Genomic DNA, 58,350 nt, shown 5'->3' with positions numbered 1-58,350 from the left:
AAGGGTTGTGTGTCCAACCAGGTAGTCAGCGGCACAGGAGCACCACAGGGGACTGTACTTTCAACATTCCTCTTCACTCTGTACATCTCAGACTTCCAGTACAAGACAGACTCTTGTCATCTGCAGAAAAACGCGGATGATTCTGCAGTCGTGGGGGGGATCAGAGATGGACAAGAAGCTGAGTACAGAGAGGTGATGGACCACTTTGTGGCATGGTGTGGAAACAATCATCTCATTTTGAACGTGAATAAAACAAAGGAGACGATTGTAGATTTTTAGAGAAACAGGAATAGGTCAGGCACTATTTCCATCATGGGAGAAGAGGTGGAGGTGGTGGAGGAGTATAAATACCTCGGTGTTCACCTGGACAACAGACTAGAGTGGAGATGCAACTGTGAAGCCATCTATAAGAAGGGACAGAGCAGACTGTACTTCTTGAGGAAGCTTAGGACCTTCTGTGTTAGCAGCAAGATGCTGGAGATCTTCTATAAGTCTGTTGTGGAGAGTGTGATCTCATCTGCCGTCAAAAAGCTAATAAAGAAGACTGGCTCTGTTCTGGGGACTCCTCTAGAACCTCTGGAGATCATTGTGCAGCGAAGGATTCTTCATAAAATCAAGAACATTATGGAGAACCCTGAGCATCCACTTCATGAGACTGTTGTACAACAACAGAGTGTCAGTCAGAGGCTTCTTCAGATCTGCTGTAAGAGAGACCGCTACAGGAGAACTTCCTGCCCACAGCCATCAGCATCTACAACCTCTCTTTAAAGAAACCTGAATAGTATTAGCTACAACAACATTTAATTTCCCTTTGGGATAAATAATGTATTTTTGAATTTGAATTGAATTGAATTATGCTTTATAAAGAAATATCTAAAAAAAAGATGAAAATAAATTTGTCTAAACAAGCCTGTCCAATTTGTAAAACATGCTGTTGAATAGAAATAGTTTTTGTTTAATTTTTTTTTTAAAGTTGCTGACTATAATATTCAGACCTTGAGCTGAGACAACCAAGCACCCATATTTGGATTGTTTTGAAACTTGCTGTCTTTTTCTATTTTCTTTTTCACAAATTTAGTGTGGGCAAAAATGCCGGTGAGCGATGCTAATAGGTAAAACTAAGTAAAAGCATCCTGACATCCTGTGGTTGTTTCCCAGTGCTCACGGGCAAAAACCATCTGGTGAAATCACACAAATTTACTGTACTGCTGATGCAATGTTTGAATGTGTGAGATTTGTAATGCAACATTATAACAGTAAACGTCTCTATACTCTCTGGAGTGTTCCCTACAGCTCTTAAATAAGTGAATTAATTATCTTAAAATTATCTTAAAATTGCCCTCAAAATAGGTATTCATACAGCTTCACATTCTCCTTTAGTATATTGATTAATGTTTAGCATTACAACCCTTGGGTCCCAGTTGAGTTTGATGATGAAACTGTTTCAGTTTCTGTCGGCACTTTTGTACGAGTTCTGGTCAGCATTAAATATGGAGTTCCACAAGGGTCCATCCTAAATTCTCTCCTGCTTTTTGAGTTTGAATTGGGTTGCACATTTTGTGTATCCTTCTACAAGCTTCTGACAACAGCTTGCTGGAAATGTGGCCCATTCCTCCTAACAGACCTGGTGGAAATGAGTCATTTTCAAGTGTTTCTTTTCACACATCTTTTCAGCTCTGCCCTAAACCTTTTATTGAGATTGAAATCAGGGCTTTGTTATGGCCACGTCAAAACACTGACTTTGTATCTTTTAAGAATACCCATTTGCACCTGAGCATTAATTTTCTGGTTGAAGTCTTGAGATGTTGCCTCAAAATTCTAAAGGTCTTTTGCTTTTGTTTTGGGGTTGATACCCACATATTGCACCAAAAAACATTCTTCTCTGGGCCATAGAATCTTATTTCTGAATGGTATGATTGCTATACATTCCCAAGGTGCTTGTAATTCCATATGAACAGATTAAAATTGCGCCTCCAGGCATCTGGAAAGTCCAAGGATGAACCAGATTGGTGGAGGTCCACAGTTCTCTTCATGATTTCTTGGCTGATCTCTGTTGATTTTCCTATGAAAAACACACAAGGAAACAGTATGTTTGTGGTGTGCCTTAAAATTCATGCACAGGTGTGCCATTGTTTAACTCAAATGTTGCGATTTAACCTATCAGAAGCTCACAAGCCCTTGACATCAGCATCATCTCGGCTTTCAATTGTTGTTTAAAGATATTATCCTTGTGTATGTAAACTTCTAGCTTCAAAAATAAGGTATAAAAAATCTCATTACAAATTGCCTCAAATTATTCTGTCATCCGTTGTTTAATGCTAACTGACCTAAATCACATAAAAGTGTGTATATAATGTTTTGTGTGAGTATATGATCTCAGTGAACATTGTCTTCATGTTGTGTATGAAACATATTATACAAAACTGTCATACTTTGTGTGTAACCTCAATAACAAAAACTGTTAAATTTTCCCCAACAAAGTGCCCCACATGGTTACAAAAGAGGTCAGGTATGTATTTAAACCTTATGTTTTTAGCATATTTCCAAAGCAACTTAGAAAATGAGGATTTAACAATGCAATAAATAATTTAATAAGTTTTATCATAAACCATGGCATTATAGGGACAAAAACCCTGTTTGGTGAGTGAGTAGGAGACAGGTGACCAACAGGTGTAGAGGCAGTTGGGTGAATTTTAACATGTCGCCCCTTTGTGCAAAATGAGCTGTGACAACTGTGGTATTGAGGGTTAACTAAGTGACTGTGACAGCTGCTGTCAGGCTCTGACCCTTCTGCTCAATAAACTAAGGCAGGCCTCCCGCCACTCTAAGTTTGGGGGATTTGGGGTGGCTGGTGCAACGGAGGGTTAAAATGAGAAAGATAGCTTTGTTCTGGGTGGGGGTCAACATTTTAAATGACAATTAAAAAGATGTCAAACAAGATTTCAAAGGTGTTAAGTGTTAGTACTTAACCCCTTGGGCTATTTCACATTTCTTCATGTTACAAACACAAATGTTAATGTATTTTATTGGGATTTTATGTGATCATCTGATCCGCTCACAATTCTGTATAATTGTGGAGAGAATGACAAGGAAACAAGGTTTAACCATTTTTACAAATAAAAACATATTGGCCTGTGTATTACTCCAGCCATCTTTCAGTCAACACTGACCAGTTTCTCCTTCCCCGCCGAAGAAAAGCATTCCAACAGCATGATACTGCCACCACCACGCTGCACTGTGGGGATGGTGTGTTTGAGGAAATGCGTAGTGTTAGTTTTCCACAGCACATATAACAGATTCCAGGTAAGTCAAAAAGGTTACTTTTGGTCTAATCTAACCAGAGAACCTTCTCACCCAATTTTGCTGTCTGTCCTACATGGCTTGTGGCAAGCTGCAAAATGGACTTCAGTGGCTTTGCTCTTGCCACTCTACCATTTAGAACATACAGCGCCTTGTAAACATATTCACTGACATGGCATTTTTCATGTTTTGTTGCCTCAACCTGGAATTGTAATTGATTGTCTGAAAGTTTACATCATTTAATTTACAAAATATGCCTACAACTTTTAAGATGTATTATTTTTTATTGTGAAGTAACAATGGGACAAAATAACAGAAGAATTCAGCATGCATAACTGTTCAACCCCCCCTAAAGTCAGTACTTTGTAGAGCCACATTTTCCTGCCATTACAGATGTTAGTCACTTCAGATAAGTCTCTATGAGCTAGCCACATCTTGCCACTGGGATTGTTAATCATTTCTTGAGGCAAAACTTCTCCAGCTCCTTCAAGTTGGATGGTTTTCACTTGTGAACAAAGATCCTCAAGTCTAACCACAAATTGTAAATTGGATTGAAGTCTTGACTTTGACTAGGCTATTTCAACACAATTAACTGTTTACCCTTAAACCACTCGAGTGTTGCTTTAGCAGTATGCTTCGGGTCATTGTCGTGGAAGGTGAACCTTTGTGCTAGCCTCAAATCACAGGAAGACAGTGGTTTTACACAAGTATATCCCTGTATTTAGCTGCATCCATCTTTCCCTTGACTTAGACCAGTTTCCCAGTCCCTGCTGCTTAAAAACATTCCCGCAGCATGATGCTGCCACCACTACGTTTCACTGTGAGGATGGTGCTCTCAGGGTGATGGGATCTGTTGGGTTTGCAGCAGACAAAGCATTTTCTTTAGTGGCCGAAAAGGTCAATTTTAATCTGACCAGAGCACCGTCCTCCATACATTTGGGGAATCTGTCATGTGCCTTTTGGCAAACTAAAAACATATCTTCTTATTTTACCGCTAAGTAATGACTTCTTTTCAGGCCACTTTTCAATAAAGCCCAGCTCAGTGGAGTGTACAGCTGATGGTCCCATGGATATGTACTCCAGTCTCTGCTGTGGAACTCTGCAACTCCTTCAGGGTTACCTTTGGTCTCTGCGCTGCCTCTCTGATTTATGCTCTCCTTGCCCTAATCTGTGAGATTTGGTGGGCAGCCCTCTCTTGGCAGGTTTGTTGTGGTACCATGTGCTTTCCATTTGAAGATGATGGAGCTCTGGAGGAGCATCAAAGATTTTGATATTTATAACCCCACCATGACTTGTACTTCTCAACACTTTAGTCCCTGATATGTTCAGAGAGTTCATTGGTCTTCATGGTGTAATGCTTCTTGGTTAGTGGTGTTGCAGCCTCTGGGCCCTTTCAGAAAAGGTGTGTTTGTACTGACAGATCATGTGACACTTAGACTGCATAGAGGTGGACAAAAGTTCTGTTTGGTCACTGGACTCTTCTGGCTGTGTGCCTGTCAGGAATCTTGGGGTGATCTTTGATTCGGATTTTAAATTCAATAAATACTTCAGTGCAGTGTTCACTCTAGCTTTTAACATATGGGGCTTATTAGTGAAGTCAAGGATTATCTTCCCCATAATGTCTAGGCTGGACTACTGCAACTCCCTGTTTTTAAGTCTCTCCATTGTCGTCTTCAGCTGGTTCAGAATCCAGCTACCTGTCTGCTATCGGGGACAAGATATCATGAAAACATCACCCCGATTTTATATCCTGTCCACTGACGGCTTGTTTCTTTTAGAATTGTTTTTAACATTTCATATTTAGGTTTTAAATGTCTAAATGTTCTGGCACCTCTTTATCTTAACAAGGTTTTACATCTACATATCCCCTAAGATCTCTAGACCAAAAGCTCTTAGTTGTCTCCAGGACTCGGCTCATGACCATGGGTTGACTGAGCTGTTTCAACTGCAGGTCCTAGGATCTGGAACAGTCTCCCACTTTCTGTGGAACGTTAGATGATTGCAAATCTCTTTTAAAAGATCATCTTTTGAAATTAGCTTTTAATTCCACAGAGCATAACCATTGAGGCAGTCCTTGTTTCTTCTTTGCCTGTTATTGCTCATTTATTGCTTTTTTTTATCCTCCTTTTAGTTTTAATTTACCTGTACATCCCTTTGGTTGCCTTTTGATTTGTAACGCGCCTTAAAAATAAACCAATAATGTTGATGATTTCACTAATTATGGAACTTTTTACTGGAGTTCTGGGAGTTTTCTTTCTGTTCACCTGTTTTACCTGCTACTAACCCCATCCAACCTCTAGATGGCACGAGACGCACGGTCGGACCTGAGTCCACAGGTGTTCTCCATCAGCCTCATCAGGAGAGGAGCTTAAGTACGCAACGTTGCCTGAATATTAACCTGCAGTGGTAACTCTGGCTGCCCAAGACAAGTCTCCTTGTGAATATTTTCTGAGTGCTTACCTTCTCGTGTCCTCCTTCCCAGGTTACCTTCAGTTCCAAGTTTCTTATCCAGTTTGCGTATGCAGAAGATCCAGACTCTCTCTCCGCAAGAGAACTTCACAGATTATCTTCTCAGTTGGCTCCATTCGGGTTTTAAGTCTCCTCAGGCTTCATGTGAACAAAACTGGCTCACCCTCCACCGTGCTCCCCTCCAAGACCATCCACCTGGTGCCACTTCCACTTCAAGTGCGAGTAAAACAGAATTACCTGGACCTTTCACTTACCCGACACACTCCTGGAGTTTTCCATCATCTCATTATTCCATTTACTCCTCCCCCCTGGCGGATCTCCTAATCACCCTCTGTAAGCAAAAATATATCAAGATCAACAACCCAGAGTATTACCTGTCACTTACTATTGATCCCTTCTTCATACAGCGGCGAGTTCCTGTTTCTCCAGCAAACAAAATATTTTTTAATAAACTTGTTAAAACTTTTCCTGTTTTCCTGAATGTATTTCTTCATGTGGGTCAAAGCAGCTAGAAAAATTATGACAGAACACTTTGGCCAATCTGACCCAGCAGATACACTCAGTAGGACTCTTTCAGATCATAGCCTCCAGATCCAGTCCCACGGAAACTCACTTCGATCCCTCCTGGAACAATGCCACACAAACCAAAAGATTGAACAGATGTCCTCTTTACTCCAGCATGCCCTGAACACTCTAAGCCCTGCTGCACCAGGGGGCGCCGCTGAGTCCACCGTCTCACAGCAACTTCCTCATTCCCGTGACGTCATTTCCCCCAATCTGGATAAGTTTTCCAGTGAGGTTGGTAGTTGTGGAGGTTTCCTCCTACAGTGCTCCCTAGTGTTTAATCACTCTCCAAAATATTTTCCCCATGATGACGTTAAAATCTCTTTTATTTTAGGACTCCTTTCTGGAAAGGCATTAAGATGGGCTGAGGCTCGCTTTACCGATCATAATCGCTTCGGCTGCACTTATGATTTGATAAGTGAATTCAAGCAGATTTTTTACATTGAGTTAGACCAGACCAATACAGCCCGTCGCTTTGGGCGTTAAAACAAAGAAATAAACCAGTTTCTGAGTTTTCTATAGAATTTCGTACACTAGCTGCAGCTTCAGGTTTAGATACCTGCGCTCTCAAAGCCGCCTTTTTCTAGTACCTTGACAAATCTTTGAAGGATGAGTTAGTTTTGTTAGATGTACCCAAGACTCTAAATGAACTCGAGCTAACTAGCTACTCGAGTTGATAATAGATTGAGAGACAGAAGAAAGTAATGTTTGGAAAGGTTTGCTGTGAGATCACAGTCACCTCAGAGCTCTGCTGCAGTACCTCGCCCTGAGCCACTTCCACCTTCCCCAGAACCCATGCAAACTGGTCGAACTCGGCTCTCCCCTGAGGAACGTCAACAAAGAATGGAATCCAAACAGTGTTTATACTGTGGCACACACGGACACTTCATCGCCTCTTGTCCAGTGCGACCAAAGGAGAGGGTCCACCAGTTGTAAAGGGGAACCTGACGGACCACCATTTCACCCCTACCAATAACCGATTCACCATACCAGCTACCATCTTGTTCTCCCAAGACTCACTCCATTTATCAGCTCTCACTGACTCAGGAAGCGAGCAGAATTTAATCAACCAACATCTGGTGGAACAGGCTCAAATCGACACTGAACTCCTTCCTATCCATCACTTGGTTTCTGCCATTAACGGTAAGAACCTTCAACACATCACACACAAGACCAAGCCTTTGGAAATAATAATCTCTGGCAATCATCGTGAACAGATATCCTTCTTCGTGTTTCCTGTACTTCAGAACCCCCTAGTATTAGGTTTTCCCTGGCTCCAGAAGCACAATCCACTCCTTAACTGGTCAAACTGTCAAATTAGTTCCTGGTCCACTAACTGTCTCTCCTCCTGTTTACATTCAGCTGTTCTACCCAAACAACCAGAACATGATCCTGGAGCAGCAGAGTATCCTGACTTAACTTCAGTTCCCGAGGAGTATATGGATCTAAAACAGGTCTTCAGTAAGACTAAGGCTCTGTCCTTACCCCCTCACAGGCCATACGACTGCGCCATTGACCTTATCTCTGGGGCACCTCTGCCCTCCAGTCGACTTTATAATGTCTCAAGGCCAGAACGACAGACCCTCAAAAAATATATCACTGAGTCCCTAGCTGCGGGAACCATTCGTTCCTCATTGTCTCCACTAGTGGAGGGATTTTGTGGGGAAAATAGATGGATCCCTTCGTGACTACAGGGGACTCAATCTTATCACAATAAAGAACAAATATCCTCTTCCACTCATCTCCTCCGCATTCGAACCCGTACAAGATGCTACCATATTTTCCCAACTTGACCTCCGTGATGCTTACCATCTCGTCCGAATCCGCCAGGGGGACGAATGGAAGACAGCTTTTAAGACCCCTTTGGACATTTAGAGTATCTGGTTATGCCTTTCGGCCTCTGTAACGTCCCGGCCATGTTTCAGGCCCTAGTGAATGATGTCCTGAGGGACTTCATCAATCGTTTCGTTTTTATGTATTTAGATGACATCCTCATTTACTCAAAAAACCTCTCAGAGCATCAACAACATGTCCGCCTGGTCCTTCAACACCTCCTAGAGAACCGTCTATAAGTAAAAGCTGAAAAGTGTGAATTTCACAAGTCCTCCGTAACCTTCCTCGGATTCATCCTAGAGGGTGGGCAAGTTCGTTCAGACCCAGACAAGATTAAGGCTGTACTCGAATGGCCCACTCCTGACTCACGTAAACAGCTTCAACGGTTTTTGGGCTTTGCCAATTTTTATAGAAGATTCATAAGAAACTACAATAAAACTGCAGCCCCATTAACCGCTCTGAGTTCCACTAAACACCCTTTTGTTGTCCGATGAGCTAACCCCTCCCTTCCTACTTCCCTATGTCTAAAGGGATTGCTCAATCCAGCTCTCCATCCAACAGGTCCGGACTTCCCTAACCCTGAAAGATCTTACTAAGCAGGTTTATTGAAAGTTCTGTTTAAGCTGGTGTCGGGAAATGACTCGCCCAGCCTCTGACAGGTTTTGTTGTTGTAACGTGACAAAAGATGACAATGTTCTAGGGGCATGAATACTTTTGCTATGCAGAGTACAGTATGTACAACAGAGTTACACACCTCCATGCATTTGGCTGCAAAATGTTGACCACAAAATGAAAGAAACTATTAGCCTGACTACTGATAATAACACCCTCTGATTGGTGCATTTGCTGTCTCTGTGCGGCAAACAGTAGAAGAGGTAAACCAAGAGCCCCTGGAGACAGCATTCAAATATCACCACCCTCAATATTATTTCTAGAAGGACTTGCAAAGAGGGAGCCAAATGAGACACCCTTTTGAAATGAGAGCTGGCTTCATGCACTACTGTCATGCTTCGCAGTGCTGCTAAAAATGTTGTGGGACAGCCAAGAGCCCTCGGATGATAAAATGAGTAGCATGCCTGAAGGAGTGGTGGCTCTGCTTGTGTGTCAGTCATCGTGAAGCGTTTCGATCCAGTGCCAGTTTATGGAAGTCTAATGTTGTAATCGGTCCACTCTTCCACCAGCTGGTCAGAGACAGGCAGGTCTCCAAGGTTTCTAAATGGCTCCATCTCTGTGTGAATCCTGACCTAATAGAACCTACTACCAAATGCTGATGTCCTGTCTTCACACTTTGTTGGCAGCATGTTGGTGTTGTAGATTTTTGCCTGTTTTGGGCCACGGTAGCAGAGAAGTAGATTGCTATTTTGAGAGGGACAGCTCTGTTTTTAGATAAGTAAATATGTCTTTTGTGTTCTAATATTTGATTATGATTTCTGTTTTCGACAGTATAGCAGCATTGGACTTAAAGAAATAAAATGTTAGCATTAAAATAACATGTAAAGCTCTTTGCTAAGGTAAACATGGATGGCACCATATAAACACAGTGACAGAAACATTTGAGCGCACCCACTGTACGTAAGCACCAATTTTTGTTACACAGTGCAGTTATGGGTTTGTATTTGATTTGATTTGCAAGACATTTGCAGGTCTAGAACAGTCATCAGAGGGAATGGTGTCCATTACAGTGTCCTATCATATGGGACACCCCAGGGTTTTGGATTGTCCTACCTCTATCTACATCCCATAGCACATATTATCTTTTATATTTGGCATCTTTTGCATTGTTTCATCTAATGAAATTCAACTATTACATAATTCAGTTAAAAATATCATCTAATATATTACATAATTTACACACAGAGTGACTCACATGCCAACTGCTAAAAAAAAAACTAAATTCTGTTTTTTAGTTAGAACAGTCACCAGAGGGCATAATTGGAGGCATCCCCAGTGGATAAAATGCTTACAGTTCCCAAAGCATCCTACAATACATATTATCAGACAGCATTCCTAGCATTTTGACTGAGTTTGATAGCTGTTTCATCAATTAGTTTTTTGCATTATTGTTGACAGTGAAAAATCTTAGATCCAGTCCCATTGGTAGGACCTTTTCCCTAAAGGCCAAGTTGTTTTGTTAGGTTTTTTTTCCCTTAATGAATGAAATCCTCACATGAAAATCTCTCTCTCTCTCTCTCTCTCTCTCTCTCTTTCTATATATATATATATATATATATATATACATATATATATATATATATATATATATATATATATATATGAATGTGTAAATTTCTTTTTTTTAGATTGTATAGAGCACAGAGTGTTCTAACATTTCCTGATAGATGGTTGCACTGATCTTAGACAAAAACACAGTGGACCAACACCAGCAGATGACATGTTGCCCCAAATTATCACTAACTGTGGAATGCAACTTGGATTCTGTGCCTCTTCAATCTTCCTCCAGACTCCAAATGAAATGCAAAATGTATTTTCATCTGAAAAGAGGACTTTGGACCACCGAGCAATAGTCCAGTCTTTTTTTCAGCTTAGTCCAGAAAAACAACAAAAAGGTGGTTAAAAAGTGGCTTTTTGCTGAGGCTGTGCTCATCCATTTTGCTTGTGCACCTTATTCTGCCACAGTTTTTCAGTTTTCCTTCCACTCAACTTTCCATTCATATGCTTGAATACAGCAATTTGTGAACAGTCTCAGAAGAATTGATCATGGTAGCACAGGAGCAGGTATGGCGAACCAGAGCAAAAGAGCCCTAGATCTACCACACCAGGCAAGATCTTAGGTGCAGGCTGTGCAAAGAGGCCCCAGAATCAATCCAGCATATCACAGCAGAGTGTGAGATACTGTCAGGAAGGGAATACATGGAACGCCCCGACCAAGTAGCTAGTACAGTGCACAGAAACATCAATGTGGAATACAAACTAGAGACCCCTAGGTCAAAGTGGGATTCACCTCCCAAAGTGGTAGAAAATAACTGAGTTAAGATCCTGTGGGACTTACAGATACAAACCAACAAAATAGTAATGCCAACCAACCAGACATTGCAGTCATTTATAAGCAGCAGAAGACAGCCGTTGTGATCGATGTGGCCTCCCAAAAAATAGAAACATCAGGAAAAAGGAACATAAGAAAGTGTTAAAACACCAAGTGGTCACTGTAGCGCTTAGGGCAGTGATGCCCACACTGTAGGAGAAGCGCGCAGTCCTAGGAACAGCAAAGATCCTGTAAAGGTCTAAAACCTCCAGGCCTCTCAAAGAGAACCTATGCATGCACAGGGACAGCATGCAAACTTCATGCAGAAAGACCACATGCAGAGATCTGGTACTCAAGCCTTTCTTGCTGCAAGCCAACAGTGCTACCACTGTGCAGCCCCCTGGAATAATTATACATTGTATGATTTCAGTGATTAATAAAAAGAAGAAGTATGTACAAAACGTATCCACTCCACATCAAGGTTATACATGCAGGCTCAAGTACAGACAATAACACCAACCATATTTGGATGAATGTCCGTTAGAAGTCCACCACATGCTTCTGGCATCATTCTGCTTGGATACTGGACCACTCTACTTCTCAGAAATGGTGGAGCTCATTTAAGAACAGTCAATATGTTCCAGAAGCTTCATGCTAGCACCGATATGTGTTTGGGCTCATTGTCATGTTGGAACATTGTGCTGTGTCAATGTTCCAACCATGTAGCTGATGATTCAAAGTGAAGGTGAAGTATTTGCAGGTAATGAAACAGCTCCACATCATGATCCTGCCACCACCATGCCTAACAGTTGGTATGTGTGTGTTTTCTTTTTAACTGTTGCAATATTAGTATATTTACTGTAATGAAAATCCTGTCATTGAAGACCATATCTGTTACAGGTCTTCAAGATTCCTCTTAACTTCACAGAGTACTAATATCTGCAGCTGCAGGCCACTATGGTTAGTCCATAGATTAACATGCACTGAAAGTGAGCTTGACTGACAGCAGAGTAGTTGGGAGAAGCCAACCCCTCTGTCTGTCTTTTTTAGCCCCTGTCAGTGGTTGGTGTCCTGCTGTTTGATGGCTCAACAATGCGGATCATCCTTTAATAGAGTCCACAGTTCGCTGCTGTCTGAGAAGATGATATATCAGCAACATCTATCAGAATATTTATGAGCACCATGTTCTTTATGTAAACAATCGACCTGAAATACATCCATAACATCACTCACTGTCCGTTTAAAGGATTTCCTGAAGCGAGCATTTAGGCTTTTTTCCCTTGACTCTGATACTATAAGTAGATCAGCATAGTAAACAAGCAAAAGTAACATATTTTCATTTTTCCCTTAATCTCAGTCCATGCACAGCATATATTACCTCAAATGTAATTTGTTTCATGTTAGATGCTTTAAAAATGCAAATGTTTACCTTGTGCCAGCATTATGCTGAATAAAAACTTGGATGACACTCTTCAACCACAAAATCAAATTTGCAAGAAATCTTTTAAGCAGCTGCAACATCCTCTTTCTGCCTGTTCTAGCAATTCCATGATAAGATACTGCAGAATGACTGATTGGCTTGTCACTACATTTAAGTTTTGGATGTAACAGCATTTTTAAGAAATATTAATCATTTATCAATATTTCCTGTGATTTCTTTAACAGAAAATGTAGGTATGCAATAAAAATGTACCAACTGAATAAAGTATATTTTTAATTCCTATAGCTTTTTTCTTACAATCATTTAATCATGCATCGTTTTCCTGGGTTTTTCCTGTGTTATGACACTGGGCAGCCTTCTAAATACCAGTCAACCTGAAGGTTAGAAGAACCACCGGACCCAACATCAATCATATGTCTTTTGCAGGCAATTTATTGATTATGATTGATGTCAACAAACATTGATTTAACAACATTATCAGATGATCCACAACTAAATGAATTCCACAAACCTGTTGGCCCAGATGAGTATTAAAAGGACTGTCCTCACTACTTTACTTCATCTTGAAACGTACACCTTTATTTTAGAATCAGAATCAGCGTTATTTGCTAGTTTGTGCACACAAACAAGTAATTTTTTTATCTCAGAAATATAAAGAGAAATAAAAATATTTTGTAAAAATATTTCACAAAAAAGAGCAATGAAAATAAAAGCTTGGTTCCGTTGCATATAATCTGATTGAGCCGAACCATTTGCAGAATATTTTCTAACATGTTGGCTGAGCAATCAAACTGCTTATATTGCTGGATGAATTTTTCAGACAAAGAGGCAGATGTGCAAAATACCAACGACATTTTACTTATATCACAATACTACTAGACCAATTGCATGTTTGAACATATCTTGTCAGTACTGTACATCCACTGGGTTAAGATGTTCAGAAAAAACTCAGAAACAACCAAAGCTCAAGCGTGCCATGAACCCAAAGATGCTTGCGTAAATGTCCAAAGTGGAGCGTGTTTCACACTGGCATGGACTGAGAGGGTTCTGACAAAGAAACAATCGCCTGTTCCAAAGCCGACGCCTTCAAGTTCAACTGAAATTTGCTGATCCCCACGTGAGCAAGCCAAATATGACCCAGAGGATAGGCCAAAATGACAAGATGTTTGACTGGAGGTGTCAAGGGAAAGTTGTACAACCACACTGAACCAACTGTTAAGCATGGTGGTGGTAGCATCATATTGTAGAATTGTTTCACTGCAAAACTGGCATTACAGCCATTGTCTTTAAGTCTTTTAAAACTGCTGTTTGAGGCATTTTGGTAAAATATATAACAGTTTAGTGGTAGTTCCACTATTAATTGATTTTAAATTTATCTCTAGCATAGTTTAATCAGAACAATCAGAACAAGTATAAATTATGAATTGCTAATTTACTAGAGGTTTTCAGGTCATGGTGTAATAGGGAATTGATGCCTGTTAGGTCACGTGATGTGACGAAATTGGTAGGCTTCGTGTCTCATCCATTTATTTTCTTTACTCTAAAATTACATTTTGTCAAAACCACACTGAACCAACTGACAAGCATGGTGGTGGCAGGATCATGCTGTAGAGCTGCTTCATTTCCCATAGTGAAAGGAATAAAAATGAGCCACAACTACCTTTAAATTATTCACCTTCACTTTGAATCATCAGCTACATGGTTGGAACAGGATGATGAGCCCAAACACATATCAGTGCTAGCATAAATCTTCTGGAACTTATGGACTATTCTTAAAAGCGGGGTCCTTGCTAGGACACCAAACAATTTAAATGAGCTCTACCATTTCTAAGAAGTACAGTGGTTCGATATCCAAGCAGAATGATGCCAGAAGCATGTGGTGGAGAGGTAACTTCTTCTAACATTTATCCAAATATGGTTGGTGGTAATGTCTGTACTTGAGCCTGCATGTATAACCTTGATGTGGAGTGGATAAGAGAAAATCCACAATAAATTAAAGCTTTTGCACATAGTTCTTTTTATTAATCACTGAAATTATATGACATATAATTATCCCAGGGGGCTGCACAGTAGTAGCAATGTGGCCTTGCATGAAAGTCCTGGGTTCGAATACCAGCATAGGGTCTTTCTGTGTGGAGTTTGCATGCTCTCTCCTTGCGTTATCTCCAGGAGCTCTGGCTTCCTCCAGCAGTCCAAAAACATGACTGTTGGCCTAATTCTTCTCTCTAAATTGCCATTAGGTCTGACTATGTGTGCATGGTTGTCTGCCCAGTGTGTCTCTTTGTTGACCTTGTGATTGACTGACGACCTGTCCAGGGTGCACCCTTCTTCCCGCCCGGTGACTGCTGGAGATGGGCACCAGCCCCTCTGTGACCCTGAAAGGATAAGTGAGTATAGACAATGGATGAATGGATGGATTACCATCATGACTGCATGTTAGCTTCTGACCAAACAAATAGCAAGTAGGGTTTTAAACTTAAATTATTTTCTCAGTGTTTTCAATGTTCACATTTTATTTCTCATTCTATCCCTTACTTGTTCTGAGAAACAATGCTATAGTGTTGTCAAAAGCAGAAATTAAAATCAATGAAGCATGAAGGGCAGCTTCCTTCACCTACAAAAAAAGAGCTATGACTCTTAATAGTCAGCTACTTCTCTGCTACCTCGGCCAAGAAGAGCCCTACCACTGCAACTACAACATGCTGCCTATAAACATGTGGCAACAGGGGATGTCAGAACCAAACTCTCAGGCTGGGAAAACTGAGGCAGGTTCTCCAACCGGAATCACTGCAGTAAAAGAGCTCGAACTGAGACAGAATGCTACAGTTTTATTACAAAGTTATTGTGAGATAAAACACCACAAAGCCTGATAGCGTCTGTATAAACTCAGTGGGTTCCTCTCTGTAATGGAACTATAAATCTATGTGGTCCAATGAATGAGCAGCAGCATGTGTGTGTATGAGTGTGTGTTAGAGGGAATCCTCCAGATAAATGTTTGCGAAATCTTCCCCCTGCCTCCACTCATCATCATCATCATCAACAACAACATAAAGCCCCCCACCCTGCCACCCCCATCAGCACCACCCGTTTTGTCTTCTATGGTCTTCCACCCTCACTACCTTCACGCGCTGTTTAGCTAGATTTATTCACGTGCAACTCGCGCCCGCCTCACTCAGACATGCTGCCGCCAGCTCTGTGACGTCACGTGCGCCAGCAATCTCCACTGTTTGGAGCGTAACCCTCCGCGAGTCCTCGAGACAGACTAGTCCCTCTCATCGCCGCAGGCCTGAATTTGAGAATTTTATTTACAAAATACAAAACTGCTATTATTGGATTAAAAAGTAGATTTGGATGGTTTTGAAGTGTGTTTATTCTAAAGTTTTGGAATTTCTGCACAAAACATCTTCCTATAATAGGTCATTTTCCCTATTGCAGATATTTATGCTTTAAATAGTTAGTAAATGTACTTTTTATGAACTTTAATATGTCTAACAATAGGCCTAGTAACTATTTTTTAAACGGATTTAGGCAGTTTAAAAATGATTTAGTCAAATATTTCTGCCGAATCTTAAAGTTTAACGTTGCAAAATGTGGAAAAAATGGGCATCAAATTAACTAAAGTTGTCTTCAAATAGGATTGATAATGGTAGGTAAATATGAAATAAATAAATAATTGTCTCACTTGATGTTGAATTAATTATCATGCAGTAAAACCTTGATGGTGACATATGTAAGACATGGTTGTGTTCTTGGACACATCTTTTCTCAGGAGCAGACCACTTCTTATCACTTCACAATCAAGTGAAGTGAGAGGAAGACTAAGGACAAAAGTTCACCTCAAACAAACCATCTATCTGAAATCTAAGATTTCAGAAAAGAGAACTGACCTAATCAAGGGAAGGCATTTTTAAAATTTGTTAGGATTAAATTTACTACAGAATAAACAAAGTGTAAATTAGAGGTTTTGTCCCATTTGACCTTATCAGATTGTAGGGTGTATTTAATTTGATTGGGAGAGAAAGTACCAAATCTTTAATATTCCAAATATAACGGGCAACAAAAGTGATCAACTTTACTTAGATAACACAGGCAGCTTCTTAAAACATCTGAGGAGAAAACATGTTTTCCGCTTCATGAGACAAGGTTAGCAAGAAACCCGCATCGTTTCACAGTTACATAATCCATGATTTCCCTGCTGTGAATGAAGAAGTTAAAAGTGTAAAACAAAAAAAAAACAAAAAAAGTAGGTCCTCTTTTTGTCTGGGGTGCTACCGCATCCCGCGGCGTGATACTGGCGCTGAGCGGAGGGTGAGGAGGCCTGCCGACTCTCTGACGCCAGGTCGAGCTGCAGACTAAACTGAGGCGGTGGGAGCGCTCAGGAGCGGCCTGCATTCAGATCCAGCGCAGGGGCGGCAGGGACAGAAAAGGTAGTTTAAAACTTTTATTCATTTATATTAAACTATAAACGGAACGTTGCTTCATTTATACTTTTTCTCGGTAGGTTCTGCGCGGCTTCGTTTGTAGGGAAGTATATCCCAACGGTCTGCAGCTCTCAGCTGTGTGTCATTTAGAAAGCGTAAAACTTTTCATCTTCCTTTTCACTCACATCGTCACACTACAGCTATTTAGCTATATCTTTTAACCGTCGCATTTAAGTCTTTTAAAACTGACATTTGATATGTTTTGGTCAAATATATTACATTTCAGTGCTCATTTCACTGTTAATTGATTTTGAAAATATCTTTAGCATAGTTTATCAGGATCTATTTCAAGTGGAAATCGGGTGCAAAGCTTTAAAAAGAAAATATAGATGACTTTGGTGATCTATTATGTGTAAAACACACACAATAGGAAATTAATGCATGTTAAGTTGCATCATATGAAGAAGTTGGTAGCCTTCCTGTGTCACACATCTATTTTCTCTACACTAAAATGAGTTGGTCTCAATAACTTGCAAATGTGTAAAAATTGCCTTAAGAAACCAAGTGTATGACTTCAAATTGATTGTCTGAGAAGTGAAAATGTTACATTGATTTTTATTTAAATAATAAAAACACATCGGGGATCTAGAATCAGAACATTGTAAATTTACTAGGATGAATGGCTGAAATAAACCATATATATGTGACAAGGCATGGGATGATGAGATTCTTATGGTATGTTCACCTTGAGTATAAGTATCCCAATTTCAGAGTATCAACATATTTACCAAAAAAGTTAAAACAGAAGTGTATAGCATAATCTAGTTGTTATATTCAAAAATATAAGCAACAATAAAACATAACAGCCTAGAAACAGTCAAACATGTATTAAAATTCAACAAAAACGATTCCCAAAACGGTATTAACATTTTTCCAAGGCCAAACATTCCAAGTGCAAGTTACTAAACTACAATGGCAAAATTTCAGTTCCGGTCAATTAAACAAGTAACTTTGCAATCATCATAACATGGTCATGTATGGTGTTTTTTGAGGGTTAGGTTTCCTCTTCATGCCGCTCTTGTCATTCATGAAATCTTATTCATTCTTCCAAAATATTCTTCCTCTCTTGCTTCCCCTGACTTAAGAAATATGTCATTATTTTGGCATTATTATCACTATTACTTTGTACATTCAGATCTCCTACGACTTTTTCAGGGACTTTTCATCATTGAATATATGTAGTTGTGTTGTTGTATCTATGAATTTGTCTGTGCAAGAGGACGAAGGAAAACAAAGTGAGGGACCTACAGCAGCCAAGCCGAGATCAGCTGACATTATTGAGGATGACATATCAAATTACCCAAAGGACAGGAATTTGTCCTTGTTCATGCTACAGTTCCAGTTGTATTATTGCTTGGCTTTCTCCAGTATGGGAGTGTTTTCAGTGCTTTGAGACTTGTTTCTAGAACTGATTAGACGTGATTGTTGTATTATTTTGCTGGCTTACATTCTTTAATCATCCTTTCAGTTTACTGTGTTATATCTGCCCATGGTAGCTGCCTCCATAAAATCTACAGAGAACCAGGTTGAAACGATGACAGGTTGTAGCCCTTCTTGTATATCTGCATGGTGTGGATATGGTAGCCCTGGTGTCACGGGGTGAGGTGTCCTCTAACATAACACTGAGTGCCAAGCGTGTTTGACATGGCAGCTTGGAAACCCATGTGTTTGTTAGGTATGTCTGCTGTGGTCATCTGTGGACAGCTGTCTGGGATGTAAAGAATCGGATTGCAGTAAAGCAAAAATCAGATTTACTTCTGAACAACGCAGAAAAACTGTTTGGTGGTTTGCTCATGGTCTTTGTTCGAAGTGACATGATAGCTTTGTTTCATCTTTTCTGGCCCCAGAGCTGTGTTTGTATTCATGTCTGTCAGGAAGAGTGACTCGAGTGGCTAAAATGAGCCTCCTGGGTCAATGCCATGGGTCTAGTCAGGGAGGGCAACACCTCCTGTCTGTCTGTGGTTATTTCTAAGCCCTGCTCTTACACTGTTGTATTGACTCGATTGGCTATGGCAAGAATCTGCATCTGCTACTGCATGGATGCCTGGCTGCTAGGGATGGCTTCTTTAGAACCAAATGAAGTATTTATTGTTGAGTCTGCCACCTTTATATGGATTTTATTGCTTTAAATTTGACATTAAGTCAACAATTAAACATCTTTATTTTTAAAGCTAAGCTTACAACTTTTAGTTTTAGTGTCAAGAAATCTGTCTTTACTTTGTAAGGGTGAGTATGCTCAGGGTGAGATCTTCACCTTGACTAAAAATGGCACAGTTTCTCTTTAATATAATATGATCTAATAGCTTTTATTTTAAACAGAAAAGCAACAGTTATCACTAGAGCTTGTTACTGATTTTCACAATAAAAACAGCGTTTTATATTTATTGTTTAGATTTTGATACATTGACTCGAGCAAAAAATTGCATAAACACCTAATAAATTTAGCAGCAGCTTTCAAGTCGCGCAGAATATTATATCTTTTTGCAGTTCTGCAAAAATACAAGCATAATAAGCTAATATTAGGTGGTTTATCAGTCAGGGTATGTGCCAGGTTAGGGAGCCTGCAGTTGGAAATTGTCCAGCCTTCTCTCAACCAGCTGACCAGCAGTGCGCAGCAACAAGTGGAGTAAGGACAGTGTTGAGTTACTTAACACTCCATACAGCTGGAAAAACTCAGATTACCTCAGCCCTTTCTCTGCAGTGTTGCTTAAAGCAATTTAAACCATAGAAATGGTATTATGGACATTTTTTGCGTTTTTCTTTATATTGTAACTTTTTCAAACCTTGGTCATGCCACGAAGACCGTGAAATGGCCTATATCAGCTGATGAGATATTTAGTGTGTAAATCTAGTAAAATCAAAAGACCAAAATTAAAACATGCTCTTTTTGTAAGAATAGAAGCTAAGGCATGCATGGATTCCTCCAGTGCGATGCCTTGAAAGCTAACATCTCCTTTTCCTCCATTTTTTCAAAACTGAATCACAGTTTTGTAGAAGATGATAAACACAGCATCCTCATAGTGTCTGGTTCCTCGGGAATTAGCCCTGATTGCAGTTAATCTTGAAGAGCCCCAATCAGAGACCAAATATATGAGCGCTCTCTGTCTCTCTTCCCTAAGACACTATCATACATCTTTTGCTGCACCACTCTCACTTTTCTGTCTCTGCATCCTTCCCCCTTTCTTCCACCCCCTTTTTCTTTATCTATCACACTCTCTCGCTTCCTGCTTTTCTCTGTTTATAGCCACTGACTCCATTGAGCGGGGGTTAATGGAGGCCCCATCTAGGACCCTGCTGATAAATAATGTAGCTTCTTCATAATGCCCCATCCCTGGGGAGGGTCCAGAGAGCATCATTACTGCCTCCTCATCCTACACAGCGCAGGCTTAAATTGATTAACAGACACTGGAGCGGTGCAAAGTGATCCATGTAGCTAGTGTAGTGGCTAACAGCTCTCACCAGGTGGGTCAAACCCCCCGCCTGCCAGTGTCGCACGATCCCACTCTGTGCTCCCATTATCTTCGGTCTCTGTCCAGTGGGCTAACTGATGACCATAACATGCTACCACTAACCTAATAGGGAAACGCTGGGCTGGAACTCGGCTGTAGGGAATGTCAGAAGGGTTTTTATGGGTCTGTTGCATAAATGACGGCAAGTGTTTCAGGTTTTAAAGGGAAGAGAGCAGCACCAAGGCCACTGCTGGCATTTGTTGACTCTTCATTGCCCAGTATGAAGTTATAAGTTCAAGGGTACAAGTAGGAATCAATTTTTTAAAAACTATTCAGATATTGATCTTAAAATATAAGAAATGAATGCAGTGCAGTTGCAAATGCAAATTAATGTAATAATAAGCTGCAATAAATGTTAATGCATTCACTTTAGAGGTCTAATTATGATATTAACTAGTTTTGTCTGACTGCAAGCTAAAAACAGTTTGTCAGTACATTGCTTGGTTTGTCTGTTATGGAGATGATACAACAGAAGTTATTAAAGTATTAATGCTACAAGCTCTTGCTCCTAAAAACAAAATCTTAAAAATGTATTGGTTGAACATTCACCACCTTTTTATGTGAGGATTTGCTCTTGTTTTGTGGGTCACATTTTTGTAAACCTATTGAAGTCATATTTAATACTATTACCCTGAAACATCTGTGGAAGTGGTTCAGTGACATTTTGTTATCTGAGAAGATTAACAAAAATGATGAACAAATGAAGAACAGTGTCAAAATGTATGTAAGGTATGTTTATCTCCATAATTAATAGCTTCAAAAATAGAATCGTCATTGTAACATAAGCTAGAAGTGCTCTTCGCATCTCAAAGTTTAGGTAAGTTAATGCACTGCGTAGAACTGCACCTACACCTGATATTTTTCCCGCTGATTATATATAAACATTTGTTCCGATTCAGTTCTGCAAGTTATTGTTCATGTAGTTTTAAATCCTGCAGAAAAAGCTGTGTGTAACTCTTGCTTCCAGTGCGGCTGCAACTAGATAACAGCAGGTTGGAAATTCTGAAGCATCCACAAACCCACCGTTTTAAGTCGAGTATAACTTATTAGCTGCCTCAATGTTGGTAGAAGACGTATTTTATTGTTTTACTTACCTGATTCTGACTGCAGTGACGTGCTAGGCTGAGTGTTGGAGGTGGAGGAAGAGGAAGAGGCAGCGGAAAAAGGCCGGTGTGACACCGTCGCAGTAAATCAGATGGGGCACTCTGTTACTTGCACACTACGAATCCTGAGGTGTTTATCCATGTTGGTTGTTTGCCCCACTTTGCATGACATAATCTTATTGCAAGTCATGGTCATTTCTTTTATAAAAGTTAAGCCACACTTTCGATTGCCACCACACACTGTCCATTCCTGTGGATTTTTCATTGGTGTTTGGCGGATTCTTCTTCCGGTTGCCCGATTGGGTATCGAAACTAGAAATGGAAATTAAAAAATGTAAACGATTCCGGGAGAATCGGAATGTTAGTCCCAGTCGGTGCCCATCCTTAAACCTTAGCTACTCTAACTAAAAGCTTTATCAAAAAGGAAAGTTTTAAGCCTAGCCTTAAAAGTAGACAGGGTGTCTGCCTCACGGACTAAAACTGGGAGCTGGTGTCACAGGAGAGGAGCTTGACAACTAAAGGATCTGCCTCCCATTCTACTTCTAGAGACTCTAGGAACCACCAGTAAACCTGCAGTCATTGAACTAAGTGATCTGTTAGGAACATATGGACCAATCAGATCTCTGATGTATGATGGAGCTAGATCATTAAGGGCTTTATATGTGAGGAGGAGAATTTTAAATTCTATTCTGGATTTAACAGGGAGCCAATGAAGGGAAGCTAAAATAGGAGAAATATGATCTCTCTTTTTAATTTTCATCAGAACTCTTGCTGCAGCATTTTGAATCAGCTGAAGGCTTTTAACTGCATTTTGTGGACATCCTGATAGTAAAGAATTACAATAGTCCAGCCTTGAAGTAACAAATGCATGGACTAGTTTTCCAGCGTCACTTCTGGACAGGATATTTCTAATTTTGGCAATGTTCCGGAGATGAAAGAAGGAAATCCTAGAAACCTGTTTAATATGGGATTTAAATTACATGTCCTGGTCAAAAATAACACCACGATTTGTTACAGAGGTCAATTTAATGCCATCCAGAGTAAGTGACTGACTAAGCAATTTTTTCTTAAAGACTCTGGTCCAAAGATGACAACCGCTGTCTCATCTCAATTAGAAGCAGAAAATTAAACATCATCCAGCTTTTTATTTCTTCAGGACATGTCTGTAGTCTATCTAACTGGTTGGGCTCATCAGGATTTGTGGATAAATTTACACTATATTGCTAAAAGTGTTTGTTTACTTCTACATGTACACAAAGTTTTATGACATCCTATTCTTAATGTTTAAGGTTTGATTTGTTGATGGACCCACCATTGCCAGGAACAGCAACTTTAACTATTCTGTAAACATCTTCCACAAGGTTTACAACAGAGCAGACATTACTCTTTAGAAAACATATAAAAGAAAACACAAATTGTGTTTGAACATATCAGCCAGTAGCTCTCTTTTTTTAAGTCTGTTATGTCAAACAAACAGATAAATTTGTTAGAAAACTGCACATTGGCACCTTTATAGTTTGACTATTTCTGACTAAGCAGTGAAGTAGCATTGTCCTAATGTGCAACACAGTGCCATATCGGGCTCTTTGAATATGCTTGTGGTCAGCAGTCAGATTTGATTGACTGTCAGAGATGAAAACATCCAGGAAACATGGCCTCCAGATGCAGCTGAATCATAGCAAAGGATTGTTAGGTCTACTCCACATGTTGCAGTACAAACTTTGTTGGAGTCTTCCATATGAGATGGGTAATTGTTTTCATGCTGCTAGTCTTAAATTCCTCTGAGAGCGCTGGCTGTTACTGAGAACCCTTCAAAGCATGCTGCTAGATGTTGCTTAAAATGACCTCTTATGAGACAGTATAAATGTGACATACTTTGATTTGTTTAGTTTATATTTTAGGCCCAACTGCTACCGCTGAAGTGCATTTTTTCTTTCCTGTAACATCTTCAAAATCAGCTTTTTCATCTAAACCTAGAGAAACACCTGAAAATAGAGATAGTGTCAGATTTCTTAAGAGTTTGTAATCACATTAAAATGAAGTGAACTCATAAATGTGTTGAAGCGAAGCCCCCAGTCGGTAAATGTTCTTGTGGGAAATGTGTCATAGTTTGAATGGTGCTTAACTGTGAAATACCGAAAATGGATTCATCTTGTAATCTTTTTACCTTGTCAGTTTTGCTGATTACACATGTTGTAGACCAATGATACTAAGAAGGTTTTTGGTGAAACTGTTGTAAAATCTTTGCTGCTTTTTTGGGGATTGCCTACATTGTTTTTTGATGGAAACTTGTTTGCCTAATTTCCCAGTTAGTATTGCAGGGAGATCAGGAGTCTGCTTTATTTTTAGTTGATTTTTCATACTGGAAAATATATTTATACCCATTGAACTTTTTCAAAATGTTTCTTATTAAAGCCACAAACATTAATGCATTTTACTGGGATTTTATTTGATAGAACAACGCAAAGTAATGCATAATTGTGAATAGAAAAATTATGCAGTTTTATTTGTATTCATCTAAATAAAATCCAATGAAACTAATTGCCTTAGGTGGTCAACTAGGGACTACTGGTTTGTTAGAGATCTTTTAGAAAAAAGTGTGCATCCTGCAAAACACGGTGTGGAAATGAAAAACACTACATCACCCATATAATGACAGATGGCAGTGGCAGCATCATGCTGTGGGGATGTTTTTCATTAGCACAGATAAAGGAAGCTGGTCAAAGTTAATTAACATTTGTGCCTTAGAGATGCTGCAAATGACGCAAAAATGTCATCAACATGCGACAGTGGCAGAATGTCCTCAAAAAACCATTCAGGCTTGCAACACCACGGTGCTGTACAGAGAAGAGGGAGCAACTTAAACTCACTGTGGTGTTGTTACAAGCCTGAACTTTTTTTTGTGTGTCGCGTCATTAACATTGCCACCGTCGCACGTTGATGACATATTTGCGTCACTTTATCTGATAACTTTTTTCCGGAGACCTTTTAGTTGGAAGTCTGAGGCTGTTTGATCTGATGTCTGAGGGGGTCCTAAAATGTACACTGTACCAGACGAAGAATAGAATGGTTTTGGTCAAAGCATGTTCAAGTGTTAAAAATGGCCTATTCAAAGTCCAAACCTAAATCTGAGAATTTGTGGTAAGGCTCGACATTTGATCTTCACAGATGCTGTCTTTTTACTCAACCTGAGCTTGAGCTTTTTTTCAAAGAAGAATGGGCAAAACGTGTCTTCGCATATACAAAGCTAGACTCAGCTATTGACTCGGGGGGGTTGAAGAGAATCAGATTTTTATTTGTAAAAAGTAGAACCCTATTCCTTTCATTTTTTAGTTACACGCTGCTCTGTGTATAATAAAGCTTGTGGTTACAAGGCAAAATGTGAGAAGGTTCACAGGTCATGAATACTTTTGCAAAGAACTTTGATGTTTTTAGTTCAACTTGCAGGTTATCTAGCATTTGTTCACGTCAGACTTCTCTGCCTGTTCTCCTCTATAATGTGTCTTACACATGCGGCTGATGACAAAGATGGAAATCACTCTTCATCCCATAATTTGCAGGAGCAGAAATATCTGCAGAGCAGTCTTGATGATGTATCTGTTCCAGCACATAAGACATCCAATATACTGTTGGCTTTACTGTCAGACAGTGACGCCTCCTCTTCTACGAGTCATGCTCGGTAAATGCTGGTGAATTTCTGGCATGCTGTTTATTTGATGTAGGAATTACACCTGAACATTTATCCAGAGCCAAACCTCAAATATAACTACATGTTATCTCCCTAATTGCATTCTGACAGAATAAAAAAAAAAGTAAGGTGAAACAGAAAGTGCTCAATGCCCTTTTGTTTTTCCCTTTTAAAGCTAGGTGTGTACCTTCTGGGTACTTAATTGCTCCTGTGGGCCCCCAGTGAATGGGCATTTGTTCAGGGGTCCACATGTCACTTCCCTTTCATTGTCCTGCACAGAGCAACATTCCTGAACAAAAGCAGGGTTTGTTGTTCATTAAAAGAGGTTTAAAGTAGATAAAGCTGCAATCAGGGGTGATATAAATGACTAAATTAATTGAGTAATAAGCCGAAAATTAATTGGACTGACTAACTTGTATTATTATTATTTATGTAATTTATTTATTATTTATTAAATACTTAGTTGTTAACCAGCCTGCTAAATATTGAAGTCCCAACAGATGTAACTGCAATGGGATATCTAGAACAGGTGCTGAGCGTCAATTACCTCAGCCGCCTCATTCGGCAGGTTGTGGAGGTTGCAGCATGCAAAGTTCTTCCTGTAAGTGGCATTAGTAATTGGTGGTAATGTGACAAGTCATACGGACAGGAAGCTATCTGAAGAATGCTAGGTTGATGTTCGCAAAACGGTGCCTGCACTGACTTCTCTGCCACTTTCCCAGAACTCATGACTGACTGGTGTAGCGGCAGCAGTGACTTTCAAGTTTCCTTTCTGCTGTACAAAAGAAACACTACACGATTGATTTATCTTTTGATGATTGTAACTTTACTGTGCAACCTTTTCTTCCTCTTGCAGTGACTGTAAGGATCACAGAGGACCTTGGAGGCTTTGGAAGGACCTGGAATACAAATATTCCAAAATAAATAATCCGTCCCTCTTTTTTTAACTGATTCTGGACAATCTCCTACTGCTGCTCACGCTTCTTTAGGCGAGTGCAGAAGAGCAACTTGCGCACCATGAATGTTACTTCGCTCTTCTCCTTCACCAGCCCAGCTGTCAAACGGCTGCTGGGCTGGAAGCAGGGCGATGAAGAGGAGAAATGGGCGGAAAAAGCTGTGGATGCTCTGGTTAAGAAATTGAAAAAGAAGAAAGGAGCCATGGAGGAGCTGGAAAGGGCTCTCAGCTGCCCGGGTCAGCCCAGTAACTGTGTGACAATCCCTCGATCGCTGGATGGACGGCTGCAGGTGTCCCACAGAAAGGGTCTGCCACATGTCATTTACTGTCGGGTGTGGCGCTGGCCTGACCTGCAGTCCCACCACGAGCTGAAGGCGCTGGAATGTTGCGAGTACCCCTTCGGCTCCAAACAGAAGGATGTGTGCATCAACCCCTACCACTACAAAAGAGTCGACAGTCCAGGTGAGAAATATCAGCCTAAAAGCAACGTTTGAATAAAATTATTTAGGGTTTATTGGATAGAAAGGTTAATTTTTTTACTCTCCCTCAAGTTCTATCATAGATGCACAAAATGTACATAAAGATAAAGTTATTTATTATTTTTATTAGTAAATATGTTTTACAAATGATGCAACAGTTGGTAGAGTACAGTTTGTGCATGTGTGTTTGTCATTAATGTGTTTTTGGAGCAGGGGTAGAACGGGGGCTTTGTTATGGGGATGGTCCGTACCGCAGACCCCTTTTCTGCACACATTGACACAAAGGCGCACGCTCTTTTTTCACTTGCACACTGTAGAGAAAGACTCACCAGATCTCGCTCACACACACACACATACATGCACACACTTCATTGCATGGAGGGTTTTTGTGAGGATGGCTGGAACAGGAAGACTGTCGCTCACACACAATGGGAGGAAAGACTTGCTGCCTGCCTTGCACACGTTTAGTTTTAGCAGCGGCTAGCTCAGGGGATTTAACTCCACACCACCTGTCTGTTCACACTCCCCACCTCACACACAGTCTATTTTTTCTCCCCTAACACCACCCACCTGCAAACACACATCCTGTCAATCTCCTCCCACTGTCCTAACATCAATACTGTCTGCCTGCACCACATTTACCATTAAAAATAACTACTATTGTGATGTATCAGCCTATTGCAGGACCCGCAGACTACCTTCAGGAATATTCACCACACGCAGGAGCCTCATCTCTGGCCGGAGGCCAGGTTTCCGGCTTGAGCGCGAGACAGCGCACCGGTCTGCCTCAACCTAACTTTAGTTAATAGACAGGGATTACTACCAATCAGAAATGAATTACCAATCATAACAGTGCGGCGGGTGAACCACACTCCATACCAGTTGGTGGCAGTAATGCACATCAGTTTTTGTCAACCCCCAATAAAAAACAGAAGAAGTAAGGCGGGCCGCAGAAATTAGAAAGGGTCAGATCGAATGCACAGTGTATAAGATGGAGTTCATTAAACCGCGACAAAATACTATTTTACTGGAGAGAGGAATTAAAAACAAGTGGCGCTGGTTCATGGCTAGAGGAGAGAGGACAAGACGGGAAGCAACTGAGCAGTTGGTGCCAGAAACTGTCGATGCCTGGAGCTTGTTTTTGTGTCATTTGCCACAAAAAGCTACTATATGCTACGAGTGGGAAGAAAGCTCTCGTGCGACATGATTTGGACAAAACCCACAGAGCTGCAGTCAAAGCTGTACAACACACCTGCACGTTACCGGGAGCTACAACGGCAAGCACTCCAGCATCATTCACTGATCGTGTATGTGAACAAAAAATACGTGACTTGTCCTTCACAGTTTCTCAATCGTTAGTTAATCTGTGTAAAACGTTCGCCCAGGACAAAACCTCATTAGCTAAACTGTCTGTCAAATCAACATGTTAGCTATTTCAGCACACATGGGCTGGCCCTTCATTTGAAAAAACTTTTGTCAGAAAAACTCAAAGATACGATGTTTTCTTTGAATGTTGATGAGTCGACCAACTGCAATGTGGACAGAATTCTTAACTATTTTCTAAGCTATTTTGATAAAGACAGTGAAAAGGTTATTACTCAGCATTTAGCCAGCAAAAAAGTTAATATCACAACTACTAATGTTCTTATGGATACACTGAGAGACATTCTGACTTCAAACAATCTTCAGTGGCAAGTCATCAGCACACTTATGGACAATTGTGCTGTTATGCGAGGTAAAAAAGGAGGACTTAAAACACATGTGTGAAAAGAAAACCCCTTCTTGTTGGATATATCTGGAGACACTGTGCACATGATGTCCAATGCTGCAAAAGTGCTTTTAAGTCCATTCGGCACAGAAATACAGGATTTCTGCTCAGACATCTATTATGACGCTGACAAATCTCCAAAACAGAAGGAGATTTTCTCTGAATTTCAGAGTTTGCTGCATCTGCCACCAAAGAGCCTGGTACGACCAATAAGCAGCAGATTCTTGCAGATGCTGGACGTGTGTACCAGGGTGGAAGAGTTGATTGATGTTTTGTATTGTATTTACAGGACCTCTTGTTGAAGGATCTTTCAATCTAATGGATGATATTTTTGAGGCAGATAGATGATCAATGAATATTGAGACATATGAGGACCTTGCAATAATTAAATCCACCTTGAAGGCTAGGCAGTTCACAGCTTCAACCATGACAATAGATCAGCCAATGAGAAGATCATGTCTGTTGGCATATCAGAACTATCAGAAAAAGCTGGAAAAGAAAAAAGAGATGCAGAGATGCATCATGAAAGGAAGCTTCAAACGCTGACTGAAGCAGCTGCTTCAACTAAAGTGTCGCTTGGATCAGACTGTTTGACTCCATCTGCAGCTTCTAAAGCTCCCTCTGCTTCAGCCACAGGTCCAGGCTCAAGGCCAGTCAGATGGGCATCTAAGACACATAGCCACAACAGTTTAGCCCTAGCCTCCACCTCTGCAGCCAAAGCATCCACCTCTGCAGCCAAAGCATCCACCTCTGCAGCCAAAGCATCCACCTCTGCAGCCAAAGCCTTATCCAGGGCATGCAGCCACTATGCTCCTTCAACAAAATCAACCAAAACAACCTATAGACCTGTTAAAGCGGTTTGTTCAGCAAATAGACTCTTGCCCCCCTCCTGTGCTCCAGCCCTATTCCCTGAACAGGTTAAAGCATCATCTGGGGGATATAGCATCTTTCACTCAACCTTACTTGGATAACAGCCACAGATGCTTTCTCTTCTTTAAACTCAGGCACAGTTGTTTCTGGTAAAAGTTTGAAATGAAGTTGTTTGGATCTCTTACAGGATTTTTATAATCCAGAACCTTTTAAAGAGGCACAAAAAACAGTAGGGGTCTTTAAACCAGCTCTGAATAATGTCTCCCTTTAGATTGTGTTATTGACTATTCTAAATTTCTGGCAAATTAGTTGACTGAAATGTGTTCAATGTGGTGTTGAGTGTTGAGTTTTAGCTGCAGGGCTGCACTCTGAGGCGCAGATATTTAAAATGTTTTCTTAAAGTTCAAATACATTTGAATCACAATTAAGTCATTGTTACAAGTTGACTTGTTTGTGTTGTTAAAAGCAGTTATTCACACTTTTGAGAGATAATTTTTAATAAACATTGGCAGGAGCAACGATATGTTATGATTTCATTCCTATCACCACCTCTATAAAAGTTTCAGGCTCAAGATTTGTTTTTACTTTAAGCCCTGAAAATGTAAGCTCCAGCTTTATGTGTCTGCTCAGGTATTTATAGACACAAGTGGAGCATATCGCTGTTGTTCCTGCTGCATCTGAATAGCCATCAGCTGGGATATTTGCCCCAAGTGAACGCCTCGCCTCACACCATCTTTGAGGGCAGAAAACGTAGATTCTGAGACAGATATTATTGGCTAAGGCCGACTGCCTGGAAGCTGACGTTTGAAAAATGCAGCGACATCTGGGCTCAGAATGTTGAATGATGGGGCCTGACAGAAAGACAAGGATTAATCCAGCTTTGCATGCTTGTGATTGAAAGTGTGTGTTGTGCAAAAACTGAGCTTATCATGAAAAGATATTATAGTAGAAAATGCGGTAACTTTGCATCATCCAGAAATGCTTCACTTTTGAAACAGAACACAAGGAACGACATGCAGAAGTCCTGTGCAAACATATTCACAACCCTTACACTTTTTTACATTTTGTCACATCACAAATCAGACTTTTATGGAAGAGTGACAAGAAGACCACTATTGTTTTAATTTTAATATATGGTGAAAAACTTCTACTGCACATCATTCTGAACAAACCTACTTCAAGGTGAAACGCGGTGATGGCTGCATCATGCTGCGGGAATCCCTTTTTGGAGCAGGGACTAGGAATGTTGGTTTGGGGTTGATGTGAAGATGAATTGTGCTGAACACAAAGGAAAGGCGCCAAAAGACTTGAGACTGGAGTGGAGGTTTACCTTCCAGCAGGACTACCTAAAATAAACAATCAGAGCCAACTGGTGTCTGTACCAGGACTTGTTAATAGATGTTTAAAGACACTCTCCTCCCAATCTGACTGAGCTGAGTATGTAGATGTTCAAAGTGGGCAGAGATGTACCCCAAAACACTCACAGCTGTAATAGCAGCGAAAGGTGTTTCTACAAAGCATTGACTTAAATACATGTTATACTTTTCAGATTTTTAATTTCTACATTTCTTTAAAAAATGTGGGATTTTTGTTCCACTTGAAACTTGTGTGCTACTTTGCGTTACTCTATCATGTAAAGCCCCCATAAATTTTATTTAAGCTTGTGGTATAATGTGACAAAATGTGGACAAATTAAAGCATTATGAATACTTTTGCGAGGCTCTGTTGAGATATTCTGTGCCTGATTATAATGATTTACTGGTTTTCTTGTATTTATGAAGTCTTTTCGATTACTTGGTTACCGAATCCCCAGCTTAGCTGCCTCATAACCAGATCACATATTGCTAACTTCTGTACTATACCAACGTTCAACCAACGTTGAAACGCTTGTCACTGTTCATTCATGACATAATAAAAATGATACGCTAAAATGTTTGTCGTTATACCTTGTATACCTATATCTTAGATTTAACAATTTAACAAAATGTATTTCTTAACCAGTAACAGTTTTGAATAGCTGAATATTTGTAGACAGTTAGATTAACTGCTAACATTATCTCATCATATCACTAAATGGAGCAGAGTGCTTGGCAGACTGGTTAAAAAGAAAGAAAAATGTGCACATTTGAGTATTTTTCTGTGTATAACCCTTCTAGATGTTCTCTTCTTTCAGTGTTGCCTCCTGTTTTGGTGCCAAGGAACAGTGAGTTCAACGCCAAGCACACGATGCTGCCTCGCTTCCGTAACCCCCTTCAGCAGAATGAGCCACACATGCCCCAGAACGCCACCTTCCCAGAATCCTTCACTCAGGCAAACACTGTTCCACACTCGCCATCCAGCTCTGACCCAGGCAGTCCGTTCCAGATGCCTGGTAGGAGAAATGAGTTGTGCTTATCTGTTTCCTCCACAATGCACCACAGATATTTGCTTTTTATTTCATTCTGGATCTTTTTTGATGCAGAAACCCCCCCACCTGCTTACATGCCCCCAGAAGAGCAGATGACGCAGGACTGTCCTCAGCCAATGGACATCAACCTCATGGCCCCGCCTCTGCCTACAGAGACGAGCAACAGGGCAGGTAACGGTGGCAGTTTTTTTTATTCTCCTGCTTGTCCAAACATGTCCTTGTGATGTACAGACAGCTCTGCACCTGTTTGCTGTGCCTGCAGGTGCAAAGGAACCCTACAGGATGTTTAGCAAATGAACTTTGGCCTTATAATTTATAGTGGGGCTTTGTCTCCAAGTAAAACCCCATTGGATGTAAAATGCCTGAACAAATCAAACCACTCCTCAGATCAGTTTTATGAGGCCTGTAAAATGGAGCTTATGTCATCTCTCCTGGTGGCAATGATTCAAAACTACTGATAAAATTTACTTTTTACTTCCACTTTTCATATCAGAAACTTGGTTCAATATTTGTTTGTCTTAGCTATGTGATTTTAGTTTTATGTCATATAAGTATTAAAAGGCACCTTATCCAACGTAAACTGTCTCAGCTTGTCTTAGTTTTAAGACATTTCTCAATAACAAAAAAGAAAACTGGGATTAAGAGGCCCCAAAAGATGGCATGATTGCAGAAAGTAGATTTACAAGGCCAGTCAGTCAGTCATTTTCTACCGCTTATTCCATAGTGGGTCCCCGCGAGATTTACAAGGCATAAATAATAATTTAATTACAGTTTACGAATCAACCTAAATGTATTTCTTCTGCTGCCTGACATAAATATGCCTCTAAATTCCCCCTGGTGAAGGGGGACCACCACCTGGTGGTCTGCTGTTCCCCATGTCAGACATGACAGCCTCACAACATCCAGTCACCTGAGGTACTCGGGGCAAATCTCATCCATCCCCCGAAGCCTTGTTACCGTCGAGCTTTTGGACCACCTCGATGACTTCGGCCTGGGTGATAAACAAGTCCAATTCCTCAGTCTATGCTTCCACCAGGGAAAGCGTGACGGCAGGATTGAGAAGATCCTTCCCTTGCCGATAATGTCCTCCATCAATTTAGAATCTCCCTACTTCCATGGTAAACAGTTGGCGAAGAACTGCTTCCCTCTACTAAGGCATCGGAGAAAGTTTGCCAGAATCTCTTCAAGGCTGACCTCATGAGATGGGGGTTGATAAGCAAACCCACCTCAGCCGGCTGCCTCTTCCTGTGGGCCTCTCCAGAAAAGAAGAGAGTCCAACCTCTCTCAAGGAGCTGGGTTCCAGAGCCCACACAGTGGGTGGTGGTGAGCCCGACTATTTCCAGCCGATATCTCTTGACCTCCCGCACAAGCTCGGTCTCCTACCCCCCAGTGAGGTGACATTCCATGTTCCTAGTGCCAGTTGAAGCATCCGGGGAACAGGCCGTCAAGGTCTCTGCATTAGACCCCCATTTGATCCTCTTTTGACGGTCCCTCATGGTTCCCCCTGCAGGTGGTGGGCCCACTGGGGAATAACCTTGCATCTTTCTTTCGGGCTTGGCCCAGCCGGCTCCCGTGAGTAATCCGGCAACTAGGTGCCTGCCAACAAGACCCAACCCCAGGCCTGGCTCCAGGATGGGACCCTAGCTCCGCTGTACCAGGTGTTGTGCTGATCCTCATGAAGGCTTCTGAACCGCTCTTTGTCTGACCCGTCGCCGAGAGCCTGTTTGCCGTGGGAGACCCTACTAGGGACATTTAAGCCCCGGACAACATGGCCGAGCACTCAAACCCCTCCACCATGTTAAGGTTGGGGTTCATGTAAATGGAAAAAAAAAACAAGAAAAATACATACCTAAAAGTTCTTATGCCTAATGTTAATCACCCGAGGTACATGTGTGTGGGAGCTTGTCCTATTTTGGCAAGGATGACTTTGGCAATTATGTTATGAGGCTAACGACATGTAGATTATATCTTAAATATAAAACGATTTGCAAGATAATATAAACGTAAACTGACCATGACATTGTCTATAGGTGACAAAGTATAACTTGAGTCGGGTATCTTGATTTTACAGAAATGTAGAGTTATGTTTAGAGATAGCTTTTAGGGATGGCCAATTATTGCACAGTTTACTGTTGTTGTGAATTGTTTTAAATCTTTTTATTTGTTTTAAGAATTTTAATATAATGTGACAGCAATAAACTTTAAATGATTATTCTTCCTAACCCCAGACACTTAAGATTATTGTTGGCACTCTCACTGTTTTTCCACTCCTGGTTCCATGAGACCTAGAGGTGTTCAAAGTGCAGCCCCTGAACTGATTTTGTGTGGCCCCCAACCGTAATGCAAGAATGGTACATCATTGACGCACCAGCAGGTGGTTGACACAGATGAAGAGTTTTTTAATTAGAGCAAACACAAAGTCATTGTCTTTTAATGATACTTTTTGTTGTCTTTTTAGTTTCATAGTAAACAGCAACTGAAATATCCAGTGACCCGGGTGAAATTCAAAGCAGACCCGAATGCACCCAAATCTGCATTTTAACTTAGCTTAAACACAGCAAACATTTTCACAAAAAGAGTGACAAAAATCCTGTTCTTGTTGCTGAAAATAGACAAGAAAATAATAGTCACCCCCAACCCATAACATTGAGAAACTATATGCCTTTCTTTTTATGTAGCAAACCTACAAAACCCATATAATTGACATCCCAATTTTCCACATAAAATGGCTATTTATTTGTTTGACTAAAATATTTCATATGTAGTATATTGTGGAAAATGTAAAAAACAAATAAAAAAAATTTGGAAGGTTTTAATTTATGAAATAAAAATCTGGGATTCAATGATTCAAGGATTTTTATTGTCATACCAGCTGACATTTACATGTTAATGTACTGTTGGACCATTTGTTGGCTGAATGTTGGACCATTTGTACGCTGCTGGAGCCGCTATGCCTTCCAGCGTCATCGGCCATTTTGTACCCCAGAATAGTCTGCTAGTACAATTCCCAGCAGGCATCGCAGCTGTTAGGAAGGGGGCGTCGCAGCTCTGATGTCACAGTGGACTATATAACAATATGAGGTCTCCCTCATCTTTGCTTTTCACGCTCGAAACCGGACCGGTATCTGGCAACTGAAGCACATCATTCTGGAGAAGAAAATCCCTCGTGGACTTTCATTCATTCTCCGCCGTTGGCCAACGAGAACAAAACTCATAAAAGAGGTTCCTGGGATAAGAAGACCAGGAAACTTTACTTTACCGATCAAAGACGTGGATTTAACACGTGACCAAAAAACCCACGGAGGTTTCAAGGATCTGAAATTTTCATCCTTGTTTTGTACCAGTCGACTGCTGATGGTCCAATTCATATTTTTCTCCTTCGCCAAAGGAGGCCAACGGATGAAGATTGACCGCCTGTTTCTGGGAGTTAATCGCGGACGCGCAACTACGCCCCCTTCTCTCCCCCTTTTCTAAAGAAGACGGCAAGAAGTAATCCCGTTTCATTTCATTTCTATTAGAAATAGCTTGGGCAGGATAGAGTAGGATTTGAGGCGATTTAGAATCGCCACTTAAAGTCCAATGTGTTCTAAGCTGTATGTGCATGCCATGTCTTACTGAAACTTTGATTGCTGTTGAATTTTGAAAGCCGCCACGCTTTGACGCCGGGTGTTTGTCTCACTGTATTCTGACACCTGAGTGCAGACCAGGTAAACTTACAAGCTGGACTGTTAAAATCTCATGGCGGAAACTCACCATTTATTTGCCTTCATCCTTCGTGTTTTCACTGGTTGCCGCCGAAATGTTTATGACCCTTTGTGTGCGCTGAGCTTACAACTTTGGGGGGAGGGACGCTCCCAGAGCTCCGTTCAGCACCATATTTCCTCTTGTTTTGCCATAACTGCTGGTTTGATTTTCATACACACAATGCTGTTTTATCTTGTTTAGTTGGTTATTTTACCCCTTTTTGTGTAGAACGTTTGCACGCTTGATTGGGTGAAGATTATTGAATCAGAACAGCGAGGTGTATCAAGGCTGCTGATTTAATAAATGTTCACGTAGATTAAGAGAAGGCATTTGTGTTTATTTTGAGCAAGAATGATTTGTCTGTCAAAATAAGGTCAAAGTTCCCCACGTTTCAGTGAAACGGTTGATTAAACAGTGACATCTAGTAATAGTTATTAAATTCTCAGTAATAATTGATCATTGTAATTATCAAGGGCTTTGAGCCACAATTACAACACCAGAGGACTGGTAAGTAAAGATTTTTGGTTAAGAAATAAACTTTTCTCAAATTATGATTGTAAATTATAATTCTTGATAAATATTAATTAATAATCTTAATTCTTACAGTACAAAATGTGGACTCAGGTCCCGTTTAAGAAGCCTAATACCTAATAGAGAACTAAATATAACATACAAAGCTACATCTAACAATAAATAGCAATCAGTAAAAATATATGCGGTCAGTCATTTTCTACCGCTTATTCCATAGTGGGTCGCGGGGGAGCTGGTGCCCATCTCCAGCAGTCTATGGGCGAGAGGCGGGGTCACCCTGGACAGGTCGCCTAAAAAATGCACTGAAGAGCAAAAAAAGAAATATACACATCATATTGTCATAAGCTTATTTGGCACCACTGCATTAAAGCATTAATAAATAAATGTATCTTTAAGAATATGATTAAATGAAGTTATCGTGTGCTGATTATTAATAAAATTGCACTGCCTAATATACCTGCTGTCCTGAAATAGTCGACTTTATAATCGGTAAGTTTAGTTTTTTTCGAAGCAGTATTGAAGTGTATTGAAACTTTTTCCTGAACCATTATCTCTATTATGATCCATAAAGTATAGTATTTGTACTTCTGCATCATCATTCAGTCGAGGCTCGCATCGCAGATTGCCCCCTAATCCAGTTGCAGCAGTAGCAGGAAGAGGCACTGAAAGTTTTATTAGCTGGTAACTGGAGGTCAGCGGGTGTTTATGTTTTTTTTCTTTTCCACAAGCTGCATCCTGTATAGGGGATCAGGTTTTTATTGTAGAAGGAAGAAGACAAAACACACCTGCCAGCCAGTGCCACACTACAGAGGGGGGGGGGGGGGCCTAGATAAACATGATTTATTCTTCTCTCCAAATAGGAGAGGTCAGCTCGAAATGACCCCTCACTGTAAAGGATCACACACAAGACACAGACTGCACCTTTTAGAGTGCATCAACATTCATTTTCATCTGCAAAAATCCGAAAATATAATATCTCTGAAACATTATGTTCTAACTGATACAATCTGGAATAATTACATGGATGAGATGGAATTAGGAACAACTTCCTGGAAACTTTTCAGCTCTGAGGAGCCTTTTCCATGTCTGCATGTTAACTGAACTTGGCTCACTCCTCTGACCTCTTAATGTGTTTCCTGTGCAGATGTGCAGCCCGTGGCCTATGAGGAACCAAAGCACTGGTGCTCCATTGTTTACTATGAGCTGAACAATCGTGTTGGTGAGGCCTTCCAGGCTTCTTCCACCAGCGTGCTTGTTGACGGCTTCACAGATCCCTCCAACAACCGCAGCCGCTTCTGCCTCGGTTTGCTCTCCAACGTCAACCGTAACTCTACCATCGAGAACACCCGACGGCACATCGGCAAAGGTAAAGCATCTGAATAAAACAATAACAACAAATTGACCTTACAGTTTAGTTTATAGATTTTAGATCTACCACAGTAATATTCGAACAGCAGTACTGGTATTTTGGAGTTATTACCCCATTATCACTCTTCTATTGCCTCTCAGGTGTCCACCTGTATTACGTTGGAGGAGAGGTGTATGCAGAGTGCCTCAGTGACAGCAGTATCTTCGTACAGAGTCGTAACTGTAACTACCACCACGGCTTCCACCCAACAACTGTGTGCAAGATTCCCAGCAGATGTAGCCTGAAAATCTTCAACAACCAGGAGTTTGCTGAGCTCCTGGCCCAGTCCGTTAACCACGGCTTTGAGGCCGTTTATGAGCTCACCAAAATGTGTACTATCCGGATGAGCTTTGTTAAGGTAATATGCTTTAGAAGTTCATCTGAAAAAGAGAGGAGTTATGTTTTTGGTTAAAAAGATGAAAGGCTGTGGACCGACTGATCAAGAACACTTTAAAAGTTTTAACTTTTTATAATCAAAATAGAGAAAAAATAGGGGTGTCGTGAGATGTTTCCAAGCTTCTTTAAATCATAACCTAGCAGCTATATTAACCACTATTATACTATTTCTCTGTAAAACAGAGCTTCCAGCACATACATTGGGTTGCTACGTATTCATTATCACTAAGACTAGTTATATTTGGGAAGTGGAAGGAAAACAAAACATGGTTTTCACCGAATTAGACAAAAAATATCTGGGAATTGTGGCTTGGATTTCTGTTGAGCCCCCTCTCACTCCAGTACCCTTGAATACTATCTAGTGCAGCCACAGTGAGCACAGCAGAACGGTCAGGGACAAAGATTTAAACTAGAGCTAACTTATGTCCCAATATTTGAAGGTCTCACAGAGCAGTGGTTTGCAGCACGTCTGTCCACCTGACCAGGCAACTCTGGAGGAGCAGTTGAGATCCACAGCTCAGTTGGGAGAAGCTGTTGACAGGACAGCTAATAGTTGGGCACACAATAGTTCTGGACTTTATTAAAGTGGCAAGAAGGAAGCAAATGTTTCAAGAAAACTTTAAAAAGTGTCCTTTGCAGTTTGCCATTGACCACACAGAGGATGTAGCAAACATGTGGAAGAAGGTGGTCAGATGTCATTTTTGGCCTAGATACAAAATGCCATGTCTGGCAGATAACTAACAAACCTCATCACCCTGAAAACACAATCTCCAACAGCTTAAACGTGCAGCCAGAGCTACAATGAAATGGCTTAGATCAAGGTATATTTGTGTCATAGAATGACCTAGTCAAAGTCCAGACTTTGCAAAGCTGGCAGAGACACTCCGAGGGACTTGCAGCTGTCGGGGAACAATGAGCAAAAATAATTTAGTCAGGGGGGTAAATACAAATACAACAAATAAATTGCCTTCCGCTTCACATTTAAGTACTCTTTAGTGTTCATTTATGATTAACTCCCAATACAATACATAGAAAACTTAGTTTGTTATTGGTGACAACAAAATTTGAAAATGTTCAAGAACTATGCATACTTTGGTGAGATGCTGTATAAGCAGTTCTTCAGTTGTCAAACAGAAATCAAATTTTACATAATGTACGTTCCTCCATTTCAGGGTTGGGGAGCAGAGTACCACCGTCAAGATGTGACCAGCACACCCTGCTGGATTGAGATTCACCTGCATGGCCCGCTGCAATGGTTGGATAAAGTCCTGACCCAGATGGGTTCCCCTCACAACCCGATATCCTCTGTCTCGTAGGCGTCAGTAACCCCAGGCCTGTCAGCCATGCGGCTGTCCATACCCCACCATTTTGGTCCAAGTAGTGAGAATAGCAGCTAACTGGTCCCAGATTGTTTTGTAGTTGAGTCAGTTGTCTGTAGCAGATGTGGTTTTGGACTGAAGAACAAACTAATCTAGGGCCTGTAAAGCTGGTTGGGTTACCAGACTGGGAGAGGAGAAAACAAAGTGAGTGTGATGCAACAGGAAGATACTTGATCATTGTGACCAACTGTAATAATTAGACCATCACACTCATGAATCAAACGACCCCTGGTATCTTCCAAGTAATTTTTTCATTGTTCTGTTATTCCGACTCAAATCTAGTTTGGATTGCAATATTCCCTTTAAAAATACAGCTATATCTGTGTTGTTACAACAGTGATGGGACATTCCGGGTCATCAAATTTGCCATTTGCTGATGTTTTCTGTCTGAATAAATTTATTTGGCATCAAATCTAACAAAGTCGGAAAATGACCCATGTAGCAGAATATTCCAGCAATCATCAAGTGCTTAGCTAAGTCTGATGGTTGTTATTTAAGGTAAATCAATTGATGTTATGCCATCAGAATTCATAATTAATCACACAAGAGCAAAATAAGGGGTTTTATGGGCAAAATGTCTGGTTTTGTATGGGGCTAAAAAGGCGTTTCAAACATTAAAGACTGAAACTTTCAATGTCGGTCTTCTTATGTTACACTTTTTGTTTAAAGACAAAAGAAAACGGTAGATATTTTCACCATTAGAATATGTGCTGTCTGGATTTGCAGAGCATATTTTGGTTAGTGTAGTGTTACACATTTAAAGATGGTAGCTGAACATCACATGAAGTGGAAACAAAAGGCAAGAAAGTTTAGTTTTTCTTTTGCCGTTTTACTCTGCAGCAGAATGGGTCTGATGTGGGGCCACAGGGGATAACCACCGTCGTTCAGACGTGTTGGAAATACTACATGATCCATTTTCCTGTGGTGTAGAACCTTATGTCCTTTACATATAAAGTTCTGTCCTGCAGCATTTCATCCTTCTGGTACTGAGAGTAATTACATAAACACTGTTGATGAGTGCTAATGATCTTTCATTTTGCATCCAATGCTTTTATTCTAGTCAATAACGGGTCTTTAAAACTCCGTTGCTGTAATGGATCCGTAGCGTCTGCCTGGCGGTAACAGTTCAAACACAGTGTGAACCGGGTGAGAAGTGTCTTCATGATTTATGAGCTTCTTGGAGAACTGTGAAGCCCTTCCAGTAAAGGGAGAGGGCAGCCTGTGCTGTGTTACTGACCCTCTGTAGCCCTTTCCTCTGAGCAGCTGTACAGCTGGTGTACCACACATAGATGCAGTAGGTCATTATGTTCTCACCAATAAAAGGACACCAGCAGTCTGTGTGATGTTTCTTTTTTATCCTGAGCACCCTCAGGACTTGCTGGACCTTTTTCAGCAGCTCAGAGGTGTTCAGGCTCCAGGTGAAATGTTCATGCTGTTTTTCTTGAGGTCCACTATTAACTCCTTGGTCTTGGAGATGTTGAGCAGCAAGTTGCTCTCTGTGCACCCTGCTGTCAACCCTTCCCCGAGAGTGTAGAGCAGGGGGCTCAACACACAACCCTGTGGAGAGCCGGTACTGAGGTTGAGAATCTGTGGATCCACATGCAGGTTGAGTGTGGCAGTCCCTATGTCCCTCAGTTTGTCCACCATGGAGGATGACGGTGGTGAATGCTGAGCTAGTCCACAAAAAAGGTGCCCCACTGTTCCAGATTGGACAATGCAGCATGAGGGTTGTGGCTACTCCATCAGTGGATCAGTTGGTCCACTATGCAAACTTGTTGGGGTGAAAACTTTAGAGGAGGATTGATGTGAGCCCTTACCAGACGTTCAGAGCATTTCATAACCACTGGTGTCAGCGCAACTGGCTGATAGTCATTAAGGCTGGAGATGTGGGGTTTCTTGGGCAGAGGGACAGTGATGGAGGATTTCAGATAGGGTGGCACAGTGGATTGGAACAGGGAAAGGTTAAAAACCCTGGTGAGGACTTGCCAGCTGGTCAGTGCAGTCCTTCAGCAGCCTTCCTCAGCCTTACAGTCTGCAGCGTGCACCTAACCTGGTGCTCCTCTAAAGTTTTGGAAAATTCCCAGTAAGTACTACGAAAGTAACCCAGAAATCATTGGAAAGTACTTCAGTAATTTCATTGAAAGTACAGGCTTGTGTTATATATTGCTGCTAGGTGTTTTTAATCCAGTGTCTGAAACCTTCCTTGGATGCTTCACAGGCTTATTTTTTGGTTGCTGTAGCCTCGGTTTTTCCCCATTCTTTACATGGTTTACTCATTGCTTCTAGTATGTCAACATTGGATTGATTGTCACAAAGATGTTGGAACTAATACTTTATTTTACCAAAAATACCTACTGGATGTATTAATATGGCAACCCCCCGTATATAACAGCTGTTTATTTAAACTGATGTTTCAAAGCGCTGTTTGTTTCCACCCACCTATCAGCTGGATATACAGGTCCTTCTCAAAATATTAGCATATTGTGATAAAGTTAATTATTTTCCATAATGTCATGATGAAAATTTAACATTCATATATTTTAGATTCATTGCACACTAACTGAAATATTTCAGGTCTTTTATTGTCTTAATACGGATGATTTTGGCATACAGCTCATGAAAACCCAAAATTCCTATCTCACAAAATTAGCATATCATTAAAAGGGTCTCTAAACGAGCTATGAACCTAATCATCTGAATCAACGAGTTAACTCTAAACACCTGCAAAAGATTCCTGAGGCCTTTAAAACTCCCAGCCTGGTTCATCACTCAAAACCCCAATCATGGGTAAGACTGCCGACCTGACTGCTGTCCAGAAGGCCACTATTGACACCCTCAAGCAAGAGGGTAAGACACAGAAAGAAATTTCTGAACGAATAGGCTGTTCCCAGAGTGCTGTATCAAGGCACCTCAGTGGGAAGTCTGTGGGAAGGAAAAAGTGTGGCAGAAAACGCTGCACAACGAGAAGAGGTGACCGGACCCTGAGGAAGATTGTGGAGAAGGGCCGATTCCAGACCTTGGGGGACCTGCGGAAGCAGTGGACTGAGTCTGGAGTAGAAACATCCAGAGCCACCGTGCACAGGCGTGTGCAGGAAATGGGCTACAGGTGCCGCATTCCCCAGGTCAAGCCACTTTTGAACCAGAAACAGCGGCAGAAGCGCCTGACCTGGGCTACAGAGAAGCAGCACTGGACTGTTGCTCAGTGGTCCAAAGTACTTTTTTCGGATGAAAGCAAATTCTGCATGTCATTCGGAAATCAAGGTGCCAGAGTCTGGAGGAAGACTGGGGAGAAGGAAATGCCATAATGCCAGAAGTCCAGTGTCAAGTACCCACAGTCAGTGATGGTCTGGGGTGCCGTGTCAGCTGCTGGTGTTGGTCCACTGTGTTTTATCAAGGGCAGGGTCAATGCAGCTAGCTATCAGGAGATTTTGGAGCACTTCATGCTTCCATCTGCTGAAAAGCTTTATGGAGATGAAGATTTCATTTTTCAGCACGACCTGGCACCTGCTCACAGTGCCAAAACCACTGGTAAATGGTTTACTGACCATGGTATCACTGTGCTCAATTGGCCTGCCAACTCTCCTGACCTGAACCCCATAGAGAATCTGTGGGATATTGTGAAGAGAACGTTGAGAGACTCAAGACCCAACACTCTGGATGAGCTAAAGGCCGCTATCGAAGCATCCTGGGCCTCCATAAGACCTCAGCAGTGCCACAGGCTGATTGCCTCCATGCCACGCCGCATTGAAGCAGTCATTTCTGCAAAAGGATTCCCGACCAAGTATTGAGTGCATAACTGTACATGATTATTTGAATGTTGACGTTTCTTGTATTAAAAACACTTTTCTTTTATTGGTCGGATGAAATATGCTAATTTTGTGAGATAGGAATTTTGGGTTTTCATGAGCTGTATGCCAAAATCATCCGTATTAAGACAATAAAAGACCTGAAATATTTCAGTTAGTGTGCAATGAATCTAAAATATATGAATGTTAAATTTTCATCATTACATTATAGAAAATAATGAACTTTATCACAATATGCTAATTTTTTGAGAAGGACCTGTACTGTTTTATCGTTTTATGCTGTTTGCCCATTTTAATGTTTTGTGTCATTATCTTGATGAATCCTTGTCCAGCGTATCTTTTTGAACTCCCCCTTTAATCCTCCTTCAGTACAGTATGGTCTGAACATTTTCTTTTCTTCTGGATTTGTTCAGAAAGCCAGTTTTAGAGCTGTTTTTACACATGACCCCAGAGGAAGGTTTGAAGTGTTTGCAGAGAATTTTCTGCATCATTTCAGTAAAACCTGTAGAAATTGTTTTTTTTTTTTTTTCAAACACTTTTAAAAGGTAGTGTAAATATTCAGTGACTGCTCATTCTCTTGTTAAGGTGACTGAACAAAGCTTATTAAAAATGTTTAAGGGAAAATGTTGAGCATTCAGATTTTAAGAAATAACTGAGAAGGATGTCAGTTACTGATGTCTTATGTTTTTTATTTTATTAATTGCAAATTTTGCCATTTGTTTCTTTCTTGCTTTTAGCAATCCTCTTTACAACTGAACTCTTTTACTCATAACATTCTTCTTTTTGTATTTTTGAACATGCGTTTTGGTTTGTCTGCACTTTCACATTTTGGCTTATTGTTTTGCTCTGTAAAACTCCCAGAAAAGCAGTTTTATTCCATGAATATCAAGTCTCTACTGGAAGATTGAATAAAATTGTTTCAATAAACGCAAAATCTGCTCTTTGGTTACTGTCTGAACATTTCTCTGTCTCCACTGCTTTGCAAACCTACACGCAAGCTCTATGTATGTTTCTTTAAAAAACCTGGAAAGGCTGCAAGTTTGACAGTACAGCCTAATTTGGGTACGAATACCGTATATCGGGTGTAAATGTGTGAACACCGATTGTGCAGATGGATCAATGTGACTTCTAGCTTTGAGGGGTCAATGTGAGGAGAAAAGCACTTTATAAGTGTAGTTCTTTTAGTAGGAAGGGGTTTAGTATTATTAGGTACTCCAGTTCATTTTCTTGTTAAAACAGATACCCAATCATCCAATCACATGCTGACAGCTCAGTGCATTTAAACAATGTGAATATGACTTGCTGAAGTCAAATGTGAGCATCAGAAAGGAAGAAACATTTACCTGCCTTTGAACGTGATGTTTGTTTGTGCAGACAGGCTGGTCTCAGTGTTTCAGAAACTACTGATCTACTGGGATTTTTACACCCAACTGTCTCAAGTTTACAGAGGAGTGAAAAGGAGAAAATATCTCCTGGACAGTAGTTGTGTGGATGGAAATGCCTTGTAGGTGTCAGCTGCAAATGGGCAGACAGTTTCGAGATGACGGGAAGATAATAGTGGTTTAATTAACCACTTGTTACAACCAAGGTATGCAGGATAACATCTCGGAATGTGCAGCATGTTGAACATTGAAGCAGATGGGTTACAGCTGCAGAAGAACACAACTGGTGCCACTTCTGTCAACTAAGAACAGAAAACTGAGACTACAGTTCACAAAGGCTCGCAAAAATTAGTAACAGATTAATAGAGCCAGATATTGGTGTAAGCAACATAAAGGCTTGTATCAACCTGCCTTGTAGCAGTGGTTGAGACTGGTGGTGCGATAGTGTGGGGGGTATTTTCTTGGCACATTTAGAGCCTCTTGGAACCAATTGAACCTTGCTTATACACCATGAAGAATTTATATAGTTTTGCCTCTCATGCTACCTGACCTGAAGGTGTCTGCAGGTAATAATGGTAAAACCCTTTAATGAAAACCTATGAAACAATTTCTTACAAAGAGGCTGCTATTGCCATCAAACTTTTATCTAACATATATACTGCTATAAATGATTAAGCCTTCACTCATGGAAGATATTCTAATCATCTTTTTAATACCAGCAAAACACGTTGAAAAATGTTGCTGACTAGCATTGCTTACCTTGTTGCACATGAATGATTACAAATTAATTTTGGTTGTTTTAGGGTAAATGTGAAACATAAAAATTAGAAACGTTCAAAAAATTCTTGAAAATGCACTGAATAATTAGTTACAAACAAGTATATTTGCCTCCAAAACAAGCTTTTGTGTAGGTAGTAAAAGCTGAAAATATAGAGGTAAGCTCTTACAGTCTCTTAGCTAAAACAAAAAGGGTTTTTTTCCATCCCATCTATGCCAACCTAGATTTACAGTATATGAAAACTATTTATTAATATTTAAACCCACAGGTGGGACACGAGTCTCTTGTAATTGTTGATTTGATCGTTGGACATTTAAGTTTGGGAAGCACTGTTGTAAATTGCTACAAAAATAAAAATGCTTATTTTTGTTAGAAATTGGCGTTTTGTGGAAACAGATATTCGCACAGAACTTTTGAATCCTTACATAAATGTCTCTTGTGTTTTGGATTCTTTTGCTTTGCTGCCATCTAGTGGCTAAGATTGTAATTTCATCTCTATTTAAATATTTGGATTAAAATCTTTTTTGTTTTTGTTTCTGTTTTGTGTTTCTTTTAGCAAAACTAACATGTGTGTAAATACAACACAACATTATACGATATTATTTAAAAAGGCGCATTTTAACTCATTTATGTGACGCCTCGGAGTATCGAAAACGCGTATGACGTCACCGGAAACAGGAAGAGAATGAATTAAACAGGGCTGACATGTAATGTGTTACACCTCTGAGCGGCCGGTGCGAGGTCAGAGTAAGTGTGGTCTTTCGTGTTAAAGGGTGTTTTATCTGAAACTATAACAGTCTTTCTGGCATTAAACTGAACTCGTTAGTTTAATGTGAGGTGGAGAAACAATCGTTAACAAACAGTAAACCACTGTTCTTGAAAACTTACGAGGTGTTTGTTGGGTAAAATTGTTCAGAAAACGTAATCTCTGTCATTCTTGGGAGATTTTCGGGTTGTGGCTCATGTCTTCTTTTTCTTCTAGAACACTCACATTCAGCAGACAATGAGACGGTTTAGTGTTCGTCTCTTCAGCCACTTTTCCCGTCCTCAGTTCACTGCTCCTAGGCTCGCCACCACATGCCTCCTCCGTCAGGAGGGCTTCACGGGTTCCTTCCCCGGGTTCCTTCCTACTATTCCGCATCCCAGCCGACACCTCCGGAGGGGTGTGAGCTGCACTGCTACAAGCCAGCACCTACAGGACCTGAGTGGCTCTGAACAGAGACTGTTGGACAAACTGTATGAAGGACTAATCTCTGGACAGAGGGCTTCCCTGGCTGAGTCCATAACGCTTGTGGAGACCCAGCATCCCAGGAAGAAGGAGTTGGCTCAGGTTCTGCTGCAGAAGGTGTTGGCCTTCAGGAGGCAGCAGGAGAGCAGCAATGGAGGGAAGCCAGTGGCCTTCAGAGTAGGTGAGGCTTTTCCTGGCCGAAATAGTCTGACCTGCCCATTCCTGCTCCAGGTTCTTTGATCACAATAGTCGTTTTAATCAGAATCAGCTTTATTGCCAAACCCGTACATACAAACAAGGAATTTGCCTCTGGTACACTTTGCTCTTTTGTTCTGTTTTTGCATAATACCAACAAAAATAAAGTTTATCCCCACTTATGCACCAAAACATATTTCTAAATATACTTCCTTAAAGTAAATGCTGTTGATTGTTGGGTTTAGACAAAGAATGGGGAGAATTATGAGGTTTATGCATTTAATGTACAATGATTTTCATCATTTGAACTGCAGATCACCAGTTAAAGACGATCAGGGGAACATTGATCATTGTCAATCTCTGGGCTTTTGATTGATGCCTCTAGTGTTTGATTTAGAAAGGTCTCTGACCTGTAAACTGATCTGGGAATTGTGGATGAAAGTGCAGAGCACACAGGTAGGTTAGTCTACTGCTCTTTTTAGAGAAATTCTGCTTGGTTTATTTATATTGCACAAGTTTAAACACAAGGCATCTCAATGCACTTTACCAAACAAACTGTTACAGTTGACATTGTTTTAAGTATAATCAAATGCAGTTCAAATTAATTAATTTAAATGCATTGATTTCCAGAAAGAGTTTAATATTATTGAATAAGATTTTTTTTTAAAACAAGTACACACAGTTAAATTCATCCACTTATGTACAATATTAATGGGTCTAGGAATGCAGTGTAGGTTGCAAGGATCCTTTGGTTGAACTGTTGGGGGACGGCAGGTCAACCATTCAAATTGTAAAAATTGTGCATTTCTTCTTTAGCACCGGAAACAATCTATACCAAAGTTTTACTATAAGGTCTTTTTCTCTTAATGTGTTTCAGGATTATCTGGTCCTCCTGGAGCTGGGAAGTCCTCGTTTATCGAGGTGATGGGAAAAATGTTAACTGGACAGGGACATAAAGTAGCAGTGCTGACCGTTGACCCCTCTTCCTGCACTTCAGGAGGTGACGACCGACAAATGGCTCATCTGATGTAAATAGGATTAAAATACAGTTCTACAAAATAAAATTCAAGCGCTAACTGAGAATTGTCTTTGCAGGGTCTCTGCTTGGAGATAAGACTCGTATGACTGAGCTTTCAAGAGACATGAGCGCTTTTATCAGGCCGTCGCCGGCCTCAGGAACGCTCGGTGGCGTCACCCGTACAACCAATGAGGCAATCGTTCTTTGTGAGGGGGCAGGATATGACATTGTCCTCGTGGAGACTGTTGGTAAGGCACTCTTTAATAGAGCTGCACAATAAAGCCAATCATAGTTGTCATTGCCGTATTAATACAAGTGGAACAGCAGTCACACAGGACTGCTTGAATACAATATTTGATAGGTATTGCATTTCAAGTGCGTTATTGGCATGCATTCAACACTCCATGCCAGTAAGGTGGCATTTGGCCTAATGGATTGAGTCAGCCTGCCCTTGATGCCCACAGCTGATAGATTTTAGTGACTCATGCTAAAGCTGGTAAATGGGGATTATTCCCTACAGATTAGATTAGAAATTATTGCAATGGTGATATTAATGGCAAATATTGCGATGATGATTTCAGTATATGTCTCGAGGCTGAAACAATAGGATTAATCGTGATTAATCGATTATTGACATAATTGTCAACTAATTTAGTAATCAAATAGTCGTTAACTGGAGTATACAGAGTCTAAAACATACCATTTGTTGAAAGAACAACCCACTCAGAGCATTAATTAGGCCCAGACTGCACAAAAAATAAATACATGTTGCATTTTGTCTGTAAATATGCTCTATCCAGAACTCAAGTGGCGTAGCTTCACCTGGTTTAAATTCTGTAAAATATCTCCTTTTAAGCTCTGTTTGTTATCCAATTATTAACAGATTAATCAATTAACAAAATAATCGTCAGTTTCAGCCCTAATCTGTCTACTTTCTTTTTTCCTGTGTTTGTCATCTGAGCTTCATCACTCGGCGACCTTTAAGGCCTGGTTCACATGGCAAGATTTTCTAAACCTGAGAGACCACACACGTGATGATTAAAAAATCGTAGATGTAACGGGTTTGGTCCTACAGTGTGTGGTGTCCAGCCACACGGCAAACGTTCAGATGTCAGACAGGAACTCTCTCAAACCCTCTCGAGATCAAACGTGAGTTCGGAGTAACTCCCCTCCATGTTTCCATCATCTCGCTTTCTCATTGGCTACATGTCACATTCAACAGGCTGCGCGCTCGTTTGTCCTCGGGGACACCCCACACGGTAGGATGTCGACCCGAGACCATCCAACCTGTTCAATATACCAGATTTGAGATCGGAGCCGTCCAGACGTCCTTCCGAGCAGACTAGATCGCTCCTAACACACCACACACAGCAGGAATGTCTCATAAGATTATCTTAAGAGCCATCGCCATGATCGGGGCATGTCGAAACGAGAAGTTCGGGGCAAAAATCAGCATAAAAATCCTGTCTTGTGAACCAGGCCTAACATTTGGGGAAATGCCATTTATGTCCGATGTGAGAATCTGTCCAACTGGATAAACGGTACACCAGCATGTAAAATGCAAGTTCGTAACACTCAATATATCAGCTAACAATTATTGCACTCCAAACAGTCCTTTACGAAATGAATATTGCACACACTGATCCTGCGGTGATGATATATTCACGTTTTATTGTATGTTTTCCTAACATCAAATAACCACCACCTTTTTTCTGCAGACTATAGCGTTATATTGTATTATTACCCCTGAAAGTCTAAACTCCGTAGAATGTAACATTGTTTTCATGCTCCAGCAGTTTGGGAACTTCTTTATGCAGACTGAACTAATGGTTTCATCGGAGCCGAGTCACATTAGGTGCAGCTCTCGCTCTGATTTAGGAAAACTTCTTTTGGTTCTTGTCGTGCTACAGAACAAAGCTAGGAGAGATAGTCACAGGAAGTATTTGTAACTGTTAATACACACTTTACGATCTTTAGTGATACTCACACAGATTGGTCACCAAGCCCCTGCTTTCCATATCAAGGGTAAAATTTATTCACTGTGAGGAATCTCAAGTTTGTTTGAGTTCATGAATATTTATTTATGAGCAATTTTTCCTTATTTACTTCTTGTTAAAGCATACAAAGTTAGGTTTGCACTGTAAAAGCAACACAACACAAATTTAAGTTTAGGAGACATTTTTATGACTTTAGCGCTAAATAGAGAGACCTTTTAGGTTTGGCTTGATTTATTTTTATCACATTGTTTTTTAAATAAAATTTGTGGTCTTGTTCTGCGTTGCTTATCAGCTGTAATGATTGAAATATTCTTCCGTTTCAGGTGTTGGTCAGTCTGAGTTTGCAGTGGCAGACATGGTTGACATGTTTGTGCTTCTGATTCCACCAGCAGGTGGCGATGAACTTCAGGTCAGTGGAGAGAAGCTTCCTGTAACTTCAGATCACTTTTTATCTGTTTGCTAGAAAGGCATTTTTTTCCTAACCTCTAGCAGTTGGTTTCAGGAGTTACTTTAACAGTTCCAATCTAAAAAAAAAAATCATGTCACAGCTTATAAAGGTGATGTACATGATCCACCCCTTACCTTCCGATAGCATTACTCTGCGCCTCCCACTGAGTGGCAGAAACATCTCTGACGTCTGCAAGGGACTTAAACATAGAAAGCAGAATTAAAATGGTTATAAAACATCTCTTTGAAATCACTGGGGAAAAAACTTAGATACTCCTTTTCAAAAATATACAATCAGAAATGTTAATCTAGTTTGCTTTTATTGTGTTGAGTATTTGTGGGTTAATGAAAAGATAAGAGAAGCTGGGAGCTGCAGGTACCTGATTTCTGGTTCCTTTTTTTTAAATTAAACCTTTATTTAAGCAGGTGAAAGACCAACTGAGATCAAGACCTCTTATACAAGAGTGACCTGGCCAGGAAAGGCAACAGTACACATTATAGTGGACAAGAGACATAAACAACATAAAGTTCAATTTGACAATTTAAAACAGAGGCTCGGTTTGAAGGTATTCTGTTTCTTACAGAGCGGAAAGCTTTCAGTGAAACAGGTTCTGACCGTTTCTGTTCAGAGTAAAGTGGACAGGGAAACTGAAAGCTTTCTGTCCCGTTTCAGTTCGAACACGAGGAGCAGAGAAATGCAACATGTCATTTGATCAGAAGGCATAACGGCTTTCAGTTCTGAGACGAACGGTGCATAAATAAGTAGGAACCAGGCCAATACGAGCTCTGCTAACCAGAGTTATGACAACTGTCGCAATGATTCTCCTTTTTTCTGAACTAAAGTGTACACATGGAGGTCTGAATCTGATGCCAAGCCTGGCTAAAAACTCCCCGACACATTAAGGGAGAAAGTAAAACAATCTTAGCTTTTTGGAGCACGATTACAAAAACTACGTTGGAGACAACAACACTTTCAAAGTGAAAGATGATACTGCCAGCGTCATGGTCTGGGTTTCTTTCTCTTCACCTGTAACTGCAGTTTCTGTGAAAGTGGATCAACTTGTGAACAGTTCCAGGTTTTCCAATGGCCTCCATAGCCTTGGCTCACCTGTAGAGGCTCATGGACAAGAGCTGTCCCCAAAATCTGGTAGATTTGGAGAGATTTTTCATGTCAGATTAAATCAAATGTGGAGGAGATTTATTCCTACTTGGAAAGCTGAAAAGGTGTAAGAACAAAGTATTAGATTAGGGTTGCGCACATTTAAGCAACCAGGCTACAGAAACTTTTAACTTCTTTACCCCAAGTAGGCGATTTCATTTTCCTTCAGTTGACCTGTACCTTTTTTTTCTTTCACATCAAACAATCCTCTTCTGTTCATACACTTTTCTGCTGTAGATCCAGCAACGATTTACAATTTCATTTCAACACAGAAGAGTTAATGATGTCTTATTTTTAGTAGTATAGGTTTGTTTTGCAAAGATGAACCTGCTGACAAAAGCTTTATGCTAATCAGTTTATTAATTGGCTAAATTAGTGGCTTCATTAGCCCAGCTCATTAGGATTCATATTGTTGTGATTGGGGTTAGACACGGAGGTGAGATGACATTCGTTTTGATTATAGTACTTTTTCCAGACTGACTTTAATTCAGATTTATGAATTCATTAACACTGAAATGTCAGAAAAATAAAACGGTTTGAAATGACATCTTTTTGTTCAACTACAACAAAAGTGAATGTAATCTGTGTAAAATCATGTAAAGTTAAATGACAGTAACTGTATGACCTAAGAAGCAAAAAACGACAGAGGAAATAAACAGACAAAAATGTTATCATGTCCTATTTTCTACTTAAAGCTGAACTTCGAAATCATTTTCATGTGTCCACCTATTTTTAATAGGGTTGAAACAATTAATCAGATTAATTGTGAATAATAATCATTGAAATAATCGTCAACTAATTTAGTAATCGAATAATTGTTAACTGGAGGATACAGACTCTGAAACATGCCATTTGCTGAAAGAAAACCCCACTCAGAGCAGTAATTAGGCCCAAACTGTACAAAAAACATATACATGTTGCATTTAAGATGAAAATTTGCTCTAACCAGAACTCCTGAAGTAGTACAGCTCCAGCTACACCAGGTTCAGTTTCTGTAAAAAAAAACAAATCTAGATTTTATTTTCATTTGAATCATCTTTAGAATATGTTATATTTCAGATTGAGGTTGTTTTTGTCTTTCGTGTTTTATGATCTCCAATCATACAACATGCTTCAGGATGTTCAAAATGTTCTATAAGTCTAGATGCAGCCCTTTATTTTTTCTGTCTCTAAAAGACCATCTACACTTATTTATCCCCATATCATTGCCCTCCTGTCCTCATGCTTAACTGTTGGGCCAGATTCATCCCAGACTTGCTTGACCTTGAATTTGTATTTGTATTGCTTCAAGCCTGCCATGAGTTATGAGCTATAAAAACCAAAAACAAAACCGAGCAAAACACATTGCTTAAAATCCAAGACAAAATGTGTTGCTCTTTGTAAAAAGCTGCTAAATGTTTTTATTTTTAGGAAGCTACAGGTTTTAATTGTTGTGAAATGTAAGTAATATACAGAAATATTTTGGAATAACAGTGAAGACTTGTCTTTAATTTCTGCACTAAACTAAATCTACTAAACGTCAGTTTTTTGTTGGAATATCAATTCGTTTTAACACTGTTTATCACCTTAAACTAGACATAATGTTCTATTAGTGATAAATACTAAAGTGTTTTATTTGCTCGTGAAAAGCACATGGGGAGCCTGACAACTAGGGATGCAGGATATATCAGCTAACATCGGTATCGGCCGTTTGGGTGTGTTTCAGTAGGGGTGGGGGTTGGCCGTGTGATATTTGTTTGGTGATCATGAAGCAGAGCACCGATGTTAGTGGTGTGGCCATTTTTTCACTGTGTAGAAAGGGTCGAGATATGTATATTATAATGTTATCGACCCAATTCGTCATATCGGTGCAGAGATCTGTCAGAATTGAATGTTAATGAGCCCCTTATTCCAATATGTTCGGCCCAGGGCATCAAGAGAGGCATTATTGAGAGAGCCGACTTGGTGGTGGTGACAAAGTCGGATGGAGATCTGGTGGTGCCAGCCAGGCGGATCCAGACCGAATACACCAGCGCCCTGAAACTGCTGAGGAGGCAGTCCAAATCCTGGAACCCCAAGGTGTGTCTATCTAAGAAGATGATAGCTGGATGCATGTTAACTGACAGAGAAGATGCAGCCTTTAAGAAAATGATCAGGCATATTGGGCAGAAAATGATGGCTTCAATGTTTATGGATCCAACATGTAATCCTCCTGGAAGGTTTGATGATGAAGAAGAAATAATAGTGTTGTGGTTTCCTTGGTGTAGCAACTCAACAACACCCAGGATGCTCCATCTCACCCAGTGCTTACTGCCACCTCTTTGAATGCTCAGATGCTGTGATGCTATTTTTAAAATCCGTCATATTCAAACAAAAGCTGTGTTGCTTCCTTTTGCATCTTCTTTAGCGTTCCCTGATGTTCTTCCCTTCCGTGTATCTGCGTGCCATCTGTGGAGTCTGCTGTATTCTCTCTCTTTTGACTCGCTGATCGACATTGCTTGGCTTCTTACTGCAGTCTAGCTTTGCACGAAATAACAAACGGCTCACAGGTGCAAAGAGACAAAAATACCAATAAAAGAAAAACAAAATCAAAATTATTTTTCTTTTTGATAAACAAATTTTATTTTGTGCATTTCACAAGTATTTCTTTTTATTCTTTTATTATTTTGGAGTGTAAGGGTTTTACGCTAAATACCTGCAATGTAATTATACCCTTGAACATTTTCACATTTTTTCACATTACAACCTTAAACCTTTTTCAATGTGTTAGACCAGCAAACATGGTAGATAGATAACTGTGTAGTAGAAGGAAAAGGACATATGGTTTTTGAAGGGCTTCACAAATAAAAACCTGAAGTGTTTTGTGCGTTTGTGTTTAACCCCCCTGAGTCCATACTTTGTTGGTAGAAACATCCTTCCTGTTTTTTCAGCTGCAAGTCTTTTGGGGTATGTCTTTGCACATTATTGGATGGAGAGCATCTCTAAGCAGCAAATTCCCAGTCTTGCCACAGCTTTTCAGGTGGATTAAGGTCTGGACTTTGACTGGGCCATTCCAACACATGAATATACTTTGATCTAAACCATTTTATTGTAGCCCTGGCTGTATGTTTAGTGTCATCCTGCTGGCGAACCTCTTGCCCAGTCCAATGTCTTTTGCAGCCTCCAGTATGTTTTCTTTCAGTGTTGCCCTGTCTTGAACTCTGTCCACCGTCCTTTCATCAACTCTTACCAGCTCACCTGTCTTTCCAAAAGGTCACCATCTGTACGATGTATTTTGTTGTGTGGATGTTGTGTTCAGGGTGAAATACAGTGCTAGTTTTCCTCCACCCAGAGTATTTCCTGTTTACGCCAGAAAGGTCATTCTAAGATCCCTCTGTTCTGTCCTTGTGGAAAACTGCAAACAGTGCTTCTGATGGATTTCTTTCATCAGAAGCTTTCTTCCTGCCACTCTTCCATAAAGGCCACAATTGTTGAATGTAGGATAAATTCTTGTCCTGCTGACAGATTTCTCTACCTGAGCTGTGGATCACTGCAGCTCCCCCAGAGTTACCTGAGGCCTCCTGACTGCTTCTCTGATTAATATTCTTGTCAGTTTAGGTGGACAGCCATGTCTTGGTAGGCTTGCAGTTGTCCCATCCATGTTGAGATGTATAGACCAGAGCTCTGTGAGACTTCTCTGCTGTGTTTCTTCGCTTTCATGATGCTGCTGGTGTTCTCTTACAGTTGGGGGCGTCACACTAAAGGAGGCCGAATGCATGTCACACTTTTAAGATGTTTATCTGTTAAAAGAAAAAAAAAAAAATATATATATATATACAGGGGTTGGACAATGAAACTGAAACACCTGGTTTTAGACCACAATAATTTATTAGTATGGTGTAGGGCCTCCTTTTGCGGCCAATACAGCATCAATTCGTCTTGGGAATGACATATACAAGTCCTGCACAGTGGTCAGAGGGATTTTAAGCCATTCTTCTTGCAGGATAGTGGCCAGGTCACTACGTGATACTGGTGGAGGAAAACGTTTCCTGACTCGCTCCTCCAAAACACCCCAAAGTGGCTCAATAATATTTAGATCTGGTGACTGTGCAGGCCATGGAAGATGTTCAACTTCACTTTCATGTTCATCAAACCAATCTTTCACCAGTCTTGCTGTGTGTATTGGTGCATTGTCATCCTGATACATGGCACCGCCTTCAGGATACAATGTTTGAACCATTGGATGCACATGGTCCTCAAGAATGGTTCGGTAGTCCTTGGCAGTGACGCGTCCATCTAGCACAAGTATTGGGCCAAGGGAATGCCATGATATGGCAGCCCAAACCATCACTGATCCACCCCCATGCTTCACTCTGGGCATGCAACAGTCTAGGTGGTACGCTTCTTTGGGGCTTCTCCACACCGTAACTCTCTCGGATGTGGGGAAAACAGTAAAGGTGGACTCATCAGAGAACAATACATGTTTCACATTGTCCACAGCCCAATATTTGCACTCCTTGCACCATTGAAACCGACGTTTGGCATTGGCATGAGTGACCAAAGGTTTGGCTATAGCAGCCCGGCCGTGTATATTGACCCTGTGGAGCTCCTGACGGACAGTTCTGGTGGAAACAGGAGAGTTGAGGTGCACATTTAATTCTGCAGTGATTTGGGCAGCCGTGGTTTTATGTTTTTTGGATACAATCCGGGTTAGCACCCAAACATCCCTTTCAGACAGCTTCCTCTTGCGTCCACAGTTAATCCTGTTGGATGTGGTTTGTCCTTCTTGGTGGTATGCTGACATTACCCTGGATACCGTGGCTCTTGATACATCACAAAGACTTGCTGTCTTGGTCACAGATGCGCCAGCAAGACGTGCACCAACAATTTGTCCTCTTTTGAACTCTGGTATGTCACCCATAATGTTGTGTGCATTTCAATATTTTGAGCAAAACTGTGCTCTTACCCTGCTAATTGAACCTTCACACTCTGCTCTTACTGGTGCAATGTGCAATCAATGAAGACTGGCTACCAGGCTGGTCCAATTTAGCCATGAAACCTCCCACACTAAAATGACAGGTGTTTCAGTTTCATTGTCCAACCCCTGTATATATATATATATATCTCTATCATCTTTCTTCCATTTTAAAATGATGTGCTACTTTCTGCTGGTCTTTCACGTGAAATCCCAATTAAATACACAGACTTGTGTGTTTGTAATGTAACAAGTTGTGGAACAATTTAAGAATTATGGATAGTTCTACATGGCTGTGTACGAGAGGAGGTTCAGAGCGACAAAAGGCATTTTCAGAACTAACCTTCAAACTTCTCTTTGCCTTTTGAAATAAGCAATGGTTTAAATTCACATGTGTGACCCATACCCCTTGCAAATCCCCTCCTCAGGTTGTACGTGCCTCTTCCCACACCTTTGAGGGCATCCCAGAAGTCTGGGCCAAGATGGAAGTGTATAGGGACGGCATGTTGACCAGCGGTGAACTGCAGGGCCGGCGGAGAGCCCAGCAAAAGGTCTGGATGTGGAGTCTGATCCAGGAGAATGTCCTCTGGCATTTCCAGAATCACCCAGCTGTCAGAGAGACTCTACCCCGCCTGGAGCAGAAGGTCACCAAAGGAGTCATCTCTCCAGGGCTGGCTGCGGATCTGCTCCTCAAAGCCTTTTCAGAATCCTCGTAGTAGCGGTCAACAGAACATTTGAGTTGGATAAATCCCTCATGGCCAGTCGTTGTCAAGGAAAGCATGATCGAGTGAACTTCAGTGACTTAATGATTTGCACAAAAAGAAACAGTCTTGAAGGTTTTTAACTTTTTTCAGAAACAACTAAAAGAAAATACGCATTTTCATCTCTGACTGATTTAAGTCCACGCTTAGGAGGAGGTGAGCTTGGTCTGCTGCTCAGTCTCCTCCATGGCAATAAGACACATCTATAGTTAGCAATTGGAGACATTCAGTTTCTTCTGTAAGAAGCAATGAATCCTGTGGAGTTTTATACCAGGTGCTGGTCCTGTCTTCACGATAACACTAAAGATCCTCACAAATGTTCAGAAGAAAATCCAGATTTGAGGGCTTTTCTTGTTACACCCCTTTTGTATTCACGTTTATAATTTGGGCCATTTAATCTTTGACTTGTGCATGTCATCATGAGTAATGAAAATCAAGTGTGAATGTAAAGAGCAGTTTTCACAGAAATCTCTTAGACGTTAGACTTTAAAACGATTAAAAATCTAAACGAAAGGCTGCTTCAAATGTAATCAATTAGGTCTTCTGCTTGCTGGTGCTGCCAGGCACGTGTTTTACTGTGAATATCTTTTAGAGATGTTTTAACCTGATTAAAACTGTTATATTAAACTCAGACATGATTCTTAAATTGATTTAAGAGTCTGTAATAGAAATTAGCTAAGCCTATCTTCCCTCCCTGTGTTTACATATGAAGGAAGGGGAGTAATTAATGTTACCTGTAAGAATATTAGTCAAACATTCAGTGGGATTTTCTTTCTGTTCGGACTGGAGCCAAATATTCCAGTTAGGTTTCCTATGAAGGACTTGGTTTGGGCTGCCATATCATGGCATTCCCTTGGCCCAATACTTGTGCTAGATGGGCGCGTCACTGCCAAGGACTACCGAACCATTCTTGAGGACCATGTGCATCCAATGGTTCAAACATTGTATCATGAAGGCGGTGCCGTGTATCAGGATGACAATGCACCAATACACACAGCAAGACTGGTGAAAGATTGGTTTGATGAACATGAAAGTGAAGTTGAACATCTCCCATGGCCTGCACAGTCACCAGATCTAAATATTATTGAGCCACTTTGGGGTGTTTTGGAGGAGCGAGTCAGGAAACGTTTTCCTCCACCAGTATCACGTAGTGACCTGGCCACTATCCTGCAAGAAGAATGGCTTAAAATCCCTCTGAACACTGTGCAGGACTTGTATATGTCATTCCCAAGATGAATTGATGCTGTATTGGCCGTAAAAGGAGGCCCTACACCATACTAATACATTATTGTGGTCTAAAACCAGGTGTTTCAGTTTCATTGTCCAACCCCTGTATAT

The 58,350-nt window shown here is 40.7% G+C and overlaps 2 protein-coding genes across 2 annotated transcripts; both read left to right on the top strand.

Moving 5' to 3' along the window:
- Positions 1-16,885: 16,885 nt before the first annotated feature.
- smad1 (SMAD family member 1) lies at positions 16,886-39,942 on the top strand. The gene is made up of 7 exons (XM_047366759.1): positions 16,886-17,017; positions 26,228-26,788; positions 31,617-31,814; positions 31,905-32,021; positions 37,270-37,491; positions 37,635-37,891; positions 39,102-39,942. The coding sequence occupies exons 2-7, from the start codon at positions 26,389-26,391 to the stop codon at positions 39,243-39,245; spliced, it is 1,338 nt and encodes a 445-aa protein (XP_047222715.1). The 5' UTR covers positions 16,886-17,017; positions 26,228-26,388; the 3' UTR covers positions 39,246-39,942.
- A 6,053-nt stretch (positions 39,943-45,995) lies between these two features.
- mmaa (metabolism of cobalamin associated A) lies at positions 45,996-57,643 on the top strand. The gene is made up of 7 exons (XM_047364559.1): positions 45,996-46,015; positions 46,257-46,683; positions 47,575-47,697; positions 47,793-47,963; positions 50,036-50,121; positions 53,227-53,376; positions 56,680-57,643. The coding sequence occupies exons 2-7, from the start codon at positions 46,278-46,280 to the stop codon at positions 56,965-56,967; spliced, it is 1,224 nt and encodes a 407-aa protein (XP_047220515.1). The 5' UTR covers positions 45,996-46,015; positions 46,257-46,277; the 3' UTR covers positions 56,968-57,643.
- Positions 57,644-58,350: the final 707 nt, after the last annotated feature.

Source organism: Girardinichthys multiradiatus, chromosome 5 (genome assembly GCF_021462225.1).
Source record: "Girardinichthys multiradiatus isolate DD_20200921_A chromosome 5, DD_fGirMul_XY1, whole genome shotgun sequence".
In the NCBI taxonomy this organism is placed as follows: domain Eukaryota; kingdom Metazoa; phylum Chordata; class Actinopteri; order Cyprinodontiformes; family Goodeidae; genus Girardinichthys; species Girardinichthys multiradiatus.
This window is presented reverse-complemented; position numbering and strand designations above follow the sequence as displayed.

Excerpts from the sequence above, each read along its gene's own strand:
- smad1 (XM_047366759.1), top strand. The coding sequence starts at position 26,389 with ATGAATGTTACTTCGCTCTTCTCCTTCACCAGCCCAGCTGTCAAACGG. Across the intron at positions 26,789-31,616 it reads CAAAAGAGTCGACAGTCCAG|TGTTGCCTCCTGTTTTGGTG; the intron begins GTGAGAAATATC and ends CTCTTCTTTCAG. Across the intron at positions 32,022-37,269 it reads AGAGACGAGCAACAGGGCAG|ATGTGCAGCCCGTGGCCTAT; the intron begins GTAACGGTGGCA and ends TTTCCTGTGCAG.
- mmaa (XM_047364559.1), top strand. The coding sequence starts at position 46,278 with ATGAGACGGTTTAGTGTTCGTCTCTTCAGCCACTTTTCCCGTCCTCAG. Across the intron at positions 46,684-47,574 it reads GCCAGTGGCCTTCAGAGTAG|GATTATCTGGTCCTCCTGGA; the intron begins GTGAGGCTTTTC and ends AATGTGTTTCAG. Across the intron at positions 53,377-56,679 it reads CCAAATCCTGGAACCCCAAG|GTTGTACGTGCCTCTTCCCA; the intron begins GTGTGTCTATCT and ends TCCCCTCCTCAG.